Source organism: Candoia aspera, chromosome 4, assembly GCF_035149785.1.
Source record: "Candoia aspera isolate rCanAsp1 chromosome 4, rCanAsp1.hap2, whole genome shotgun sequence".
Lineage (NCBI taxonomy): Eukaryota > Metazoa > Chordata > Lepidosauria > Squamata > Boidae > Candoia > Candoia aspera.
This window is the reverse complement of record NC_086156.1, coordinates 8,326,947-8,389,404: the sequence shown is the minus strand read 5'-3', so window position 1 is coordinate 8,389,404 and position 62,458 is coordinate 8,326,947. Positions and strand designations below refer to the sequence as shown.

Sequence of the window (62,458 nt, the reverse complement as noted above, 5' to 3'; positions counted from 1 at the left end):
CTTAAGAATGACTTTTTATATTTTTATAATGACTGTTTTTATGTAATTGTGATTTGCACGTAGAGGTTGTTTTATCAATTGTTGTACACCGCCCAGAGTTGCTCTTTGTGAGATGGGTGGCCATATAACTGTGATAACAAACAGACCCAGGCTAGGAAAGCACAATAGAATATCCAAATCTTACCAAAAATGAGCAGTCACGTTCTGGGAATGACGCAGAACGCGGATAGAGATCTATGCCGTGAAGTTGCCACCACCCCAGTTAGGTACAGTTCAACCATCTGTCACCCTGTGAAAACTACAGCAAGTTTGATAGTTTTGAACCGATGGACAGGTCCACAGGTTCAAACAGCTGTGATATCGTCAGCTGTGTCCTTGGGGAAATTCTCAGTTGCTTTCTCCAGTCACAGGTGCAGTTAAGGAGAATTTAAATAGCAAATAAGGGTTTGTTTAGCAGAAACGCAGGACAGATACAGAGAAATAACTCAAAGGCAAATCAAGAGGCTGTAACCCGCACTGCAACTTTTCAGCTGTACCTTGAAAAACATCTGCATGGTGATACAGAGCCATGCCTAAAGGGCAGAGATTTTTGCAACATAATTAAAGCACATACTGGAAGGATGATGCTCCAAAATACCCTTTGTAGGAGAAAATCTCCCTGATTTTAAATTTGGCCTATCATTAACCCTTTAGCATTATCTATAAGGGTTAAAGATTTTTTTTAAAAGAAAAATGATGTAGGGTCACTACTTTTTATTTCAGTACTGGTATTATATAGGGAATCACCTCTTAATTCTCCTTCTGTTTGGGAGGGAACCAAAGAAACAAAGGAAGAACTCCTGCTTAAAGAAACATGGCAAAAATTCAGAGATGGGTACCTGCACATTCTTATCCCAAAGCTGCTTTTTTTCCCCAAAGAACTTTATTAATTTTCAAAGTATAGTTAAAATTCAAAATGTTGAATATAGAAAAGATAGAAAACAGAACTAAGGAAAAAAGGAAAACTGTAAAAGTATAGAATTAGAGAGAAGACAGAAAAAGCAAGTGACTTCCTTTTTTTATTTTTTATTTTTCAAGATATAATTAAGACACATAATGCAGAATATAAGACTGATAGAATACAAGTCTAAAAAAGAAACAGGACAAACTAAAACGGTGCAGGAATAAGGAAAAAGAGCATATCAGACAAGTGGCTTCTGACCTTTTCCAGCACAGGTATAAAAGTACATGGAAGTTAATATTTGCTTGTAACACAAAAGAATGAAGTCTTGATTTTAGATTTTGATGACTGAATGGTTTGACTTTAGAGAAATAACGTTACTAAATGTTTAATTAATAGAAAGAAAGTGACTTCCGACCTTCTCCAATACAGATATGAATGATCTCCAATACAGATAATCTCTTACCATCAGTTAAACCTTAGTAATATTATTTCTGTCAAATCAAACCATTTACTCCTCAAAACCCAAAATCAAAGCTTCATTTTTTTTCCTGACACAAGCAAATAGTCTAAAAGTGGTTGCCAAATAGAAACAAATCCAGACACGGTCTTTTCTCTCATCAACGCTGTTAACTTGGCCATTTGGGCCAGTTCCATCAGTTTAATCATCCATTCCTCCACTGTAGGAATTTGTGCCCAGAGCTGCTTTTAAAGCTGGTGGGGGCCTTGGGATTGAAGCTGTAAAAAGTAGACCATCCTTCCTCAACCTTCTGCCCTTCCCAATGTGCTGGGGTGATCTGCTACCCTCAGAATTGGCTGAAGATGGTGAAAGCTACAATTACAGTGCTCCTGGGAAGTGGCAGGCTAGAAAGAGCTGGGCTGGCCTTGGAAGCACCTTGGTTCACTACTTTCTTGTGTCTTTCTCCAGATTGAGGCTAAAGGCATGGCCATATCCCTCCAGGCACTGTGGTCCTTGCTGCTGCTAGGCCTGTTCAGCCACCCTGGGAGAGGACAGCGAGACCCAATGGTATTCTGTGGAGGTTAGTGTTTCGACTGAGTATTTCCCTCTGTGCCCAGAGGGCTTGTGCTTCACGAGTTGGATAATTCTGTTCAAATAAGCCCATGACTTCTCACGTTGCCTGTTCACTTAAAACCAGAGCTTTTTAAGGACTCTGAAAGGCACAGATGCATCAATGAATCCCCACCACCCCTTCCTTATCATTACATTCCGCATCAATTTACTTCCCCCCCCCCACATTGTTTTCCTCCATTGGAGTGAACAAAGCATGTGGGCAAATCCAAAGTGGAAAAATAACTCAGGATTGTAACTTAATTCATGGTTTCTACTGCCTTGAATGCAAAGAATGGATCCATCTGATCCAGTGTTTCTCAGCCTTAGCCATTTTAAGATGTGTGGACTTCAACTCCCAGAATACCCCAGCCAGCCATGCTGGCTGGGGTATTCTGGGAGTTGAAGTCCACACATCTTAAACTTGCTGAGGGTGAGAAACACTGATCTGATGATTTCAAAGACTGAACTATCCCTTGGCTATAGGACCTCTTTCATCTGGGGAGGCTAAATGAATTGTCCCCACTGTTCCTCCCCCCCCCCAAAAGGGCCCTGCTTAAGGCTGCCACTATGTGCCTTGCTTACGGCATCCACATCAATGCTTCTTATACTGATGGAGTAACCTTGGGGACACCATGTTTTGGGCCTTATAATTTGGTTCTTCTTGCATTGCTGCATCACACACACTCCTGCTGCAGCCTCTCAGTGTGTGCCTCTCCAGAGCCATGCTGAAATGGCAGCAAAATGGCAACAATTGTTTTAGCTTGCAGTACTACAGCTGATATGTAATGCCAGTGGGTCGCATCTTGCTGGCTCTCTTACTTCAGATGGAGGGTGAAGGACTGCATGCTTGAATTCTCTGGCATTTAACAGTAACACATCGAAGCTAGGATCCTTTTCATGACCTCCATAAAATGTTCAGCTATCCATTGCCCATTTTCAGTCTGGGATGTTACCATGACCAGGACACAGATACAGATCTCCTTGCAGATCTTCCTTTACTGCTTAGGCCACATGACCCTCTGGGTTCCTTGCCTCAAGAAATTCACTTTGTTAATGAAGGAATCTCTACTTATTGATCGACCCACTGGCATTAGTGGCGGCTAATAAGCAGGGCCCTTTTGAGGGGTCAATTCCCCCAGCTTCCCCAGATGAAAGAGGTCCTATAATTCAGTCTTTGAAATGATCAGATCAGTGTTTCTCAGCCGTAGCCATTTTGTATGTACGTCCCTGGTTTTATTCGTACCATCAAAGCTGCAATCCCTCCGTTTACCTAGGAACAACTTCTACTCAACGCAGTGGGATCTCCTCTTGAGGAAGCGTGCCTAGGAGGGAGAGTGAACTTTTGTTTATGCTTTATCCATAAGTTGGCTTGATGCTCACTTGATATATTAAAATTGCCTTAGAAAGGGTGTGCGTTGACTGGCATTGTTCACTGTGCATCAGCAAATACCTAGAGGCAAGGAGTCAACCCATGCAGGAGCACCCACATTGCTCTCTTCTCCTCCCCAGCAATTCCACCTGGCTGCAAACCACAAGGCTTTGTCATCTATTGACAGTCGTGCACACAAGGGGGAAAATTCTCCATCTGTGGTCTCCTAGCACGGAGACGAACGGTTGATTCTTTTAACAGATGGCACAATGAGCTGTAAGAAATGAACATCTCTCCCGAGACGGATAACCTGACAGAAGTAGTTGCAACAACATATTGAAATAAATCCTCCCTGATGTATGCCAGGGCTGCAGAATCTTCAGTCCCAAGATCTCTTGACAAAAAGTCTTGCTTGGGTGATGCGGGTGTGGCGGTTTTGAGAGACAGACCACCTTGGAAAATAACAGAAGGAGACAAGGTGGCCAAAGACATGCCGTTACAGATGTGCTTTGATTGAAAGAAACCCAGAACTGTAGCAAAGATGCCTCTCCCGGGCAGAAGGAGATCAGTTTAAGAGAGAAGAGTATTTTCCTCTGTTGCAGAATGTAGTTGGTATTTGTGTTTCTTTTTTTACTTTAGTTAATCTCCTGATTCTGCTCCAGAGTATATGTCGGAGATAAATTCAGTATTGATTATTTCACTTCTATAGTGTTCATACTCAGAATTCCACTGGAATTAAGCTATTCCCATTTCTCACCTGCTACTCAAAGAACATTTTTTAAAAGAAGGGATGGATTTACAGCAACCTCATTCTTCATTCCAATCGATTCAGAAAGATACGGAGGGTGATGTTTTGGGAAAGGGCACTCCTAGTTCTTTTTCATTCTGACTGTCTGACTTCATCCTGAGCGCCTTGTGATCTGATAGGGGAGAAAAGTCCACCATCAGCGCATCCTTAATTTAGCTTTGTGGCTTTGTAAAGAAGCAGCAGCAGGTCCTTAGGGGTCCTTGAATCTCAGATCTACTCCCACTGCAAGCTCCTGCTGAAAAATTGGCATCCATGGGCAGGTCCACCACCTTGGTAAATTGCTCCTCATTTCCATCCAGCAGAATCTTTGGCCTGTGTGTGTCCTCTACTCAGGGTAACAATTGAGAGAAGTGGTCATTCTGTCCCAAGGGAAAAAAACCATCCAGTTATTTTAATAATAATAATATTTATTATTATTATTATTATTGATTGGTCATGAGGCCATATCAGTTATTTCAGTATTTATATGCAGGCTTCAAAACCAGTGCTTGCTTGTCAGGATGCTAAAGTCTTTGCCTTTACTTCAGTTTCCAATCTGGGCTGGATTATTCAATTACAGGCTCTTTGACCTCTTCTCAACCTTTCTAAATCATTTCCAGCCTCCACACTAGTCCTTGGCAGGAGTTGAAAGATGGTTTGAACTGAAAATTTCACAGCTTTATCAGCCTTTCTAGACTGCCTGCTCCTGGTTTAATTAATTTTAAAGCAGGCATGGAATAGTACGCAGGAGGCAGGGAAGAACGGACCAGTCTTGCGATTGGTTGCACAGCGCAGTTGTGCGTTGGACATTCAATGGATCTGCTATGTTGCGGTTAGCTTTACAGTAGGGCTTGTGTCTCCTGCGCAGAAAGGTCCCGAGTTCAGTTCCCAGTGTCTCCCCAGACAATGTTGGAAAGGATCTCTTGCCTTTATTCCTACAACCATTCCAGTGGTCTGTGTTGGACAATGGCTTGACATGATATACAATGGGCTGTTTTATCCTACAGAGCTCAACAGAGAGATACAGAATAGTCCAAGTAGCCAAGTTCAAGAGCCCACAAGTTATCCTCTAGAGAGTAATTAAGTTAAAACTGATAATTATCAATTTTATCAGCCATGCTGGCTGGGGAATTCTGGGAGTTGAAGTCTACACATCTTAAAGTTGCCAAGGTTGAAAAACACTGATGGAAATTCAGTCTGCAAGTCAAGAGCCAATGAGACAAAACACAGATCAGAACAGAGAGTCAGAGATGTCCGGTACACAGAACATTAGTTGGGGGTTACAAATATCTCCAGCCCCTTAAAGTTCCATGAAGACAGCCCCTTCCAGACTCTACCAATATTATTGTAGCGTCTATGTGTTTCTGACTCCCAAGGTGCTATTTCTTCCAATGCAATTGCGGTCTTTGGGCTTATCTGCACTGCCCAATTGCTCCATTTCTGGAGAGCGGTAACAGTGACATTGCCCTCTATCAATCCCCTGCTCACCTTCAAAGTGACCTCAGGGCACATTTCTCTGTTGCATTTTCTAATAAACCTTTTCCTGTTAGGTCACTTTGAGGGGTCCTGTCTGTCAGGAGAGAGCACTCCAGTTTGTTGGAGGTTTATTTCAGCAGCTCATTGGCTCCTTTGCAGAGAAAGGACCGCCCCTTCAATTGAGCAAGTGCTCATCATGCACCCCAATAATTTCTACCTCTGTCAGCCCCATTAGGTAGGCCAGACCAGGAAATCAACTTCACAGGAAGGCTAAAACTACTTTTATTAAGATTGCCTGTAATAATAGAACCTTGCCAGTCTGATTGAGCTGTACCTCTTTCTCCTTCTTATAGTTCAGTGAATTAGGGAAGTGTCCGAATGTTTCCTGGACATACTTCTGAATGTTCCGAATGTTTGCTTCCGAATGTTATCTGGACACACTGGATTTAACAAATATTTCTTGCATATTACTGTCAAGGTCATCCTCCTTACTCTCTACATTATCTCCCTCTACCAACACTGCTGAAATAGCAGAATGGTTAAGATCTTCTTATAAAACAGAACACCTAGGGGGAAAATTTTTAGTCAAGAAAAGAAGAATCATAATTTAAAAGAAAGTTTCTGCTGGGTTTCAAACTGGCAACCTTTGCAATGCTAAGCATAGACCTTAACCACTCTGCTATTTCAACAGCATGGATAAAAAGGGTATAAAGCAGTTAGAATGTCTTGTGCTCTAACAGTAATATTAGAAAGGATTTTTTAAGTTGTTTGTTGTGCCTGCATGCATCCACATTTTGATGCATTGTATACATAACTTTAACTTAACTTTGAATGTATGTGTGTTCCATGGGCAAAGCCAGACTGGGTGATGCATTTAGGTGTGTCATAAAGGAAAACGTTGATTGTACATTTTCCTAAGGATCAGAGTCGGAATAAGGGCCTAACTGTGCCATATATAAAAGTAAATAATATGAGCACAGCTGGACTAAAATTCCCTCCTTGCCTCCAATGAAACGTTAGGACTGCTGTCATACTCTTTTGGACTAGGGAAGAGACAAAATTAACTTGGAGTATTTTCCTTCTAGAAGATTGAAAAACAGCTCCTAAGTCTTAACATCATTTAAACTTGCGTCCATATACTGTCTGTGATGCTTCTTGGTATTAGAAAATACCATGACTCTGATTTTTTAATGGTTGATGACAACTGATCTTTTCTGAAGTATTAAGTAATGGCCTTAATTGCTCTTGAGCTTGCCATTTATCTGACAATTTCAGCATGCCTTGATCTAAGTCTTGTAAATTTTAATAAACACATCTATGTAAATAATAAATTGAAATGGGGCAAAGATGTAGCTTAGCTGTTTGCGGTGGATACTTCCCTTGTCTAATGGTAGAGCCGGCTTTGACTGAAACAACTGCACCTCACTATTCTTGGTGCATGGTTGTCATAATGAATGGAAGGGTGTAGATCCATATTCAATGGTGGAAACCAGTTGTACCACATTGGCTAGTAAAAAAATGAGTAACATCAGTCTTGATGGAATAATACAGTATGTCAAATGTAGAACATTCTATGTTAAGTAAAACTCAGTCATGAGTAAGAACTGTAGATGTAATTCTGAGCGATGTCTTCATCAGTGTTTATTGTTAAAACCAGCCTGCTTTCACATTAAGAGCTTCGGAGTTGGCCTTCAGGCACCTTTGCCATCTAGCAAAAGCAGATCCTGGTAAAGGGAGACAGGGCCTTTTTGGTGAGGTTACCCCAGCTGGGGAATGCTCTAAGCAGGCTGACATGTTTTTCTAGCCCACTTCATGCCATGTGAATTTTCTTCCCCCATTCCTCAGGCTTTTAAATCTATTCAATATTTTAAAGTAAGCGATCATACCTGAAAAATGCTTTCGAGGACAACGTACCCTTTTTAAATAAATAAATATATGCAATATGTTGGGAGTGGGGGAATATATGGCCTTCTGGATATTGCAAAACTACAGCTGCCAGCAATCCCAGCCTGCAGTGAGGCAATGAGAAGGGCTGGGAATTGCAGTTCAGTGTGAGCATTAATTAAATAAGAGGAGAGTATTGCATTATCCCCCAGTGCAATATATATGAACACTGTGTGTGTGTGTGTGTGTGTGTGTATAAATAAATAAAACATCCAGCTGGCCTTCTCCCAAGCAAGACACCTGAGCGCACGTGTGTGGGAAGAGGCAATTGCATCACACCAGTCCTTGGGTGGCTTTAAGGCAATTAAGTTTAGGAGCAGAAAGGTGGGATTTTGGAAAATGAAATAAATTGAGTGAGAAGAGGCTGGTCTAGATGGAATGTTACTCACAGAGATAAAGTCCTCCTCAAAGCAAACTAGAGCAGCTCAGGCATAGCTACTTCAGGTGAGAAGGCATCTTTCACCATGCTTGATTTTCCCCCAGCTCAAACTCAAAACCTATATACTGTGCGAACATCCTGACATACCCTGCTTAGCTTCATATATAAATAAAATCAGCCCTGCCTTATATCACCAGGCATATCTCAGCTCATCAGCTGCAGATGTCAGTCGACTTTTAAGCAAAATGCAGATTTCAGCAGATCGGAACCCGGTTTAGATCAATCGTGTTAGGACCTCTGCATTTACCTTTCATCTGCTCAGGGGCCTTTAATAGTCGATTTTAGCCCATCCTGCTTGCAGTTGGAATTTACAGTCACGTTTAGTTTTTAACCACTCCGTGCACAGGTGGCTGAACAGTAATACCTCTGCAGTTTAATGAGAGCAAAGCAGCCAATAGTAACTCTAACAGCAAAATTTGATTAGGAGGCTAAACAGTCTGTGCCGAAACAACCAATGCCTTATCAGCCAAGGGCCCCCCCCAGGCGACAGAGAGATGAGCTTTGTTGGAACAGACTTTGTTATCTTTTGACACTTTATTGGGCAACAGTTTCTTCTGGGAGGGGGAAAGGGTGTTTGTCTTGGAACAGATGGTATTCCCTTTTGAAAGATGCCAAATCTCTAACTAGACTGAAAACAAAATCTTTCTCTTCCCTTTGGGGAAAGATAGGTTTTTCCTTTCATCGCATCCAGATGCAACTGCTCTGTTTAGTATATTTGCATTTGGCCTAGAGGACAAGGTGCATGGGCATCCTGAAGGACTCGGAACCGGTTCTGGTAGGAACCTCATAGAAGCTGTATCCTATCCCCTTTCCCAAGCTGACTACGCAGAGAGATTAGCCTCAGAAGTGTATCCCAGGGCACTCCGGGCAATAAGGAAAATGCATAAGCAGGGAGAGGCAGAAAGGAGCCGGCCTACTCCAGGAAATAAAGCCAGACTGCTCAGTTGAGGGAATGATATTAAGGGCAAAACTGAAATACTTTGGCCACATAATGAGAAGACAGGACACCCTGGAGAAGATGCTGATGCTAGGGAGAGTGGAAGGCAAAAGGAAGAGGGGCCGACCAAGGGCAAGATGGATGGATGATATTCTAGAGGTGACGGACTCGTCCCTGGGGGAGCTGGGGGTGTTGACGACCGACAGGAAGCTCTGGCATGGGCTGGTCCATGAAGTGACGAAGAGTCGGAAGCGACCGAACAAATAAGCAACGAACGACAGCATTCACTGGCTTGCCAGAGCATCATTTAATTCAGACCCTGGGAGGCAAAATTGACCCATTCCAGGAAACAGCATCAAAATCATCATCTTGTTTCTTAGAACATTATGGAAGAAGAGGAGGAGGAGGCAGAGGAGGAGGATTTTAATTGGCCAGGTTTCTTTTAAGAAAACAAGAAACAAAATCAAATGTTTTTCTTCCTGCAGAAATCAACAGAAGAAACTTTCTGTAACAGTCGGCACCATCATTTAATACCTGCAGGCCTGACAGCATTTGGGCAGAGTAACAGAAGGAGACTACCCTGTTTTGCATATACCGTATCAGGCAGATCTGCTGACTCACTCTATCCCGGCCTTTCTACTTGGCATCTTTTCCATTCTTTGGAGTACAACTTGTAATTCCCTGTTTTAGCCAGATGTGGGTGGTGGTGGATGGTCTGAATCTCTGATATTTTCCAGGATCAGATCCCAGAATAGGATTGAGTTTGGAGAAGTAGAGTTCTGACAGAGTCCCCTATAACCATACCTAGGATGTGAGAGAGAGCAGATGATGGGTATTTTGCCAGTAATTAATGTCTGTTTTGCTTCTTTTTTTCCTGAGGGCCAAATGGGGAATGAAACGCTTGTGTGTGTTTGCCTCCTTCTTTTCTTTTTTTTCCTAATAATCAAGTTCCTTCAGAAAGTTTCAGAGAGGAAGGGGGAAAGAAAAGGAATTGTTTAACCCTTGATATGCCTATTACTTCCTTAAAGTGTTTTCTATGCATCCTTTGGATAAAATATACAGTATTTGGAACTTTTGTATTTTTGTGGAAGAAAAAAAAAACCCAGCTAGTTATAAGGGCCTCCCTCTGGGCCAAATCAGGATCTACATCAAAAGACAATTATCAGGAAGCAGAACGGGAGACGGGACACAGAGAGGTATCAAAACACAGGTAGGCCTTGTTGTTCAAGAAAAGGTCAGCAGAGGCAGGAAGCTGTTCCTCTCATACCTCAATCCTGATGAGGAACCAACATACAGCCTTTAAGAAGTCAGTCTCTCATAGAAAGTTGTCTGATACATTTTTTTTAATCCATTCAATCGTGTCCAATTCTCGGACACTGCCTGGACAAGTCCCTGCAGTTTTCTTGGCAAGGTTTTTCGGGAGTGGTTTGCCATTGCCTCCTTCCTAGGGTTGAGAGGGAGTGACTGGCCCAAGGTCACCCAGCTGGCTTTATGCCTGAGGCAGGACTAGAACTCACGGTCTCCCAGTTTCTCCCGGTTTCTAGCCTGATGCCTTAATCACTACACCAAACTGGATGTCTGGTACATAGGGCAATAATAAATAGTTGCGCATGCGCTCTCTCTCTCTCTCTCTGTTTGAGAGAGAGAGTAATTGTGAACACCAAAATGACAAAATGGCACATGCAATGCTCCATATGATTTCTTCACGCTAGCTCGTAGGACACTCTCAACCCCTACAATGAGTTTGAAACTGATCTGTGATAGCTTCCATTTTTACCTACCTATAATGGGCCATGGGGGCCCAAAAACACATAGCAGATTAGAAAAAATAACTCAGCTTAGTTCTCCAAACTGGCCAGCATCATGAGAACAGACCAGATTGGAATTGTTTTCAAACTGTCACAAAGAGTCCTAATCAGCTAAGAATGTCAATTGCTGAGAGCCTTGGAAGTTGAGAGTCCAAGGAGTAAATGAAGCAGGCGAGCAAGCCAATGGCTTTTGCGTTCAAAAGAGACCAAGAAGCATTTCAGTCTGAGTCCCAACCATGTGGTCCTTCATATGTTTTGCCAGTCCCCAGAGTGTACTCATGCATGTGTCCACACAGACGCACAGACAGTGTTTTGTCCAGCCTTGCCACCATAATTCCCAAATACCTTTTGCTTTTAACAGTAAATCATGGGTTATGCTCTTATGAACAAATTAGTGCCTGCTCCCCCCAAAGGGTCAGACATGACTCAGTGCTTGCACAGGGGACCTTTCACACATAGCATTTTAAACATCGGCCACAAAGCACCTACTGTGCCAGCAGGTGTAGGAGGTTAAAATAAGTGGAGGGACCTGTCAATACGAGTCAAGTTTCTTTCAATCAGGCAACTCCTGCGCTATGTGGATAGATGGACATGGTGAGCAATGTAGCCAACTTTGAGGCCTCTGGACTAAAGAGATGTGTTGAATGGATGGGTACTAAGCAAGATGCCCTCAAAGCTGCAGGAAGGGTCTCTGAAAATGAGTTCCCAACTTCAGAGAAAAGTCAAAACCCATTAACTACAGGTAGTCCTTGCTTAACAACCATCTGTTTAGTGGCGGTTCAGACTTTTGATGGTGCTGAAAAAAACAACTTACAACTGGTCCTCACACTTACAACCATTGCAGCATCCCTGCAGTCACATGATCACGATTTGGGCACTTGGCAACCGGTTTGCATTTATGACTGTCTCAGTGTCTGTGGTCACGTGATCACCATTTTCGACCTTCCCGGCCAGCTTCTGGCAAGCAAAATCAATGGGGACCTGCGTGATTCACTTAACAATCATGTGGTTTGCTTAATGTCCATGACAATTCACTTAATGACTGCTGCAAAAATGATTATAAAATCAGGTCAGATTTGCTTAATGACTGCTTTGCTTAGCAATCAAAATTCTGGTCCCAGTTGTGGTCATTAAGCGAGGACTACCTGTCAATCAGGGCAACTTTGAGACATTTGGACTTCAAATCCCAGAATTCCACAGATATCATGGCTGTTGCTAAAGATGCTGGAAGTTGAAGTTCACATGACTCAAAATTGCCCAGGTTAGGAAACACTGAACTGATCGAACTCCCATAAAAGCTGCCACCTACACTGGCAATCTTTTTAGGACCTGTCAGCTTTGGCACGTCTTCCCTTTTATCTGAATCATTTCCCCTTTCCTTTCTCTCCACTGCCTCAGACGTTTCAGGATCTAGCAAATTATAAGCAATTAAAATATTATTTCTTTGGAACACATATTTGTTTTGTTTCCAGAGAATAAATGGCAAGGGGGTAACATTTATCCACAGCTGCACATCCCCAGCTCACCGCACGGCGAGGCTCCAGATGGTGCCATCACAGGCGCATCCAGTGTTAAAAACGTGGCTCCTATCAATGTACCAGAGTTAGCCCCTGAGCAGACTAGCTGGTGTCATCTGTGCCATCGATGTTGCCCATGATACTATTGTGTCCAGAGTTTCTTTCCAAGAATGATTCCCAGAAGGCAAAAAACGACAGAGAGGTTCTGGCCCAGCTATATATTAATATTTTATGGTGACAAGATGCTTGAATGTCTATGTAAGCACGTGATTTGGAGCACGCTTTGGCTGTAAACAGCTCTCTCGACATCCATGTCAGTTTCCTCCTGTCCTTACCATGTTTTCTACTGGGATTTCCCCGATGAGGATGTCTCTCTGTATTTCTTTTCCTTTATTCTTACAGCATGTAAGGCTCTGGCTGATGAGCTGGCGTATGACATCAAGAAAATCGGATCAAAGAGGACTGTAAACTCGGGGACATTTCGAATCAACCCTGACGGCTCACGGGGGAAGAAAAAGGTAAGAGAGAGGGGAGACCAAGCTCTGTAATTGCTAGGATGTCCAATTACTAACCACTTATCCAAACAGCAGTTGGTCTTTTAATCTTCTAGCCTTTCCTGGGTTAGGCCAGCAGCCACTAATTGCTTCATTTTCCTCTGGGACCCCAAATCATCTCTGAGCTTGAAACTGAGGTATATTCTCTTTTCCAGGGCCTTTTAAAAAAAATTTTGGGGCTCAAAAAATGAGAATGGCACCCTGTTCCATTGAAGGGTTGTCTTAAAGGGAAGTCCGTCAGAACCACAGAGGCATCTAAGAGATGGGAAGGGGATATGTGTAGGAGCCTCAATTATGATGACCTCTTGCATAGCTTTAGGGTATCTTCTGCACTCATAAGTCAAGCAGTGAATGGGAGTGGAGAAGTTCAGCATGCTTATGAAAAGTGACTTCTGACATGCAACTCCTTCAAGACTCCTATGTTTCTGAATTCTGTAAGCGCAAATCTCAGATCAAAAGTAGGATCCATGTGCATTTAAAAAGAAGAGTTTTAAGATAATTTTAAGAGCCAGTTTGTTCTAATGGTTAAGGCGCTGGGCTAGAAACCAGGAGACCGTGAGTTCTAGTCCCGCCTTAGGCATGAAAGCCGGCTGGGTGACCTTGGGCCAGCCCCTCTCTCTCAGCCCAAGAGCCAATCAGGCGTGGTAGGAGAGTTCTAGTCCCGCCTCAGACATGAAAGCCAGCTGGGTGACCTTGGGCCAGTCCCTCTCTCTCAGCCCAAGAGCCAATCAGGTGTTGTAGGAGAGTTCTAGTCCCGCCTTAGGCATGAAAGCCAGCTGGGTGACCTAGGGCCAGTCCCCCTCTCTCAGCTCAAGAGCCAATCAGGCGTGGTAGGAGAGTTCTAGTCCCGCCTCAGGCATGAAAGCCAGCTGGGTGACCTTGGGCCAGTCCCTCTCTCTCAGCCCTAGAGCCAATCAGGCATGGTAGGAGAGTTCTAGTCCCGCCTCAGGCATGAAAGCCAGCTGGGTGACCTTGGGCCAGTCCCTCTCTCTCAGCCCAACCCACCTCACTGGGTTGCTGTTTTGGGGAAAAGAGGAGGAGGAAGGAGCGTTAGGTATGCTCACCGCCTTGAGTTATTTATAAAAATAAGGCGGGATAGAAAATAAAAATAAACAAACAAACAAGTAATGCAATATATGCAAATATATAGTCCCGAAAATACACTTTCAGAAATGTGTCCTTTAGAAGAAAATTGTTGGACATTTCAGTCCTTTTGGGCAATATAGAAATATCTGCAAATGGCAATAATGATGCACTTTTTAGGAGTGAAATAACAGAATAACTCCCTGGACAGGATCTGAACATTTCAGGACCTCTCAGAGAAACAGTTGGGTGCCAAGCGGGGGGCTGCGAGTAACCAGAGCAAAGGGAGCTGTGTTATAAGCTCATACAGTTAGGAATAGGAAGCAGAAGATTACGGCTGTGTGACCTTTGCCCCAGCCCAAACATATAAAGAGAGCATGCACAGAAGTTGTTTGGAGCACAGAATCTCAGACGAGGCGAAGGCCTACAGTGGTCTAGCAGTCTTCTTCCAAATATTTGGAAGAAGCCGCTCGGGTGCTTTCTTCTGAACTTCTACAATCAACAGACAAACCCTGATCACTTGCTTATTTGCTAGAAGTATTTATGTACCACTTTTCATTCAAAACAATCCTGAAGTCGTAATACAAATATAAACAAAAGCAAGATAAAAACCAGAATTTAAAGAAGTCAAGAAAAATACTTTTTCCACCCTACACACCCAGTCCATTACAACCTAGAGACAAATATTAAGAGGGATTATGATAATGGAGGAAATCAACGTAAGAACATTAGTTTTTAAGATGTATAAAACACTTCAACGTTGGGCAGAGTGTATCACCAAAGAGATGGCATTCCAGAAAATAGGGGCCACCACAGAGAAGGTCTGTCTCCACATTACCACCAGTGGGCAATTTGCAAGTGTCATCACAGAGAACAAGATGTCCCCTAAGGACAGTAAGTTTCTGAGAGGCTGATCTGGTTTAAGATATCCTTTTAATGTTTTCTTAATGTGCACCGTGTGCCTTTGGCCCTCATTGGCCTTCAGTTTCTTTCATCTCTGGCTGCCAGTGGCCTTACTAGTAGAGGCACTGTCTCTGACACACAACCCCTGGTGCACACAGATTCTCCTCTAACCTCTGACACATACACAGCCATCCCTCAGTTCAAATGTATCTCTTTCCATTGGAGGTTGGATCAGCAAATGCTCCTCTGGGCAGGAAAGAGATGAACCAGTGATCACAGCAAAGAATGAAGCATCTGACCCTAAGAATGGAGACTTCTCTAGCAAATGGTGGTTCCAACCAAAAAAGGGATCTCGGTTTAAGACTGTGCACACAAAAGAGTAACTCACTACTCAGATTCAAATTCTCCAAAGCTGCTTGCTTGAACACATTCACCATATACACCCAAGACATCTCTATTCTTACGGACAGGTTTAAGGTATCCTTAACAAATGGTTGTCCTGTTTATTCTTAAAACTGTTCCCTGACTGTGGTTTTATGTTCTAGTGCGCAGGTCAAGTTGTAGCCCATTCAGGCATGTGAGCTCACTGTACAAATTATGGAACCCAGCTGTAATACAGAGGCTATATTAGTGAGAGATGAATACAATGACAGTTGGACAAATCTACTCTCTGCCAGTCTAGGCTCCTCAACCACTAATGATTGCTACCTTCAGGACATTGGTCCATTTCTTCCAGCTTTTCCCAACCTGGTCCTAGTTCTGCAACTCTCAGTTAGCTTGCAGTTGGCTCTGTTGGATGGGAGCTGTCCTACAAATTTGGAGGGCACTGTGTTGGGTCAAGCTGATCTGTTCAGGCTGGCAGTGATTCTCTAGGATTCCACACATCACCCCCTTCTCCTCACCTGTTACCTTTGGGTTGAATTTAAGAATTTCAGTATTCAAAGCATATTTTCATCTCCTGCCCAGCTGGGGAATTTATAGCTCTCCAGATGTTATTGAATGACAGCTCTTAGCTCATTCACTATTAACCTTGCTGGGGGTTATAGTTCAATAGCATCTCTTCTCCTGTCTTTGACCACCTATTGCTCTGGTCAAAGATCAGGTTCAACTACAGTACGCAAGAATTTTACAGATCTACGTACCCATCACTTAGAGCATTCCTTTGGCCAGGGCCCCAGGAGGTGCTCGCCAGACTTCTTAGTTTTTAATTTTTTCAAATCTGACAGTCAATTCCAAATTGCAAAGTAGGGCCATTGTTAAACCTCTTCTCATATATACAGTACAATGGTCTTATTTTATAAAGACATGTTGCTTTTAACATGTACTGTAAATATTGTGCAGTTCCTTCTGTTTTTAACTTCTTTTTCATCACTCTCTTTTTTCTCTTCTCCTGCCAAAATGCATGAAACACCTGTTAAATATAAATGTGTGGCAATTTGCCCAGCAGCTCTAAGGATCAGGGTTCTCAGGAGTCATCTAATGTTGAATGAATCGAAGGGCATTGCATTGCCGTCAAGGTCAAGCTGGAAAAGGACCATCCACTGCTTCCCACTAGTGGTAGAAATGACTCTTTACTTTCAAGTTCAGATTATTCAACCAATTCATAATTAGAGATATAGAGATTGATCTAAAATCCAGTCTGTGTCAATGATGCATCTGCCGACTTCATTCTGACCAGTTTTCTTGAATTATTCTTTTTTTTTTAAGGCTGAACATTTGAACTGTCTTCATTCACATTTATTATTATCTCCACACTTGTATCCCACCCAATCATAAAGGCTCAATTTATCAAAATTAAGAGAAAATCATATGTATTTTATATACATCTTTATTTATTAGATAGATATAGCCTCCAAATCAGAAAGACTAAGACACAGTCTTAGATGAAACTCCCCAAATAAATATGAGTTTGCACAAAATTTCTCTAATATAGATGGTTGTGAGGCAGCTAACCAATATGTTGTTATATGCTTCTTCCCCAAAGACATACTGTTTTCCAGGAAACTCTTGAGCTAAGAATGATGGATGTTTCCAGAATCCATGCATTTCTTCTGTCTGGGGCTTGACAGAATCTGTGTCTTCAGGTCAAGCCATTTTACATAAAAAGAAATTTTAAAAATGCAGTTACAGTAATTGAAAAGGAACTAGGTTATATCAATCTTCGAATTATTTGATGGTCCAGAATGGCCTGCAAGTATGTTTTAGTCACCTATGAATGTACAAACTTTTGCATCTGAATCATTTTAATCTTTTAGGAGCTAGGAATGACTAATGAACAGAGAAACCCTCAGCTGCTGATTCATCACAACCAAAAGCAGATTTTTAAAATCTCCCCCCAAAGCAGAGCAGACACACATGACAGCACCTGACTGTAATGAGATACCAGACAAAACCAATGCAGATTAATTCAACCTGAATTGTAACAAACAGCATCTCTTGTTTTCTGAAATATGCTAGAATTTGCTTCACTTTCCTAATTTGTAAACTCCATTCCCACAGGGGTTAAAAAAGTGCAGAGCAGATACATTTGAATCCAATTGTTCATTAAGGATAATGAAATTTTAGTTCTGATGGGATATATGCCATTCAAACTTTATCCTTCTTTTTTTTTTTGTATTGTATTTGTATTTCACATTTCAGCATTTCAGCATTTTTTAAATGACCAGGCAAGCCAACCCCTGGATGATGCAGCATAGAGACTTCAATATTTTCTAACGGTAGCTCCTTCTCATCCTGATTATGGCCCCTGCAGAATTCCAGAGGCAGTATCCTCTGAAGATGAAATTTACTCTTGAAACCTAATGAAATACTGTATGTGCTTGCACATACATTTTGTTAAGTCTTTTCAAGTTGTCTTCTGCTATACTGCTACACTTAAAGCATGAGACCCACAATGAATATCATGAACATTGGTCCAGCGCAGGTTGGTAACTAGATGTTTTTCGGCTTCCCAGTCTAGGGCTGGAAGGAAATGACTGCCCCAAAGTCACCCACCCAGCTTCTGTGTCTAAAGGAGAACTAGAACCTGGGTCTCCCTGTTCCTAGTCCAGTATCACTTTAACACTATAATTGTCATGAGTACTGATGGCGAGCAGGAGGGGCCTCGATCCAGGGGGGAAAACGCATGCGTAGTACTGAGGAGTTAAGCAGCCATTCAAAGAGACACAGATCAGACCCGCCTTAGCCTTTGGGGTTTATCTGTCTGGGTTTTTCCCACGCTTCTTCAGTTTGTTAGGATTTTCGGTCTTATGTTGCAGTAATAAACACTAGAGACCTACTCCTTGTCTCAGCGTGATTTCTGACTGTTAGGACAATAATCATTACAACATATTGGCTCTTGGGCTGAGAGAGAGGGACTAGCCCCAAGTCACCCTGCTAGCTTTCATGCCTAAGTAAGAACTAGAACCTAGATCTTCATGCTCCTAGTCTAGAATCTGCTTCCCAAACTAATAAATAAGTGTGTGTTTGTGTGTGTGTGTGTGTGTGTGTGTGTAGATCAGCCTTTCTCAACCTTCTGGCCCTGGAGGAACCCTTGAAATATTTTTCAGGCCTCAGGAACCCCTGCACATTCAGGCTCAAATACAGGCCAGAAGTTACAAAATTGTTATATCCGTTTCATGGGTAGGCCTGGATAGATGCATTAACAGTGTTCTTAAATTAAAAATAATGAAACTGACCTCTTTAATGTGAATGCCCAAATCTGAAATAATTTTTTAAATAAGTTGTGATCCCTCAGGGCACCCCTAGTGACCTCTCACGGAACCCTGGGGTTCCACAGAACCCTGGTTGAGAAACCCTGGTGTGGATGAATTAATCAGCCTTATATTAAATTAGGTATTAGATTACTGATCCATCTTGCCCATGTCTAAACTGAATAGCAGTGACTCTTCCAATTTTAATCAGTGTTTCCAGTTTTCCCTACATATGTTAGATATTAAGCCTGAGATGCTGGTAGAACCCATGAGAATGGAGGCATTGTAGGAACATATTGGGATCCTATCAATCTCCTTTGGAACTTATTGGATGCCACCATGGAAGGGTGGCATCCTCAGTATTACTTTTGTATCTGAAAACATTCATGCACTTTAAATTCCTGCTATCTGCAGAAGGTAGCACTGTTGGTGAAGGCATGCAGATGATACACATGGATGTCTATCAGGAATGGGTTCTTCATGCCTAGGTATGTGTGTGCAAAAAGATAGATGGCAAAGTATGGGTGGGTGGGAAGGGAGGGGCAGCATTTAGTATTCTGATAGTTACAATTTGTTATTTTTGTCCTTGGAGGTAGAAGATCTTGCTTAATGATAACATTTGGAAGAAAGATGTAATAAAATTACTATTAAAAAAAGGAAGAAAGCTGTGGTAGAGGTGTAGCTCAGCAGAAGAGTACATGCCTTATAGAAGAAGGTCCTCAAATAAGCAGAAGGTAGATTGGGAACTACTTGCTGATTCAGTATGGCTTAAAATGACGACAAAAAAAAATGACTTTCTCCCTTACCGCCAAGGCTATACTGCTAAGAAGAGTATTCATTACAAATTAAAGAACATGAACACATTTTTTCCCAAAAGTGTAGTTGTGAGAAATGGGATATCCCCATATCTTCAGCAGCAGCACTACCAACAGCAAGAGGAGAAAACTCAAAGAATAGTAATGTTTTCCCTTAGAAAAGAAATCCTCCCTTCCCTATTGGGTGGCCATAAATATGGTTTCTAGTCTATCCTTCTCTCCCTGACATGCTACTTAACTCTGTATGGAAGATCTTTTGGTCAAGTGAGTCCCTATCTGCACTCTGCAGTGGGTCAAATTAACACAACACTGCCCTTAAATGAAGGCATTCAGTTTTGAAACTTCATCTAGAGGGGCACATATAAGGGAGTGGTGGTGGTGGTGGTGGTGGTATACCTTTGGGACTGAACTATGCTCCTGCACAAATGAAAAGGTTACTCCACCAACTGTGGAGAGGAGTGTTTGTGTTACAATTAAGGAGGGTTGGGTTCAAATTCCTTTTCTAAGCATCAAAACTGACAGATTGAACTTGGACCCGTCATTCTCTCTTGGCCTAACTCTACCCTATCTTGAAGCAGCTTGCAAGAGAATGGCCAAAGACAAGCAAACTTACAAGGATCTTCAGAGAAGAGAGGAGAACCAGGATGCTACCAACTGGAATCTATTCAGCCTGATGGTGGAGCAAATCTTCTTTATCTGGGGTTTGGTAGATGCCAAGATACTGCTGCTTCTGAAAACCTCTGAGGTTTTGGGAGCAAGTACTTTGAGTACTGTTAGCCCAGCATGGAGATAGTTGGTTCCCAGACTGATAAAGATTTAGGAGACAGTTATGTAAACAGGCAGCTACAAGCTTGTCCATTGCTGGTGAAGAGATCCATCTCTTTCCCAGATCATAGGAAGGCTGCTAGAAAGCAAGTCAACAGATCTTCTCCCTAACGTACACAGTAACTTATTGGTTCTAAATGGGAAATAATTGAGCTGGAATTCTTGTTATTCCTGTAAATTTTTGGAACAGAGTTGGATAAAAAGAATAAATCAAACCAAAGCTGGTGATATGCCACTAATTCCCCCATCAAGCTTTAAATCTGGGGTGGTCAGCTTTGGAGAAGACAGAAAGACCATCTTTAACCTTCATTTGCTTGGCCAAAAGCTACACTCCAAAAGGTGGAAGAGATCAGGACAAAACCTGAATTTGGTAATCTTCATGTCTAAGTGAAGTTAAATTAATTCAAAACAATCATTACAACTATTTCCCAAATATTTCATAGTGCCCCCTTCTGACAGTTTGGCAACAACTTTGCTGACAGGGTGATGGGCTGGGGGGGGGGGGGTGGCATTGTAGCTAAAGCTGCCTACACATAAGCTATGAGTCATAGGTGTGAAAATGACACTCAAATGCTCACTCACAAAAGCATTGACTGTGCAACACTCCTGTATACATATCTACACGTTTGGAGAGGTTTATCTCTGGTTTGACCTGTCTGATTTTTGGAAAACTAATGTTCCCTGTGGCAAACAGCAATTCAGAAGAGGAGGTGGTGATGTGGAGAAAAAATAACTGTCTAGATCAATGCATTTATTGAAGCCTTTTCTCTGATGTTCCTTCTCTTTCACGCTCATGTTTTCCCCTGCTCTCTTGCTTCATGAAGTTGTTTTCAGTGTTTAAATCAATCATTAGGCTCTGTTTATTTCAGCAAAGGACATAATTCTTTGGAGAAATATGTCCAGTCCCCAAGGCTGTCATAGGAACATGACCTTTGCTACCTGTAAATGTTTTGTAAGAATCTTGGCTTCCCTGACAGCTGGGGTGATAATCCGCTTTGTCTCTCTTAAGTGATAGCTGATAAGTCTGTACAGAAACGGCCGTATTTTTTTCTCCAGGAGGTTAAATTACCCCAAAGCGAAAAATGTGGTGGAATGCAAGCTGGGTTCAAAATATTTATTCTAAAAGGGAATGCAGTAATTGTTCCCATCCAATTTAGCAAAAGCTGGAAGGGTGGCGGGTAATCTAAAGTGGCCAGAAACCTGTTTTTTGAAACGGGACTACAATTTAGGAAGCCTTAAAATGAAATTATGTTTAGGAGAGGAAGTTTTTCAGAAGAGGGAGTCAAGGCTCATAAAAAGTAGAAGGCTTGTTCACTTCCCATTTCATGGTTGTATAATATATTTACTCAATTTTTTTTTTTTTTGCTACAGATAGAGGGACACACAAATATGCTGTCAGGAGCTCATGTATTTGCATAATATACTGTATATGCATTTCTGTCTTCAATAATATTTAAAAAAGCGTTAGCTAGCAAATGACAACAGTTGTCATAAACTTTCACATCATAATGGTAAAACATTAAGAAAAAGAATGATAATAATAGCTAAAGAAATCCTAAGAATAGTATAATGATGGAAATAGGATATATTTATTTATAGATCATTTTTTTCTTGCTTTTTCATCATTAAAGAAATAACGATTAATAGTAGATTACATACAGATGCACACAAATACATTATGCTACACCCCGGATTCTCTCATTCTACTACATTATAAAGGGTGGTTTTTAAAACTATTTTTCCACTGACCTTCCTTCTTCTTTTTTTCACCTTATAGTTTGGTTTGTTTAATGTATCTTTGAACTGCTTTTCAAGACTGTATTTCTCCCAAGGCAGCTTGCAATATTAAAACATACAATTCAGCAACAATCGATCTACATTGTAAGATCAAAACATGAGTTTGTTTTTTAAAACATGAACTAGTTATAACAACCCATGTAAAAATAAAAAATATGAACATTAAAACTAAAGAAAATAAATATATTTTAGAAGCTTTTTAAAAAAAAAAAACTTTAATCTGTAGCTCTTATTGCAATGAATTATTTTGCCATAAATGCCATGCTTCAGACTTTTACACACCATTTCTTAATTATAGGCATATTATCTTTCTTTCTTCAAATGGTGACCACTATACTCAGATTATGATTTCCATTTTTCCAGTTTTGGTCTCTTCTAAGCTTTAAGTGAACCAGATAGAAGCATCTCCCACTTGGATTCCATATTTATATTTATTTATTATTTTAGTATTGTAGGTGTTGATTTGGTGATTTTATGATGTCAGGTTTTAAGGTGAATTTTATTGTAAACCGCCCAGAGTCCCCCTTTTAGGGGGAGATGGGCGGTGATAGAAATGTGACAAATAATAAATATCAAAAGGGACAAAATAACCCAAAATGATTTTGATTATTTATGACCAGAGTCCAGAAACTTGTAACTTAGGGGCAGCACTAAAAGACACAAAATAGAATTTCTCTACTGGGGCAACACTTCCGTCATCTTTGCGAAGGAAATATTTGTATGTATCATCCAGGCATGTGTCCCTGGGACGCAGCAGATGAAAACACGTTCGTTTCTTCCATTCCCCATCTCATCAACAATCAAGACCACATTTCATGAGCTTATGAATTTATTCTCCAAAAGGATCACATTTCTTCTAGAAGGCACAATTTCTTCTGTTTTCTACGTGCAAAAATCTGAAAGTCCACTACGTTCGCTATTTTTACCAAGTGCTTCTGATTGCAAGACATGCCAAACAAGAATACTGCAGAAGATGAGATTCTGGTGGAAACCAAGTAGCGATAAGACAAATGTCTGCTATGAACTATCTGCCTCCCTCTCGTTAAGGATGTATTTCCAGTGTGGGTCCGTTGCAGCGTGCTTTATTATTATTTTTTCTCTCTCTCTCTCTCCCTCTCTGGCTAGCAAAGGAGGATGGATGAATGGGGTCATGCGCCAAGTCCCCTGCAGTTCACCATTATTTTTGGTGAATAAAGGATGGTTAAGGTTGAGTGGAATGTCAGCAAACCTTTCATCCCTCTTCCTTTCAGCTGTCTGTGTTCTTATCCACAAGCCATACAAAGTTCCTGGGCTGGGTTTTCACATCCATGGCCAGCTGGCTCCTTCTGCATAATGGGCAAGACTGGGCATTTGCTTTCCACATTTGCAGAGAGAGAATGCCAGAAGATTTCTATCACAATGTGGCCAAGGTAGCACTGGCCTCTCTTCCCCTGCCTCCTAAGGAAGGAGAGGGGCCTGCCATCTCTCCATGGAATGATGGGGTGGAGAACATTTGGTTTCAGAAATAGCAGGCCGGTAAGGAAGGCCAGAAGGTGGAGCCGTGGCAGGCCAAATGGGAACGGGGATAGGTCAGAGACAGAACTGGTGAGAAAATGCATGCGTCTGTGTGCATGGGTGGGCATGTGCGTGCGTGTGTGTGTGTATATACACACCCGCGTAAACACTCATTACATTTTGTTTTAATGGATAACCTCAAGTTCTAATATTAAGGGAAAGAGGGAAAAAAGGCTCTCTCCCCACATTCTTCATACCATGTGTGATTTTATATACTTCTATCTGTGTTGTCTCCCCTTAAAGCACCGGCCTTTGCTTCTTTAGGCCTTCCTCTTCCTCCTCCTTTCAGCTCTTTGGCTATTGTAGCTGCCGGATGTAGACCAAGTGGATATATATCTTCTTGCAAATATTACTGTGCCTTTGCCTTTTTAAGGTGGATCTTAGCCTTCTTGCCAATACCATTGTTTTTCTCCAAAGTGATTTTTCACCAGGCAGATCAGCAGTTTGGGTGTCTTAGAAACCTGTACAGGACAGTCTAAGTACTGTGCAATTGCTGAGATTGTTTATGCTGATAACACACTGCATTTCACTAATTACACAAGCATGGTGAACCTTGTAAAACAGTGTTTTTCAACCTTGGCAACTTTAAGATGTGTGGACTTCAACTCCCAGAATTCCCTAGCCAGCATGGCTGGCTGGAGAATTCTGGGAGCTGAAGTCCACACATCTTAAAGCTGCCAAGGTTGAAAAACACTGCTACTGTATTAAACAATCACTTTGCAGTTTAGCAGGACCTGAAGTCTTTTATGCTACTCCGGTGGCACTTCAATGCTAAATTAGGAATATAGGAAAGATTTTTTTTCTTACCCTGCAAATAGATTATGGTTATATCCCAGGTTATACTATCTACAGCATCTAGTCTCTGGATATTTATCCCTTGCTATCATATCCACTTCCCAATCCCTCAAAAGCAGTTTGAAGATTATTGGCAATTGTCTTCTTTTCTGCCAATCACTAAACATTAAGAACAAGGAGCAAAGAATGTCATTCCATCATTGCTCCATTTCAAGCTGTCACAGTTCCAAAAACAAGAAAAATCTTCTCTTCTGCTCCCTTCAAAAGGAAAATAAAATCAGTGCTTTAACCTTTTTTATTTCATATTAGGTCTTTTTCTGGTCAGATGCAAAAAAGAACTCCAAGCACTTCCTATGAAGGAGACTTGCAAAACTACCAAGTCACCTTTCCCCTTGGAAGACCACTAGGGCTGCTGAAGTAAGGAGCTGGGAGTTTCTGTAAAGAGGGAAGTTGACCACTCAGACATTCCATTAAAATCAAAGTATTTCAAAGAAAAAAAATAGTTTTACTGTGTTTTGAAGTGCACCAAACATGATAAGAAATAAATTAGCTCAGCCCATAAAGGTCAACAGCTCTGGAACAATTGTGAAGTCTTAATATGAAAGTGCCCTTAATCACTTAGGTTTCATTTATTTCTTCTTGTAAGGCAAAAGAACCCTTACACTAAGCAAGGTTATGTTCAGACCTCCTAGAATGGTACAAGAGAACTGGGGAGAGGGGTCACTTGTTGGAAAATGGAACAGTTGGGTTCTGAACCTATTCCTCTGCAGGGCCAATAAATGCAGGGATTACAGGTAGTCCTTGCTTAACAACCACAATGGGGACCGGCATTTGGGTTGCTAAGCAAAGCAGTCATTAAGTGAATCTGACCCAATTTTATGACCCTTTTTGCGGAGGTCGTTAAGCAAATCACCGTGGGCATTAAGCAAACCACATGGTAGTTAAGTGAATCATGTGGTTCCCCATTGATTTTGCTTGTCAGAAGCCAGCCGGGAAGGTCAAAAATTGCTATCACGTGACCACAGGACACTGTGATGGTCATAAATGCGAACCAGTTGCCAAGTACCTGAATTGTGATCACGTGACCGCAGGGGACACTGTGATGGTCATAAGTGTGAAGACCAGTTGTAAGTCAGTTTTTTCAGCACTGTCGTAAGTCTGAACTACCACTAAATGAATTGTTGTTAAGCGAGGACTACCTGTAACGTATGCTTCCACAGATCAGGAAAGGAATGTATGTATCTACGTATGTATGTATGTTAGACCCCTTGAAGCCTGCGTAATCAATTTAAGATAAAGCTACAGGGGGCAGCCTCCAGTTGGCCTTGCCTGGGTTCAAAATCTAAGCAGGATCAGGACCAGGACCAGGACCAGGACCAGTTAGAACTTGAATGGGAGAAGACAAGGAATTGCAAGACTGTAGACTGGACTGGAAAATCAATCCCCTCCTGTTAAAAAAAATAATCCCAGAAGATCACTGTTGTATTGTTGCCAAGAAAACTACAAAATGTCAAGCCTGACTCAAGAGCATTTTTATATACTGTAGAGCTCTTTTCTAATCTCAGTGCTAGCCTAGTCTAAACCCACCCACTGCATGGTTTCCTACGTCTCTTGTGCAGTCAGACGGCTGTGTCTCCGCATAGACATCATTAGCTGGAAGTTCAAGAAAAGCTATGACAAAGGAAAATATTATATGGGAATTCGGCAGGGCGTAGCAGGTGCTTATTACCTGCCCCTATCTTGCTTTCTTGCTTTAGCAGTAAGTAGGGGGTTTGTTTATGGGGATTGACAGAGACCCATGGAGTCTGCTGGTTTTAGGCACTCAGAATCCCGGTGATTTAGTGCCTCTGTTGTTCCCCAAAGCCCTTCTGTCTGGAAACCCTGAAGATCTCAAAAGCTGAAAACCACTTCATGGTATTCAAAGGTGGCTTCAGGCCTCTCCAGCAGATCTCTTAAGGAACTTAGCGTAGGTGTTACATTTGCAGAAGAGGAAAGCTGAAGCAGAAGAAAATATAGTTTACATTTGGATTGCTTGGTTTGGCCTTTGTTTGCTTGTTTTTCACATGCTGGACAACTTACAGCTAGAGATAGTAAGTATGTTAATCAGCCAAGGCACAATACACAAGAAAGGAGTAACTAAACTGAGTTTCAGCTGAAGCAGACAGTGCTACGTGTAATTGTATGTAGATTTAGTATGATGGGCTGAGCCAGCCAACCAACCTTCCTTCCTTCCTTCCTTCCTTCCTTCCTTCCTTCCTTCCTTCCTTCCTTCCTTCCTTCCTTCCTTCCTTCCTTCCTTCCTTCCTTCCTTCCTCTGGAACTATTCAAGTACTGAATAAATGAGTATTAACAATCTACTGTACCTGCTATGTTATCAGCTGTTCAAATGTACTGAGAACACAGCAGCACCAACTAGTCAAAATTAACCAACTTCCTATCCCATTGACTTCAGTGTAAAACCTAATTTGTTTCACGTTAGATCAGTGGAACTGAAATTCCCTTCGCTGCAGCCGGATAGCACCAATTAATCTCCCTTTATTTGTCCATAATCTGATCAGCCTCATTTTGTTCTTGGAAGCGATGGGAGCTTCTTACAAATTGTCAGTGTGTGACCATGGGTCACCCTGAAATAGCATTTGTAGCTGGTACTGCAGATCTGCCATTGGTGAGGATGCACCATTACTGTTGCTTATTATCCATGCGCTGAACGAGGCCCCATAAGGACTGGGGAGAGAGATGGGGAGAGAGATGGGATCCTGGGTTTAGCTCTGTATGATAGTCAATAGGTTTAATTTGATGGAATCAGCTCTTTAGAGAGAAAAACATAATATGCAGTTATGATGTGTGTGGTTCTTTAAAGAATTAAATAGCTATTGTGGAGGTAGAAGGATCTGAGATGGGCGGTATAAAAATACAATAAATCCTCCCAAAATGCAGAATTTTGTATCACTGGAACTCATTTAGCTTCAAGGCAAAGCCAAGGCAGTCTCCTTATGCCAAATTAAATGATTTGTCATCTAAAGCTGTGTTTTCACTGTTCGATGCTCTCCAAGTCTGACAGGAAAATCCAGAAGTAAATGATCACATACATTGAAGATGCTAGCAATTAAAGTTCTTTGCCCCTTTGACTGCAAAGAAACAATTCTTCTTTAATGTACTGCATCTTTACTTACTAGACAGTTAAGACCATGGAAGCCAGTGGAAATTATCTCTGAATTAGCACGGCTGAAGTTTGGCTATGAATGTAGGTTAACTTTTGTGTTTGGTTGGATCATGGATTATACTAAAATATAGAAAAGCACACCTTGATATGTACCACATGCTGCAAAAAAAAATATCAAACACTGTTTTTAAAAAGTGAAGCACATATCAATAGGATGTTGACATTGGGCATCTGGGAAGATCCATGCTCAACTTGGTTTCTGAGCATGGAATCACTGCATGGTGTGGTGCCAGACATTAGTATGGAGATAAAAAGAGAGCAGACCCCGCCCACCCATCCTTGGCCTTGAGTTCCCAGAGGATAAAAATGGAATACCACCACCACCACCACCACCAATTAAAGGACCCAAATGTTGCATCCAAAATTAAGGAAAAGTTGATCTTCTGCTCCTTCCTCGGTATGCCAACTCCTTATTGCAGAAGGCACCAAGGAAAAACAAAGGCAGGCCAATATTCTCTTTACTAGATGATATCAGATGACATCATATCATATATTATTATTATTACCATATTCATAAAACACAGTGCAGTTGCTGTTACAGGAAGCCCAGATCTAAACACTGAATATTTTGCCACTATCTTCTGTATGAGCATCGTTGGTGTGACTTTTCTGCAATACTGAAACTGGAAAAGTCAAAAGAGTTTCAGCCCTGACAGTGGATCGGAAGTGGGATAAACTGCCCCAGTAGCTTTAGAGCAGCAGGACAGATTTGCTTTACTTCCAGGAAGGCGTTTAATTCCAGCTGTTAGAACGTCAGCATTTGTTACTGCAAATGGAGAAATGCAGATTAGCTACAGAATAAATGCTAAAGTATCTTCCTCCCCTTGGACCACATCTCTTAATAAACATGACAATAATGGGCTTTTTACGTGAATCACTTACCACGTTATCCTTGCACGTGAAGCTATGGCGCTGCATCTGAGTCTATGATGTTATTTTGAAAATTAAACATGAGAATTGAAAATGCCAGGCTAGAAGAGGTCAAATAATTTCTGATCAAATGCCAAGAACTGATATGTTGTGGATCTCCAAGAATCTTCTTAGCTGGATTGCAAAGGGATATTACCAAGAACTTTTTCTGATCATAACTCTGTGACTCTTAAGAAATCTAGAGGATATAGATGGAGAATGAATGAAACCCTATTGCACAATGAATCACTAGTAAAGGATAGTAAAGAACAGATAAAAGATCGTTTTAAATTTTAAATTCGGTTGCTAAAGTGTAACAATTAAAGTTTTAAACTTTGCATTTGTGTACTCTGTGTGTGTATCTGTGTTGGTGTGCAAAGTTTTTCTCTCTCTCTTTATTTTAATTAAGCAAGCCCAGGTGGTAACTCAACATAGCAAACATATTTTCCTAACCTTTATTGTACCTCATTAGAATTCTCTCCTTCAAATGGATTTCTAATTATATTGTCTAATAAAACTAAACCTTAGAGATCATTTGCATATTATATGAAGAAATCTCATACAATAAACTCACAGTGGATTCAATTAACATAATAGCTAATTATATATCCCATCAGCCTTTTGAGTGGTTCAGCATTCATGTTTCTCCTGCACTAGCCTAAAGCAAATGGGGGTGGGGGGCGGAGAGCGGTTGAGTTTTCATTTTTAAATACAGACCCTTAATAAATATCGGAATTTGGAATATTTTTCCCAATGAAAATGCTTGTGATTTATCTGCATGGAACAGTATAAAGAGATGTATACTTCTATTTGCTTCTCTATGCATCTACTTCAAGGTATACATGCTCATGGGTGACTGTAGACATATATGCATGCATCCATGCATAATTCATATATAGTGCAACCTGGATAGAAGAGAGGGAAAATTTCTTACATGGAAAAGAGTATTCAAAAATATTTGATTGGCTATCTGGGTTTTGGAAGTTCTCCATCTGTAGCAGTTAGGTTTTTATTTTTCTCATCCCCTTTCTACATCCCAGCTGCATTCTTGGCGAGTTACGTTCTCTATCAAGGCAGAAATTTACGATGAGATTAGCAGAGACACAGTAATGAACTGCATCATGAGCTTCCATGTAATTGACTGTTATGAAGGTGTCATTGTTGCTTGTAATGAATTCTCCATCCTGGGGCTTAAAATTGGCTAAAATATCTTGGCCCTGTTTCGTCTCTCTGTTCTTCCTACCACGAGGTGTGTTGATGTTAACTTTTTCCTCCTCTTTTACATCTCGAATTCTCGGAGAAGCGAACTTACCATTTGCTTGGGTTTTTTCCTTTTTTCCTTTCCCTTTTTCCTGCCCCTTTTTTAAATATGATGGGCATGCTCTGAAAGGTTTGGCAACACCTCATCCAAAGATTTCTTTGGAAATGTTTAGGCTAATCCACTCCACCGCTAACAATTCCATGAGTCAAACATCCAGTCAGGCAAATGGAGTTTTGGGGGATTCCATGTTGCTCTGTCGTTGTTTGAAATGATGGCGAAATTTGATGCAGAATAAGATGCCTTTCTTCCTTTTGAATGACGGCTGACTTGTTATTCATATTTTAATGAGGCTACTATCTCTGAGGCAGCTTTTTCAGGGCGCAGGCCCACATCTCCAGGGTGATTACAAAAGGGGCAGCTTTATTGACAAGCACCATTCAGAATCTTCAGAGCTTCCATAGAAACCTTTTGGTTTCTGCCACTTGTCCAGATACCCCCCCTGTTTTATTATTAAAGCAATTTTAAAGTATACTTAACTTTGGTAGGGGTGGCTTTGCACGGGTGGTTATTTTGATATATCTTTCTCAAAACTCTACACAAGTGGAAATATAAATTCTAGCTGCTTTCTAGGGAAACCCCCTCAACCCAAGAATCAAGAAAAAATTGCACAAAGGAAGTGGTACAATCGCCCGTCTTGAATTTGTGTAAGAACCTCATATATTAATGGTCACGCGTATGCATTTTAGAGAGGGTGTAATTTGGCCTGCAGTATCTCATCATACGCAAAACTCTGTGAATGGAGCGTTTACTCTCCTTAAGAGTTTTGTAGGACAGGAAAATCATCTGGAAGCATTGTGTTAAGTTTAGTTCTCGTCATTTTAAAAAGTTGGAGATGGTGGGGGGGGAGAAGAAATATTGGGACTCTATTAGTTATAGCTACTTTGTTAAATATAAAATTGGATGATTAAAAATGGCCATGAAAGCAAGCAAGTCCCTTATTTATATCCTTAGGAATATATTGGAGGGTGTACAATATGTACACCTTTTTCCCACATACCTACATAAATTATTCTGTACATAATTTATATCTATATGGGATGAGTACCGCCAAATATCCTTCTGGACGTAGGAACTTTCTGTATACATGACAGCCAGGAGACTGCATCATTCATTGTTTCTTGAAGAATTTGTATATTCAGAAACGCATGCTAATGTATCTGGCATAACCCAGCATGTGTTGAAAAATGCTTATGTCGAAGGAATACAAAGATTCTTCGGCTCAGATTGAAGTGCAGCCTTTCCTATATTCTGATTAAATTAATACATTTCCAATTATATGCTTCAAGCCTAAAGCAACTCTCAAATGTTTGTTGCACTTTTTCCTTATTGTTGATACTTCAGTACCTTTCCCTGGATTGGATATACATATCCAAGAATAGCTTCCAAAATGACCTCCTCCTGCCTGAAATCTTAGCCAAATATCCAATCTGCTTTTTCAGAAAACATTGCAGATCTTAAAAAAAAAAAAATCAGTCCTCTGAGAAACAGCTAGCACAGTCTGAAATGTCAAGCTACTGTGTTTAATAGCCTTATCCTTCTATTTTGATTGCCCCTGGTTGGTGCACAGTGCAATCCTAGCAGGTCTACTCAGAAGTAAATCCTAGTACTCTACCCACCATCCAACAAACAGGAAGATATGTTTAAGCACTGTAATAAATAGGCCTAAACATTATTAACCTTATTCATTTGCAGCCAAGTCAGTTAAGACCAACAGAGCTAAATGAGAGCCATGAATAGATGTAGCTTAGACCCAATGCCCTAAACGTTAGTTCTCATTGCATTATTGTAGCAGGCATCTTTTCAGTCAAATCATTCATCTCCCCAATGGGTTCAAGACAAGGTTTTGCGTTTGTAAAATGAAGAAGTGCATCTATTTAACAATGTGAAGAGATCATGACGAAAAGAAGGCTATCCTTGCTTCCGTTCCAACTTGGAGCAAATTTCTTGCACGTAAGAAAATAAGTACCCATTAAAATCAGCAGGAGGTCCTTCCAAATAATGCCAGAGTGCTTAGCTTTGCAACGCCTAGCCATAAAGGTGGAGAAAAGTTGTGTCAGGCTGTATCTTTCGCCTAATATCTTTAGAATCATGCTATTAGGTTAATGTATATTAAAGGGGAGCGATATAGTTTCTGAGACGCACAAACAAACAGACGTCCATTGCATGCAAGCGTTCACTTTTAGAACAGTTTGTTTTCTTTATGATTTAGCCTTCAATATGGCCCTTGAAATCTGTTTCTGAACATCTGCAGCAAAAAGGAGGCGGAGGGAAGGAGACAAGGAAGGGTGGAAAGGGATATTACCTACTCATTTTCCCTTTCTAATGTTGGAGCTTTTCATATCTCCCTATTTCCATAAAGTCTTAGGTTTCTAACTACAATGTAGAATAAGGGAAAAGGAGAACAAATCTATTGTAAAAAGGCCTCGTTCAAGACGCCCATGAGATGGGGTTGGGGAGAAGGGACGCTAAGCTTTAATTTTAATTCTCCTGCCTTTATTTCTCTGATTTGTAACCAGATGGTGGTGAAGTAAGGGACCCCTTTGTGTAGACGGAGCACACATATGAAAGTCTTTCTGCAGTGTAATCGTTGAGACCGGAAGGCTTCATACTGTGTGTGAAAGGAGACAATGGGGATGGGATATATCAACATTGCAGAAATGGAGTTCATTTGTGATTCAGTCCCTTTGACTACAGTTGTCACGATAACTTCCTCCTTTGATCAGCAGAGGGTGGAGAGAGGAACTCTACTAAAGGCCCAAAGATGCAGCTCTGTTGTTTACGGTGCACTTGGCTTCCATTCACGCCCTCTTCCGGAAGGAGCACCAGAGATGGGCGCATCATGCACCTTGACCTGTCTAGACGGGAGAGAAGTTTTTTTGTCTCTGTTTCCAAGAGCCAGGGGTGCTCTTTGACCCTGTAGCACTGACTGCTGGGGCCCTCGCTAAGTACGTAGGTAGTGTGCGTCTAAACGTTTCCCCTGAATTCTTGCTTAATTCTGAAGGGGAAGAGGAAAGGGCAAAGACATGGACCAGCTGTTTGAAAAGAAAACCTGAAATAGTAGAATCTGGGAGAAGTACAGTTTTGTAAGTGATTATTTTCTTTGCACAAACCCTTGGGAGGCATTAAACAGCTGCAAGCGACTTGACGAACAGCAAGTCAGACCAATTGAAGGATGGATGGGGTGAGGGGGGAAGGATGTTTAGAAACTTTGCTTTGGTTAAAGAAGCCAAGCACATTCTAACAAGGAATCTATCAAGACTTCCTGGAGATGGAAAAACAAAGTTTCTCTCTTTATATGCTGAGTTTTGAACATAAAATGTACCGCTGTAATTTTTTAAAAAAATAATAATTAAACACATCTTGCATTCAAAGCAAGCTTAATATGGCACATGTTACATTTTCAGGCTAAAAGGAATATTTTATTAGCACCTTAAATGTTTAATTATTGCCAGACTCATCCTAGATTTAGCTGACATTTTTAATTATATATGTAATACGATATAAGACAATAATTATGCAGATACGGAGATTTGGAGGCATTGTTCTCTTATGTCAATGTGGGTTAAGGATTCTGTGTTCATTTACACGTGCGGGATTTTGCTTTTGTAAAATCTGAAAATTTTATATTTCTCTAAAACTTTTTCTTTAGATTCCTTTTGCAAAGTCGGAGACCTTCTTAACAGACATTTTGGAAAATATATGTGATCGGATGAATGATTATCAACTTCAGGATGACCCTGTAACTAAGGAAAAGATATTCAAGAGATATGCTCCCAGGAAAGATGAGGAAATATATGCAGAATATAAAAAGTATTTCTTTTATTCTGATGCTTATAAGCCCTTGAAATATGCGGTAAGACAACAGAATAAACTGATGACGTTGGGGGAGGAATTGCTCTGACCTTCATGTTTGATATTGTATATTAATTTGCTTCCCTGAATATAAATTTAAGGCTTTTATAGTATTCTGGTATTTTTGAAACCCTGTGCTAGTTTGTTTTAAATAATAATAAATGGGATGGGATGGGATGGCTTAATGCAAGTGACACACATTGGAATACAGATCTAAATATGCTTCAGAACAAGTATGCACAGATAGATGCTACTATATTTTCACTTTGGCTTCTCAAACTTTTAAACTAAAATCACTTTAAAATAAAGACAGAAAAGCAACACAGATCCATGGCTTGACCTGCCCTGATTTTCAGTTACATAAATCTAAAGGCAAAGATTGGCTACTCTCTTCTGCTGAAAATATGAAATTGTGACGCTTGGTTTTGCATTCAGATTAAAAGAATGCCAATTCAAATACTGATAGCCGTCGAAGTGGTGGGGAAGCTGTTGTCTCTCCCCCACTTTTCTTTCTTGGGACTTTACTGAAAGCCTGACCTAGAATGAAGGCCTAGAGCAGGTTGATGCAAGAGTGTAGCTCTTGAGCTGGCCTACGCCTCCAGCATCATTGCACATCAACAAACGCTCACTAAAATAATGTTTTCACCAAGGGCCGGTAAGATGAAAAAAAAGGAAAGCTGGAAATATATGTGCCTGCTCATCCAAATTTAAATCTTTGGAAAAGAAAGCAACTTTTGTTGTTTTAGAAGAATTTACTTCAGGTTCCTAATAGGTCTGGAGTCTGGAGTCCCAGCAGGCTATTTTATTAAACATAAAATACCCTTTACTCATTCAGGAACCTATAGCTGAATTGGTTTGGCTTTGAGTCTTTGAAGACAATTTTTGCATTCCTAAATCTGTAGAGCCGAATTTAATGTGCTGAAGCAGTACTTATTTAACAAGACATACCATTTATGAGTTTTGGAGCTATGAGATTTGGAGGGCAGAATTTTATGGTAGAATTGGGTTCTTTTGTGACAGAATTTGGCTTCCTGGTTATCTTTAAAGGCATTTGATGGGACATTTCTCCTTTGCTGCGATTCTCTGTAGAATTTTGGGGACAGGAGCCTATGGCCAATGCTTAGGGCCAAGGGGCCAAGTAAAGCTTCATCTTCTACAGCCCAAAGAAATTTTGCAAGGACAGGGCGCAGCACTGACAAAATCAGAAATCAAGCTTATGTTATATGAAGACCCTGGCTGCTTCTTCCGTTCTGAAAAATGTTAGTACTGGGTGAAAAGTGAAATAGTCTCTCTTTCTCCATATGCACATATGCTTTATCCACCCATCCATCTTAAAGCATTAGCATCTAAAAATGTGCTCTAAAAGCCCTTCAATGGTATCACAGAAAGAATAACCAGCAGTAAGAGGAAATGTTCACCATTCACTTTCCTTTCAACAGACAGCATCTGGATTAGCATATAGTGAAATCTCAATATAATGTTAATGCTAAAGGTAAACTACCATAACAGAACAACTGATCAGGGATGCTGCATGGGCTAAGAGCCCCAAATTGTCTTTCTTGACATGGTGTCCTTTGGCTGCTCTGTGTAAATGGCCTTGTTTAGTTCTTTTCTAGAGAGCTGCTGTTTTTCCCTTCTTACAGTGTGAAACTATCATAGAACAGTATGAAGATGAAATATTCTCACTTATCGCCCAGGAGGCAGACTTTCTGGCTGACAAGCTGTGCATTGAAAAATCAGGTACTGTGTCTGATGTAACATGTGCTTCTTTCTCAACAGCAATTCTTCCCCCTTTCTCCCCCCACCCCCTTTCAACCCATGTTGTATTGCTGGGATACAGCAAAAGCACTCTGGAAAATAATATTTTCTAGATTGAAGATGCGTTGGCATTGCCCTGCCGAGGAAAGTTTAACTAAATTAACATCTGATTTTCAATAACGATCACAATGACCAGAAAAAGAATTTGAGCAAAGGGATTCCTGCAGGAATCTCATCCTCCATTCATTTTGGCTTTGGTTTCATGTAGTTGCTTCTAAAACCAAGAAGGTTGTTTTAGGACCATCCATCCCTCATTTGCTAAATTCTAAATAAACGTAAGCTGCAATGCTATGGAGAGTTACTTGGATAAGACCACAAAACGAGCTGGGACTTAACAGGAAACATACGTAGGATGAAGTTGCTGGACCATCGCATCTGAATGAGCAGATTGTAAAAATGAGGGTGAGTGACTGGATGTTTTAAAAAGCTGAACTAGACAGGTTGAAAAGATCTAATATTAACAATAGCAGCTGGTAACAGGATGAATTAGTGGGTAATAGAAGGATTCATAAAACTACAGGGGGAAAATTAACAATTACAAGGTCTGGAAATTTTCAACTGTTAAAAAAACTTTCATTGCAACATGAAAGATAAATTATTTAAATTTCAACTATCACTTGTTCATAATATAATTGATGTTCTTAATATAATCAAAACAAATTGTCACACAAGGTCACTTTTAAAACTCTTGTATGGCTTGTCCTTTTCCTTCAAAAGTTTTTCAAGCAAAGAGAAAAAGATAGAACTAAGCAGGAAGAAAGAAAAGAATGAGTGGATTTCCTCCAGCATGTTAATCTCATTTTCAAATTTGCCTGTAGTTTTAGGGCGCCCTTTCCCCAATCTATATCCTTTCAGATGTCTTGTACTCAAGTCGAATGGTCATGGGAAAAGGATTCTTTAGGATGAACTATACTAAAAATTGTGTCTTGATTCATACGATAAACGCAATGAATCCCCTTTTCTGGAGCATCTGACAAAGAAAGATGAGATACACTGGATACTTAGGATGCAGCATATGTACACTTATCCAGGATAAGTAATAAAATAAATAAATGTGATGGAATCAAGCTGAGTTTAGGTTGTGGTCTTCCCTGCTTAATAGTGAGAATAATGGCTTTTTTGGTCAGGTCAGCTATCTATCATCTATCTATCTACTGTCTGTCTGTCTGTGTATCATAACTTTAAAACAACTGCAGTATTCTCATTTTGGTAGGATGGCTCCCTGCAAATTAACAGTGTCTGAGAAGTTGTTGGCCTTTCATCAGAAGCTATGGGACTAATGTCCCACCAATAGTATTTAGAACCGTGGAGCTGAATTTCCATTCTAGCCCAGTTTACATAGTGTAAAGAGAGCGTGTCTGTGGCAAAATCTGCAATGACTAGAAAGAAGGACGAGAGAGGCTGTCATACTGGCTGAAGCCATAAACACTTCTTCTTGAAGAACTGAATAGCTATCAGAAATATTGATGATGATGATGATGATGATGATGATGATGATGATGATGATGGAGTCATAGTAGTTTGCTCTTAGTGCCTACACAGGCTATTGTGCAGGAAACAAGGAAAAACAAATGATAGAGTAGATCAGTACTTCTGTCTGACCTTGTAAAATCTCATAGGATTTATAAAGATGGTTGACATGCTAAAGTGAAAAGTCAAAAAGCGAAGTAAACAACTGTGCATTCTTTCTACTGTTTCAATAGGCAGACATTTTAAAAAAGACCCCAAAGGATGCTGAAACCTAGAGAGATTTTTTTCAAAAACAGGAAAAGAAAGGAAATGTTGATATTCATTCTCATCCTATTGTTATACAGTAATCAGAAGGAGGATATAAAAGGGTTTAGCTTTAGCAAACCAAGCACCTGTGTTTAACTGCTGATGTCTGCCTCGAAACTGGCAGAAAAATGACATTTGACATTTGACATTAAACTTTCCAGAAATTGCTGCATAAATGTAAGGCGCAGGAAAGCCTGTCTCGAAAAATGTAGGGAAATCCTGCTCTCTATTGAATATACCTAATTCATTTCCCATCTGTACGAATCTTACTACAGCTTTGCTATAAGCTTGTTTAAATGTTATTAGTTATTCCCAACAGCTCACAGTCTGCACAGGACAATATGTAACATACCAATACGATATTCTGGGGGGAGAAAAAAAAAAAAAACTAGCTCAGGACGAGACTTAGTTCAAGCAACTAATTGGTGACTGTGCATTTCTCTGCAACACAAAAGATAAACAGTCCGTGTGAAGTGTTTTACAAGGCACATCTTAGTGAATGTGACATATTTGTGATAGTCGGCAGGAAAGATGGCTTGTAGAGCAGTGACTGATCTATGCGCCTTTTCATCAAGGGAGGGGGAATTGCTAAGCACCATAGTCTTATGAAAAGCAATATATGGAGGAATAACATGGGCTCCCTCAGAATCTGTCCTTATGGAGATGCAAATCTGTAAAACTGAGCCAACCTTTAGCTAGAAAAATATACTGGTATTTCTTGCACATTTACTTGATGTTTGCATCCCGTGTTTCATTAAAAAGCCAAAAACTCTTCCATAAGCTGTGTTAAAAAGATGATTTTTTTTTTTGGACACAGACAACCATGGATCAGTTATCTGTCAAAAGATTTCTTTGATTTCACTTAAAATCTCTATATTGCTCTTTCTACAAGGAAGGAATCAAAAGAGCGAAACACCCTTCCTCTGCTCTTTTTTTGCCCTTCTTATGAAGATATTCCTTCCCACCTGCTTAAAGGAATTGTTCCTAAACTTAATAGATGTGGTACTCATTAGCTAGAAACTGAGATTTGCTATAGGATCAGTGGCATTAATATAAATATGCAACTCAGGATTTATTGTTGCCAGCGAGGTCTACCTAAAAACAATTGGGAATGGGGTAGGAGAGACAGACATTAATTTACCTAAATGGCCATTTTTATTGCCTCACTCCTCTTTTGCTGACCATATGTAGAGAAACGTGCCAATTATGCTGTTTACAAAAAAACAGGATTAAGATGTTGGTCAAGAATGTAGTATTCTTGGATTCATATCAGTTAATTTATTTCTACGCTATAATAGACTGCTATAACGTCCATGTGCCCCCACCCCCAAGGTTATCATTAAGGTAATATAGAGGTTTCCATTATTCTAATCGGCTTCACATGCTCATAACTCTGCAAAATTATTCTCTTTGGCTGAAATTTTCCATTCTCATCCCAAAGGTGAATTTATTTATGTATGTAGAAAGCTTGAGCAGAACCATTCATGCATTTTTAAGTCTCACAAGGGTAGAAAAACGCTTCTATTATTCTATAAAAGCTTGATGTTTCTGCTTCCACTTTCCCTCACTTGCTACCTCTGCTTGGCACATCTATTATTTCCCCTGAAAGCAGAGCTTTGGAAATTAGTGTTTTCCAGGCAACTTGCTAAGACTGTCCTTCAAAATGAGTTGCCAGCTCAGGACAGGACAACGAAGTCCTACACAATACAACTCAGCGTTAATATATGACCAATGCTAACATTTTCACTGTATTCTAATAATATTCTCTGGGATTTGAAGATAAAGATGTACTCTTCACTGATCTATTTTTAATGAGCCCTTACAGTTTCATAATTATCTTTTCTTCTTCTCCCTCCCGCCCAGAAATTTCTAGTAAATACAGGGTTTCATTAGTCTTCCTCTGTGATGGGTTGTGTAAATTCAAGCTTTCTAGGAACAGATGTGGCGGTCATTTGAGGACAATCTCGTCCCGATATCCCATTTCTTTTCTCTTTCTTTTATGTCATTCTGTAACTATCTGATTTTAGCTTATTATACAGATCTCTGTTTTGAGTGCATAACAAAAACCCAAGTATGTCACAGAAGAGAAAGGCTGTTTATTCTGTTTTGCTGGGGTGCCTGAAAAATATTTCTGTCACCAAATATAAAACCAGTTCAAGCTCAGCCCATTTATGTTGTCAGAGATTAGATGCCAGTATTAACTCTGTTGATTCAGAAATAAGCAGCACAAAAAGGGGATTTATTTCCCAATAATTTGATTAAAGACTGGGGCTGTGATTTTTAGATAAATGGACAGGAATCAGCTAGGAAGAGTGCTTAATATTTTTATACCAAGTATTTTTTTGTTTTTACTAAATTGGAATGGCTTTTTGATAGCTGCTACAAAGCAAAACACTGACAGGAAAAGGTTTGTGCTGTGTGTAAGCATAGACAATTCCATGTAATTCATAATGAAAGAGAACGACCATATTAAATGGAGAGTCCATCATCAGATATTTGCTGGTTGTTCTAATGCCTGCAATTTGCCCAAAACTTGAACTTTCAGATGCTGCTCACTTCAAAGGTTTTTCATCTTAATACACCTATAATTATGTGTGAAGTTATTAAAAAAAAATCTGGTTGCTCTGTTTTAAAATGCCGTGTCAAATCAGTGAATACATTAGACCAACCTTAATCTGAAAAAGCTACTATGATATTAAAAACACATCAATAACTCTCTGGTTCAAAATGTCTATCAAGGTATGACTGAAATTTTTTGAACAATGGTGAATAATTTACTGCGTGGTCATGGTCAATGGTATCTGAAACTTGAATAAATATAAATGTGTAGCTTTGAAATAATCCGATTGGTTGATCTTCTACTGATGTCTAATTTTGTCCTTTCTTGATAGGTCTTTGTCCAAAACCTGAGACGCACAGTGAGCTCTAAAAGGCAGCAATCTTTTATTATTATTATTATTATTATTATTAATCATCTTCATCATAGTCATCGTCATCATCATCTGGATGAAGAACATAAACTAAAATAGTCCTACAGTCTCTACCTTTCATTAACCTTCATAACAAAACATTCATATAGATCACTGTTTCTCAACCTTGACAACTTAAAGATGCGTGGACTTCAACTCCCAGAATTCCCCAGCCAGCATGGGTGGCTGGGGAATTCTGGGAGTTGAAGTCCACACATCTTCAAGACTGATCTATTAACATGCCTGTTTGTATTGTCTGTTTCGGATACTGGTTTGAGTCAGTGGGAAAAAGTCTTTAGTTTATTAAGCTGTTGTGTCAGTTGTACTCAAAAGAACCTTATGCCTTCCATAGGAGAATTATGAGTGAAAATGCCATCACAAACCCATGTGAGTTGTACTTTTCCAAGCTTTGTGCCTGTTACAATTGTCTAATTTATCTCCAGAGACACAAGCACCCGCCTTAAATGAGAAAAGTTGAGGGTTCCTCCCAACTAGCAAGCTACCTGCTGATTCATTTTCCTTAGCTGTAGACCATCTCTAAGGCAATTTTCGCAACATGTATGCAAACCCTCCTTACAATTGATGTGCCTTATATAAAATTGTTTTATTCAGGAGCAAAGTGTCACCAACAGATTTTGTGTCCTGGATTTGGGAAGAGAATGGGTAATGAAAACAAAGAACAGGATGGTTTATTTAGTTGGACAATCCAACCAATACATGTGGCAGCTGCTTATATGTCTTGTCGTAATTTTTAAAAAAATCAGTTTCTAAGTAGGCAGTGGAAGGTATTACTAACTCAGAGAATATATTTGTTTATCATTTCTAACAATGTATAATAAAAAGGTCTTCCTCATTTTGGTAATTGTGGCTTTCAATTCCTTTTCCCGCTTTTCAGTAATTTCTAACTGATGCTTCAGCACATTTAATATTTCATACACAACCTCAGCTGTGCTATTTCCATTGGAAAATACGTCTGAGTAATTTACACTGCATACCGCTATGTTTTTGAGTCGTTAAAATTTGTACACAATAAACGGTTGTGAAAAAAAAGCTGACAATTATTTAAAGTAACAATGCAAACTGTCAAACTATGTTCGTAAAAGGGAAAAGCCATAGAACCAACATTCCATGGATGTTACTACACATTTTAATATTTCCAAAATTTAGGCTGGCAGTGAGTTTCTCAGGAACCTAGTGGACTTAGAGTTAAAATTTTAAAAGTAGGCATGTTGTATTTCAGCCAAGTTCTTTTAACATTAACTTGGTTTATTGATGTGAGGAATCCTCACCTTAATGTGGCTGTGCAGTTTTAGAACAATGAGCTCTAATATAAAAATACAATATATTAGAATTGGTGGGATATACTTCTGAATAGGTGATTTTCTATGCAAACAAAAATCTTTATTTCTTTATAGCTTACGCTATAATCCCAATCAAATCAGTGTGATTTACTTCTGAATATATCTGTTTGGACTGCAATGTCAATATAAATATAGACATAATTATAATAGAGTACACTTGTATTGGCAATATTCTCTAATTTGTTATCCCATTGAATTTCTTTCTATTGTCTCCTTCAGGAGTTGACTTTCTTTTGTTATAACTATACAGTTTTACTAAATAATATGATTTTGCTTTCATTGATTAATAAAGGTGAATATTCCAGTCTGTTTGAAGACCTGAATTTTGAAACTAGCGTGCTTAGGCAACGCCTAAATATGAAGAAGAAACAAAAAGGTTTTCAGTTGGGTTCATTTAGACAAATAGAGCTGGAAATTTGGTCCCTGTTCGTAGTAAACGGAAAATTTAATGGAAAGTGTCAAATTGCTTCCTTCACACTTCATGGAATACTATTGATTTGTAGGGTAATGACAAGAAGTTACCCCAAATCATTCACTAGATATTTGTGTGTGTGTTTGTGTATATGTCTGTAATATCTATGCTGCTCCATTCCTGTAGCTTTCAGAGACATGTGTTATCAAGGAAAAATTAAAAATGACTTAGAATTCCAATCATTTAAACTCCAAAGCAATCCACCATGGGCAGGCCAAATCTTTTTTTTTTTAATAAGAATTTTATTAAGTTTCAAGCAAAGATAAAAGCTACAGAAAAACAAAACAAACTACAAAGAAGAAAAAAAATAAAAAAGTGTAGACACAAGAGAAATTTTTTCAAAATTACAAAAAGAGGTGACTTCTGATTTTTAACAGCAAGGATATACAACAATTTTCCATAATCAATCCCTTACTCCATATTAAACCAAAATCACATCATTCCATTGGCACATTATAAAAATCACGAAATACAGTTGCTCCCTCCCTTATATTAAAAGAAAGGAAAAAATATAAACCTCTTAATCAACTTCCCCCAAAGATAACATTTATTTAATTATTTCCTTCCTACTACTATTCTGTACATTCCTGTCTACTATAATAAAGATCAAACTAAAAAACATATAAATTGTCTACCATTGTACTTGATGATACAACAGTTTTAATAATCTTAATCATATTAAACCCAAAACCAGGCATTTATTAGTTTTTATTATACCTTAATAATATTAAACCAAATTGTTAAAGATAAATGAAATCAGCCAAACCCTAAAAGCAATCCAGATAAATATTCTTAAACCCTTAACCCACTTCAAAATAAACCAGAACAAGCTGATGGGCTTGGAAGTTGATTGCTCTACATGTTCTTATGGCTCCAGGCCTGGATACCTTCAAGAACGCCTTCTTATCCCATGAAATCCAGGAGAAAAGGCTTGCTGATGGTCTTATCCCCAAAGGAATTCCATCTGCAAGTACCTTGTAGACAACTCGTTGAATGAAAACAAGCTGATAGGCTTGTATCCCCACAATATGCACAGAGCTTTTTTCTTTAAAAAATCGAACAGCCCAACTGCCCCCCTCAAAAACTTCAACTTCTCTTCAGGAGACCCCTCATACATAATAACCCCTTCTTTTCCATGGTGTTCCATCAGAAGATCAATTTCATTTATGGCTTGTAACTCGATCTTTCCCTTTAATTTCTTCAACTTGACTATCTGATCTTCATGGACTTCAATGGAAGTCCCGATCTCACTCTTAGAAGAGATATTCCTGTCGCTGTTAAATTCCTCAGTTTCATCCATGACATTCCCAACCAAATGACATGTTTTAGACCTCATGTTTTCCACAATTTCCTGAATGCCTTGCATAAAAACTTGGCAGGAATTAAAAAGAATCTGTTTGAAATCTTGGTGAAAGTCAGAGAAAGTCTGTTTAAAATCCTCCATGTCTCAAGCAGTAGATTATGGCGCCCCCTAGGAGCTTAGCCTAGGGCTTGAGGAATCCAAGGCTGGAGTTAAAATCGCTGGAAGAAACATTAACAATCTCAGATATGCAGATGATACCACTTTGATGGCTGAAAGCGAAGAGGAACTGAGGAGCCTTATGATGAAGGTGAAAGAAGAAAGTGCAAAAGCTGGCTTGCAGCTAAACCTCAAAAAAACCAAGATTATGGCAACCAGCTTGATTGATAACTGGCAAATAGAGGGAGAAAATGTAGAAGCAATGAAAGACTTTGTATTTCTAGGTGCGAAGATTACTGCGGATGCTGACTGCAGTCAGGAAATCAGAAGACGCTTAATCCTTGGGAGAAGAGCAATGACAAATCTCGATGAAATAGTCAAGAGCAGAGACATCACGCTGACAACAAAGGTCCGCATAGTTAAAGCAATGGTATTCCCCGTAGTAATGTATGGCTGCGAGAACTGGACCATAAGGAAGGAAGATCGATGCTTTTGTACTGTGGTGTTGGAGGAAAATCCTGAGAGTGCCTTGGACTGCAAGAAGATCCAACCAGTCCATCCTCCAGGAAATAAAGCCAGACTGCTCACTTGAGGGAATGATATTAAAGGCAAAACTGAACTACTTTGGCCACATAATGAGAAGACGGGACACCCTGGAGAAGATGCTGATGCTGGGGAGAGTGGAGGGCAAAAGGAAGAGGGGCCGACCAAGGGCAAGATGGATGGATGATATTCTAGAGGTGACGGACTCGTCCCTGGGGGAGCTGGGGGTGTTGACGACCGACAGGAAGCTCTGGCGTGGGCTGGTCCGTGAAGTCACAAAGAGTCGGAAGCGACTGAACGAATAAACAACAAAGGAGCTTAGCGAGCAAAAGTTGAAGTTATAAAAGGATTCTGGAATGAGTTTACACAAGTGAAAGTGAGATATGCAGACATTTCCCCAGGAAAAGTAGAAGCGGAAAACTGAAAATTCAAAACAGCCAGTTCAATGTGTAGGAAAATGCTAATATCTTCAAACTTAATACAAAAATAATAACAGGGAGACAATTATTTACTCTCAATCATCCTTAATATTTGGATGGAAAACAAAGTTCAAAACTTAAAAAGAATTTTTTTAAAAAAATTAATCCCCAAAATAATGATAAGCACCAAGAGAACATACTTCTCCTTGCTGTAGAAAGCCTCTTTTAACATATGCATACTTAAAAGAAATATAAATTGGGTGATTTGGAAATGGGGTGGCCAGTCTTAGTGTCCCTTTAAGGCTGCAGCGCAGCTTGGAAATGGTGACGCCCCAGCCTCCCGGCTGCTCTTACCACTCAAACGTGAATGCTGTTTGCAATCTTCTGACTGCAAGCAGCCATCCGGAGGACAGATGGGGTGATTCCAGGTGTTTTCCTTTTTCCAGAAAAACACTCCCGGGCTTCAGGTAAAACCTGCCTGAGTCCAAAAAACTACCGCATTGTCAGTTCTGCCCGCTGAGCTTGCGGGCACAGCTATTCAGTCTGCCATGTCCCCACCGGAAGTCAGGCAGGCCAAATCTTAATGTCACCCATTACTCACCGTAAGCCAAGTTTTAACAGTCCTATGGAAACTCATTAGGGAAGCAGTGTTCCAGGTTTGTGAAAGATGCTCTTCACAGAAAGTGGACCACAAGGTACCTGCAGATGGAATTCCTTTGGGGATAAGACCATCAGCAAGCCTTTTCTCCTGGATTTCATGGGATAAGAAGGCGTTCTTGAAGATATCCAGGCCTGGAGCCATAAGAGCATGCAGAGCAAGCCCATCAGCTTGTTTTCATTCAAGAATTGGTTTAAGAACTGCAAGTAGTTTATGGAACTGCTAGATCACCTTTTCCCTGTTTTTTAGGGGGGGGGGAAAGTACAACATTGCTGTTTGCACATATCACCAACAACCAAGGAAACAGCATGAATGCAGGAGCATCTGAGGGTCAAAAAAGTCAAGATGGCAGTTGTGCCCCTACAGTGGAAGCCCCTCCCCTTCTGTATATCTCAATGCACTTATTAAAAGGAAGGGCAGGGCTTCAATCTCCTGGTAACAGCTGTCATTTTGATGTATTTGACACCCCACTCCAGGGAAATGCCCTTGCATGAAGGACTTCATAAATCAAAGCAGTAATCCAGCTTCTCCTAACTAGATGCCCCTCAACTGCATTGGGACTAGAATTTCAGTAGTAAGATCCATATTGGCTGGAAATTCTAGAACTTGAAGACTTCTCTGGGGGACACCAGGATGGGGAAGACTAATCCAAACAGCTGAGAGCACTTTTTCCTTTTTCTCAGGTAATCCTAACAATTTCCAATATCTCTGTTTACTACTTTCAGTAAAACCATGTCAGCAGCATAACGGTTGTTGTGAAATAAAACCTATCCACCATAATCCTACTTTTAGCACTTTAGTGCTATGTTTTGCTTTGTTTATTGTGTAAATGGTGGAGATTTGTTAAAAATATGTCTGTATGCTTACTACCCATTAATGAAAATTTAATCTTGGGTTTGCTTTCTTTACTGTGGCATCGCCAGAAGTTCAAGTTGCCTTGAAACTGAACATGGAGTGATATCTCCAGCTTTGATTGGACTAGAAGGTAAACTGAGAATTGTCTCAGATTATTTGTAATGTCCTCTTTGAGCATTGCCAGATAACTTTCATTGCTATACCTTATCAAATGATTGCACTGATCCATCGGCAAATCAGAAATTCAGTCAAGGTAGTTCTGACCCAGCTTTGAGCCATATTATATGGAGTAGTTAATGGACCATTCCTTAATATACCCATTTACAGTCTGGCTCATCCCTGAATAAGAAGGTGTAGGATGTAGCCAGAAACCTTAGGACTTAAATGTGTGCGCTCATATCTTAAATAAAGTTATTTGCCTTTAGCTTGGCAAGATATGAATGGTCCAAACATTCTTGAACACTCTTGTTGGAAAATAGATTCCTAATGTGTATATGTTATAATATGTAGCTTATTGTATTTCTACAAAATCCCTTATCCAAGGCTATCAAATCTGGGCTGAAAAATCTAGATAACCATTAGATGGCAGCAAAGAGATACAGAACACCCCAACTCTCTGCTGCCATCTGGTGGTCATGTGGATTTTGCAGCCCAGATCTGATAGTTCTACTTTAGAAGTACTTTCATAGCTTTTGCTTTTGGAAAGAATATAAACTGTGTCCAGTCTAAGCTTGCAGCTGGCAGTGTTAATTACTAATTTCCTTCAGATTAGTAAGGAAAGAGTTAACAAGCAATAGTAATCCTCTGCCATGTTGCATTTTCCTTGGTGGAGGTACACAGATGTGAAAATGGCAAAAATGTCCAATAGGTTATGGTTGAAAAAGTCAAGATGGGAGTGACAGTGGTGCAATCGAAGCCCCACAACACCCATAAAAAAGGAGAAGCTTTGATTGCATCGTCATGCCACCATCTTGACATATTTCATGACACCTCTGGAAATGTCTGACAACGGCACATCAGACTGAACATTGTGATAAAAAGATATGTTTCTTTCATGTCAGTGTTTGTTTAAATAATAGAAAATTATATTAAAATGCTGGAACTAATAACACAAAAGTGGCAGCATCTGGCTGACCCCACATGGCTTGGAAGCGAAGCAGATCAGGCCTACAAGTGCATTTACTTCAAATATATATATCTGTTCATATATGTAAACAATATCTGTTCCTTTGAAGTCAATAGATTGTTCTGGCAAGGAAGCATAATCTGAATTGATCTACATGGTGCTCAATATCATAATATGTAATCATTTGACGAACCACTACTTTTTAATTGGCCATCAAGAATCATCTTCCGTATTTATGACAAATAGCAAGTTGGACTGAAGGCTGACAATTGTTATTTTCCTAAAAATGTTCCTCTTAAAAGGAAAACAATAGACAGGAAATGCGTCCTTGTAGCAAAATCGTCTACCAGTTGTACAGATATTAAAATGAATAAGGCAATTTTAGAAATGTATGACAGGTAACCAGAGGATGATGTAAGAAAGGAGCATCATTCGGCTGAATTCAAGGAAACGAGGTGTCCTGGATCTCTGTTTTTCCTTGGAATAGGGCAATGGGGTTGGAATTACATACTTCCTTTTTAATATTAGGCCTGTCAGACGAGGAGCTCAGATTGCAGTGGCGGGAATTATATTTAACATGGACTGATCCTGTTTGTTAGGAATATTTCTGTCTTTATTTGCTCACTCGCTTTCTTTTCTTGTTAGAACTTAAATTGCGCCCCAGTCAGAAAGGACTCTGAGTGACTTCCGTTCTTCACTTTAAGTGAGGAGGTTAAAAAGAAAAAGGAAAGAGAACCAGAGAACTCTTAACTGTTGCACCTAAAATTACAGAAAGTTTTGGTATCTGAGGAGCCCTTAAACATCAGAACATGACCCATAATGTGGGCTGGCTGTTCAAATCAGTTCCACTGCCAGGAACTTCTTAAACAGCCAGACTTTAATGGTTTTCCTGAAGTTCAACAGGGTGGGAGCTAGCCTGAATGAGCTGCCACTTCTCTATATATATCACTGAGGGATAAATTGTGAAATTGAACAGTCTCCAATGGAAAAATCAATACTTTATTTACTAAGATAAGGCTACAAACAATATTCTTCAAAAACAAATCATATTTTTCTACTCAAATTTGTCCCCTGGTGAGCACACTCTCCCTGTCTCTCTTTCTCACACATGCACACACATACACACTCATGAACACGCATGGTCTCACACACCCATTCACTTGATGTGAAAACAATGCTCAGAAAATGTATATTAGTCTGGCTGTATTTTGGCCTTTTATGGACACAAGTCCAGATCTGATGGGTAGAATATTAACTTGTAGAAGTGACATCCAGCATGCATTTAAATTCATCACAAACTAGGGAAGCCGCATCGAAATGTAATGAAATACTATTAATCACACTTCTGTGTGAAATATTCTGTAATTATACTGAACACAACCACATACAGCATGTTTTGTTATGGTAGTTTAACTAGATAATTAGAATTAAAGATATTCAGTTGTTGGGCATCATATGTGGGTCTCTAACAGCTCTGCAAGAATTGGTTGGCTCCTGCCGCAAAATTAACTCAAGTGGCCTGCCTTGACTGTTGCGATTTTAAAAGAACAACTTCTCCAGCAAGACAGATCCTACACAAAGAAAACCAAGACCCTGTAACTGGGTAGTGGTCCAACACACAGTTACGTTAAAGGAAATCCCTGAAGGACAATGACTAAAAATGTCTAGAATATCCTGAAAGATCTGCATGCATTTTTGGGCAAAATGAGTTCGTTCCTGCTTTTTAATATGATGGCTGCGATTGCACAACTCGCTTCGCCAGGTCAGGCAAAGACTTAGTAGATGCATTCACCCAAAATGCTATGCTTGGTTAGTGTCAGATCAGCTAGGCTTTGGGGGAACCTTGTTAGACAAACCCAACCCATTGATTTGGTTTTCAGATTAATCTATTGTGCAAACCTAGAAAACAGGTGAGTTAAATCACCAATCTAAACGAGTTGTATGTCGAAATTCCTTGAAGGGAGGAAACCCCATTGTTCACAGAGGGACTTAGATCAAAACAAACCTGCTTAGAATTACACTGTGAATTTCCAGCTCTGGCCCTCAAAATCTTATGGATGAGATTGCCCAAATATGAAATTTTGCTCAACATCTAAGGCCTCAAGACTTTTGCTTTTGCATAATGGGTCTACCTTTTGACATGTGTCTTTATTAGCTGTATATGAGACAGATGCAGATGAGAGAGGAGAAAAGTCAATATATAATTTTTAAATGCTCCAATACCCCTACCTGTTTGGAGCTGAACTCTTCTCCGTATCAGCAGGGCAATCTGAGGAGTGACAGTGGAAAAATGGATAGGCCAGAGGAAAGTAATCTGGTCTCAGCAATTTGCTTCCGTTTTTGCCAGAACAAATTCTCATATATATTCTGCATCTTGTCCCTTGCAAGTAGAGTACTGAATCTCTTTTTTTCAAGTCCTGCTTCTTGAATTTTCCAGACCCTCTTTGTGGTGCTGCAAAGCTAACTTCTTTTTAGATCGATCAGACTGGAAGAGAAAAGGCAATATCCAACCAGAATATCTAGCTGAATTGAAAAATTGACACGAGCCTTTGCATTTTACGAGGGGACTGCAAAGCCTTCATATCCAGCAAGCCATGGGCTTCTTGCAGGTCTACCTTCAAAGCAAGCCAAGCTGAAATGTATCCCCAAGGCCCTTTTTCTGGAAGGTTTCCACAAAGTCAGCTTATCTAAGGCAAGACTGAGAGACAAAGTACTGAGCTCCCTCAAGATGAATTTCCTGGGACACCACACCATTTTGGGAGGCTTCAGAATACCCAAGGAAACCTGTTTTATGTATTGCAGTAAAGATAAACACAGAGCCATTGAGAAAAGGAATTTGATGAGGCTTTGCAAAGAGAAGGAGGGAGAAGGTGCAACTTACAAACCTTATTTAAATGACCTGGGGATGCAAGGGGCTTTAAATTCCATCTGGTGGGGCAGAGGAGGCGGGCCTTCTCGGCAGTAGCACCCGCCCTCTGGAACATCTTGCCCCTGGAGGTGAGATCAGCCCCATCGCTCCTGGCCTTCCGGAGGAAGTTGAAGACCTGGCTCTGCCACCGGGCTTGGGACAGGGAGGAGAATCGACATACTTGGGGTTGGCTAGTGCCTTGAAGTGCCCCTCCTATGCAATGACTGAATGAGACCATAGCCATCGGGATTTTATCATATTTGGTAGCTCTGTGAAATGGTTTTATAATGTGTTTTATATTGAAATTTTATTGTGTATTTATTGTTTTGTATTGTAAACCGCCCAGAGTTCCTCCGCTCGGAGGAGATGGGCGGTGACAAATTTGATAGATAAATAAATAAATATACTTACAGAAGGACCAGTCTAATGACACCCTGAAATGAATCTGCCTGCCTTCGGGAACACTTCATAAAAGAACCTGGAAGCTGCCTTTGCCGCTCTGCAGCAGGGAATGCTAATCAACTAGTGCCCAAGGACTCGGTCACCGGTGCAGCAGAATATTGGGACCTAAATGTCAGCTAATTAAGTCAGGCAGAGGCCATGAAAGATCTCAAAAGTTAGCAGTTAAATACTAATGTCCATTTCAGACTTTATGAGGAAGTGGCTTAGTGGCAGAGGAGCAGGGATGGGAATATAACGTTTTGGTATTTTAGATAGCAAGATCTGTTGCAGTGTTCTGTGTAGGGGGGAGAGAGAGAGGATGAAGAAGTATCCCCCCCCCCCCCCGCAAAAAAGGCAGTTACAGCAAAGCAAGGGGGAGTCGGTGCAGGAATTACTGGAGGAAGAGAACAAAGATTCCAAGGATGCGGAGTGGTTTTTTCATGAATTCCAAATTTTATCAAAAGAAACACAAGGATATTAAGAGCATCAGGAATGAATAAAAGTTGATTCATCCTTCATTTGGCATTTGGCATTTATTTTTGATGGATGCAAAATCACATACATTTTCTGTGCGTGTGTGAGAGAGAGAGACAAAAAGAAAGAAAGAAGGAAAGAAAGAAAGAAATTAAAATACCTTCCATAGTTAATACTTTTGGCACTCATTGCAAATTTCATTTATCAGTTGAAATTGCCATCACTTACCCTCATTCTTGGTTGCTCTTCTGTCCTCAGTGAGTACAACACTTAACCAAATTTGTTTGATTGTTCCTTTCACCAGACTTCCAGTAATATTGTCATATATATGCAATTCCATTCACGACACGATCTCTAATTGAGTGGGATTACACATGTAAGAAGAAACAGCCTACTGGGTAAAAATTGTGCCACGGCAAAATAAGGTACTAAGCAGGATTTTTTCCAAGGTGAGTATTTGCATATCCAAAGAGGTTTTTGAAGCGAAATTCTACCTCGGCAGGGTGGACTCCACAAAAGCTGGCTAATACTCAGCCCAGCACTGCTTCTGTTGGCCAATCATCTTGGGAGGGCTAGCTTTGCCATTAGGTAAACTGAAGCAGCTGTCACAAGCAACAAATACAGAGGGCGAAAGGTAGAGGAGATTCAACCCTCTCCTAGCCATTCCTGTCCTCCAGAGACTAGACACCACCTCATCCCCACACACATGCATACTCCTGGTATGGATGGGCTGGCTATTTTGCCTCATCATCAACTTCCAAGATGTCACAGAAGATGTTGTTGGTTGATGCTTCTGACCAAGTGACCAAGAAGAGGGGGAACTTCTCCCGGACCTGCGCTGCAATCCAGTAGGCTTTTACGTACCTCCTGACCATGTGGGTAGCACACTGGCTCTAAAGCTACAGTTGAGGTGTCATTGCTTAGCTCTTTGGTGGAAGCCAAGAATACCGAGAATTAATTTGCAGTATGAGGAAGGCTGGAAGGTACTGAAACAAGGAATTAAAGCTGGAGAAACTTATGAAGATCTATCTCATACCTTTCTCCTTTATGATGGCACCCGAATAGCTCATAACTTCTGCTGACTTGTCATTTTAACGATATTTTCAATTCTATTTCTTTGAGCAGCAGAAGCTGGAATTACCAGCATTCCCATGAATGATCTTCGTGCATAAGATGCTCCCATACAAATATCTGTCCCAGAATAAATGGATCTAGGGTGAAGCCACATTCCTACCTGGTTTGGCTTCTAATACTGGCTAATATGGTTGCCTCATTGGTTTCCACTGCACATTACCCTTTTACAGGTAGTCCTTGCTTAGCAACCACTCATTCAGCAACTGTTCAAAGTTACAACAGCGCTGAATGAGGGAACCTACAACTGGTCCTCAAAGTTGAGGCCATCACAGCATTCCTGCTGTCATGTGATCACCATTTGTGAGCTTCACTGCTGGCTTCTGACAAGCAAAGTCAATGGAGAACCCAGCAGGAAGTCGCAATTCATGGTCACATGATGTCACGCTTAACAACTGCAGGTAATTCACTTAATGACTGCAGCTGGAACTGCTGGATTTGCCATCTTAAGTCAGAGAGGTCATGTGATTTTTCAGTTTACAACTGCATCACTTAGCAATGGAGTTGCCAGTCCCAGTTGTGGTCAGTAAGTGAGGACTATCTGTATTTTGTTTAGATTGTATCCTGCCTTTTTTGCAGGAAAACTCAAGGTAACTATCCATTTTTTTTCAAATCAAACTAAGAGTAAAGTTGAACAGGTAAATTACAGTAAGCTAATAAGCAAATACAGTCTTCAATTAAGTGAAATTCTTGCTTGGAAGGCAGTTTTGTACATTTCATACATTTGTAAATTGTAATCATTACTATAGGCAGTGAAAACTCAGAAGACCTCCACGAGAGGTGAATGATGGCAAGTGGTAGAGGAATAAGGCAGAGTGCCGAAGAATTAGCTTCTTCTAACTCACTGCTGACGTCAGCACAGTGCTTATTTATTTATTTATTTAACCAATTTATATAGCCGCCCATCTCACAGACGAGTGACTCTGGGTGGCATATAACAACGCTGAAAACAATAAATGCATTAAAAGATATAAAAACCCAAACTAAAACAAAGAATGATAAACAAAGGGATGTTAAAAATAATGGAGCCACCTCACTGGCTCACCCATCCCCTGGAGCCCCCAGGCCTGCTGGCATGGTCCTGAGGGCCTTGTGGAAGTTCAACAATGATGAGGCCAACCTCACCTCAAGGGGGAGTTGGTTCTTATCCCAAACACCTGTGTGAGCAAAGGGCTAGGAATCCCTCAGTTCTCTGAAGGTCTCTGCTTCTGGTTTGGGTCTTCTAAAACAGATTATTACTCCATGCCAGTGGGGAGGGAAGGAGGGAAGGTAAAAACTTGGACTGGGGATTAAAGGATGATAATGACAGTGTTACCCAAATATTCTTCTGAACTGTCTGTAATAAACACTTAAAAGATCCCTATGGAAGCAGCCTGAGAGAAGCAGAGTGGCGCATGCCATCCAGACTGTATTTCTCCTCTGAAAAGGGTGATTTTCCTTTGAGCCAGAAATTCAGGTATGTGTGACAAAGCTAATAAACCAGAACTGCTGTCCGTCGCCTGCTTGGAAGCCAAGGCTATTTTATGCCGCTCTGCTTGATTTCTTGTAATCCATTCTAACTAGACCACAGCATGCACCCTCCCTAAAAAAGGAGACAAGAGATGTCACACGTTTTCATAACCCCTGGCATCTTTTAGATTAAAAAATATAGTAGACAAGAGGAGAAGGTAAACTACTGCAACTCAGAGTCTATAGCACTAGGCCAGGTAGACCCAAAGAGGAGCTACCCAAATCTGAGCTGCGATGATCGGGGTGCCCACTAAATGGCAGCATCAAGCTGGGTGTCCTTGCTGCCATCTAGCACCCATCTGGATTTTGGCAGCCCAGATATGATGGTTCTAATACAGTGTTTTTCCAATTGGCAACTTTAAGATGTGTGGAATTCTGTGAGTTGAAGTCCACACATCTTAAAGTTGCCACGGTTGAGAAACACCGCTCTAATATAAGGCAGTTTCCAGTGTTCACTGAAAGCTGCATGCAGTTTTGCTCCAAAGTTGGCCAAATATTTCCCATCTCCTTCTGAGCTGGTCCTCTCAGCCTTTAGACTCAAAGAATATGTTTGTGACTGCATGTGAAAAAGAGCTTTGGCTCCAAATCCTGCTAGCAGGTAGCCCCTGGAAAACTATCCAAGAGGCTTAGTTGACTTCAGGATAGAAACAGTTCTACATTCCAGCCTTAGCAATTATAAGCTGATTTTCTTTCAACAATATAGTTGGTTTGGGTGGGCTTTGGCAGACATTACCACTGCCTAGTCTTGTGCAGGGGAGGCTAAAGATCATTTCTCCTGCATGATTCTGCCAGTCAAGGCAGATCTTTTCCCTGTAGAACATCTTTGTAGTTGATGTTCTGAAGCCCACTGGGTGTCTATTGGTCTCCTGTCTTCCGAGACCACCTAGAATGGGAAGCCTTTTCCAGGCTGTTACTCAAATCTCCTTCTCAGAGGCATATCTAGCTGGCATCCTCTTGGTTCTCTGTGGAGTCCTTGGTGCTCTCTGAGCTTGGTTGTTTGCTTGCAGATGTTTCATTGCCCAACTAGGTCACATCATCAGTGCTGGTGATGTGCACTAATGATGTTATCTAGTTTGGTAATGAAACATCTGCAAGCAAACAACCAAGCTCAAAGAGCACCAAGGACTCCACAATTCAACCCTGGGCTACAGAGATTCTCCTCTATTGGTCTTGGTTCTGTTTCAAATACCAGGAAAGCCTGCCCTCTTCTCCATGTTTTCTGCAACATTGGAGATCCCAGAATGGCTGTGTTGCTTGTTTTTTTTTACTTCTTTATTGGCTGCATCTGCTGCTTTCCTGGTGGTTGTGTATTATTATTATTATTATTATTATTATTATTATTATTATTATTTCTTCTCTTACTCTTGAAGGCAACCTGGACAGAAAGAAAATCAGAGGTCTCAGCTTAATTCATTATCACACCAGGCAGGATAAAATAAAATCAGATAGCCATAACCAGAAGGCTTCTACAGTGTTTGCCAGAGAGGAATAAGTGAGGAGAATGTCTTAAGAGCAGCGCCTGCAAATCTATCCTATCATTTTAAGACCTTCAGGGGCTGTTGCATTAATTAGATGAGCCAATATTTTTTTCACAGTCCAGGACATTTGACAGCTGATCACATGCTGGGGCGTGAAAAGGTGCTTGCCAGATTTCTCTGAAGGCTACTCTCCTGCAATCCTGTTCCTTAGCATAAGCTTCTGCAAAACCCTTCTCTTCCTGTTAGAACTGCAGCAGCTCAACGGTGTTTGGGACAGCAGGACACGGGCGAGACAATGAAGTTCTGACTTCTGGGAGAGGGGCTGGGTGAGTGTCTCAAGCCCAGCTCCTTGATAGGAAGGACATTCGTCCTTGATATGAAGAATGCTAGTTTTCTCCCCGAATACTGCAATGCCCTTGAGCAGCCCTGCCCTGCGGTTGGTTCTGTCAATATGGGTCCCTGAGGATGAAGGCCACTCTTACCCCGTTAGCTTCAGACAAAACATCACCTAACAAAAGAATCTGAGTGCCAGCCATTTTTATGTTCAAATTGGTGGCTGCTAAAGGAACAGAAGGAAGTCCGGTGGGTGTCCTGGCCCTGCCTGCCCTCCACAGCACTGTCGAACACGAAGGTTTAAACACAAATATGCTTTTCATTCTTTGTCCTACCTGCGAATCAAAACCCCAAGTTGGTGAACTGGAAAAAACAAGGAGCTCCGTGTCATGTGTATGCAGAAATATGACCTCTTTCACCCCCTTCCACTCACCCTTTTTCCTTCCATCCCTCTTGCTAATCCGCTAGGAATCTCAGCCTTCAGGCCCTGAATCTGCAACCTTCGGCATATGCAGATCATTTCTTAAACTCTGATTCCTTTCCACCCTATAAGAAAGCAGCTGTTACAAAGGCAAATTAATTGTTCATCCCCCAGTTGATGAATTGTCCAGTTTTAACTGATTAACCAGTTAATTAATTCAGTTGATTAACTGTCCTTTTATTAACTGATGAATCAGTTACCCGATTGATTGAATGGGAGATGTATGGGCGTCTCTCTTTCCCTAATGGCGTTTCGCTGCCTGCTGAAGACTTGACCTGGTCTTCTGCTTAATCCGTTCCTCTGTGCCTGGTTTGTTATTTGCTTTGTGCCTGGCTTGTTTTAATATTTGCCTGGATATGGCTTGTTTTCCCATTTTAATCATCAGGGGTACCAATCAACATATTTTTCAGCTTGATCAAGAAAAGTTATCTACCGCTCACTGTTGAGAGAACGGCCAGAAAGAGGATAGGATGGTGTTCTGCTTTCCTGCTTGACATTTTGTTTTCCATTTAGCTACTGAATAGCACTAATCAACATTTATGGCTTCTCTATTTTTAGAAGCTTACATCTCGGCATGCTGTTTTAATGTTGTCTTCACTTTATTCCTCTTCTACCTGCCAGTTTCAGAAATAACATGCAGTGATGAAAGGAAATAGAACATGGTAACTCAAGACAAAATGAATTTTAAGCCTCCCAAAACAGCCATCGAGAGTCTACTGATTTCTAACATTTGTAATCTGCCTTTCAACCAGGATTCCTGGGACAGATGATAAAATTATACAAATATTATCATACATTGAAACAGCAACACTGGATATACCCTAACCCTTTTAATATTGTTAGCCGCCCAGTGTCATTTATTGAGATGGGTGGCCATATATATTGACTAAATAAATGAATGTAATTTCTTGCTTTTAAACAAGGTAATTAATTTTTTACCAGCTAGCACTTCCTTAATGGAAGGCTGAAAGTAACCAGATCAGTACACAGTGGAGTATCTTTTGTACGTGAACAATGGGCTCTGTTGCTTGGAGAAGATAGACAGCATTCTTCTGGATTACCAAAATCAGAACTAACCTCTATTCCAGTGTTGCTCAATCTTGGCAACTTTAAGATGTGTGGAGTTCAACTCCCAGAATTCCCCAGCAAGCCATGCTTCAAGGACACCCAGTCCCTCAACCTGGGGAACTTTAAGATGTGTAGAGTTCAACTCCCAGAATTCTCCAGCTATGCTGGCTGTAGTGCTATCGGAGATAACGTGACTTGGTGGAACACAGCAGCCCTGTGATTTTGTGAACATTTGAACTGCAAGCCAAATGAACTTTTAAGCAACCTGTCTATAAACTATCCATCTTTGTCTTCCCTGGTGCTAAATATATCCATAATGAAATGAAATGAAATAAGGCCCCTATTGGAATCATGCTACTTAATGAACTTGAAGGAAATAACAAATAGGGAAATGAGGTAAGATTTTTGGAAGGAGGGAGGCTGGAAAAGGGGGTCAAACTTCCCCCAGCACCCCCGAGTGGTGTGAAATCCATTGTGCAACTTTCTTCCTGCAAGCTGTCACCACTGCGCACTGCAGGGATCCTAGAGCAAAATCACACGGCGCATGTTCATCCGTGGCACCGTTGCTGCTCCTGAAAGACAGAGTCTGTGATGGCCCTGGATCTAAGAGAAGAAAGCTAGACCCTTGGAAGGCTGCACTTGGTGGGCCAAGGGGTACCTGGGTGTGTGTGTGTTCTTGGAGTTGGTCCACACATCTTAAAGTTGCCACGGTTGAGCAACACTGCTCTATCCAAACCCATGCTAATTTTAGAAGTCGACTCATGAGACGAGGGAAGAAACTGCAGCTGGTCAAGTAGGATCTGGGGTTGTATTAGATTTCTTGTATGTGTACGGACTACAGTATTTAAGACGTGGCTCAACTCCTCTGTTGTAATGAGGATAGGCATAAAATGAGGAGGTTACCTTCCTTCGCTCTCAAACATATCCTCTTGTTCAAACTCAAAAAATAGTAACTAGAACCTGCTATCACATAAATACTTTACTGTAGCTCTACATGCAGTAGTTCGCACTCCTCAGGCTATAGAAATATGGATAAACTCTCTTAGGATGCTTTCATATGAAGATCCTGCAGCAGCTCCAGACTTTGATGGTCCTACAGTATTAACCATGATCAGTCACTGAGTCAATTTATTTCTGTCTCAAAGGTAGTATGTTTGAAACCATAGTAGGACCAGTATTTCCTCTAAAATGCTTCACAGAATTTGTGAGGTGATTCATTCCTCCATTTCTGGAAAGTTTTGTCCCATCTCCCTTCCCAGTCTTCAGTTGCTCTAGCAATTCCTTCAAGGGGAAAGGTGGTCTGACGGCTTTGCAGCTTCTTCCATAGGAACTGCTTGGATTTATTTATTTATGCATGCATGCATGCATGCATGCACGCACGTACACCTCAGGCAATTGCACACAAAAGGAAATAAAATAAATTGCTTGCATCTCCATCCATATCCTTAGTTTATGTTTTGTGCATTGTCTGGTTGTATACAAAAAAATTCCAAGAACCTTCTTTTCCATGGGAGGAGCTGCATAGAATTCACCTCTCTCTCATTCTCTCTTTTTTTTTTCCTTCCATGAAATACTTTCAGAACCATATATTAGCGGGGCAACATAAAAACTCAACTCTAAGAAGTGACAAACAGGCAGCCTAAAATGTTGCAGGAAAAAAAACATCTGAGAAGGCATTTGATTTCTTGAGATGGATGTCTGGTACTTCAGTGGCCAAGCTGGGGAGAAGCAAGATAGCCTGTGAAGAGCTGTGAGCTCTATTTTACACTATTTTCCCCATTAGCATAAGAAGCAATTCAAGAGGGAGAGAAAGGGGCCTGTAGCAACCGACTTTGCAGAGCTGCTGTAAAAAAGATGAAGACTTGAAGCCTTGAATTTCAACTGCAAGGCTAGCCAACATCTCCTGATCAAAGGTATTCTTACCATGAAAAGAATCTGGCTCTAGTCATCATGCCTCCCTCCAACAGGCATTTGCCAGCTTCTATTTAGACAGGTCCAGAATGATAACCATGTTTTAGGACAGGCAAAAGGGTGAAGCAGCAGGAATAACCAGAGGGGGAAAATTGGTCCCTTGGAACTGATCATTTTCTCCCTGGAAAGCCTGTGAAACAAGTAGAAGAGTGAACAGTCCTCTTCCCCATTACATCGGCCCGCCCCACCCGATCATGCAGAGAGGGCATGTTATGGACCCCATCTGTAGGACAACTTGGTTTGGCAAGGTCCAGGAAGCGGGCCTTCTCTGCAAGAGCTCCCGCCCTGTGGAACATGCTGCCTCCAGAGGTGAGGTTGGCCCCATCGCTCCTGACCTTCCAGAGGAGTCTGAAAACCTGGCTCTGCCGCCTTGCTTGGGACAGAGAGGGGAGTAGCTCCACATGGGGATGGCTGGTACCATAGACCGCTCCTCCCACGTATGGACTGTATTGGATTCTTCTGCCATCTGGACTTTATTTTTATTCTTATGTTTACTCTTATTTTTATATGTATTTATTAAGAGTAATGTTATATTTATATATTGTATTTTTACTGTATGTTTGTCATTTTAATTGATTATTATATTGCAAACCGCCCAGAGTCCCCTGATGGGAGGAGATGGGTGGGGATAAATTAAATTAAATAAATAAAGCATGACCTTTCTCTTGGTGAGAAGGAAAGAGACAAAGGATATTCAACGTATTGCCTACCAGGGCCGCAACTAGGGGGGGCAAGCAGGGCATGTGCCCTGGGCGCCGTGCTGGTGGGGCGCCAAAATGAGCATTGGGGGGGTGCCAAAATGGGCATGGAATCCATGTTTGCCCCAGGTGACACAGACCCTAGTTGCGGCCCTGTTGCCTACATCCAAGCTCACCTTCCTGCATATTGAAAGACTGCCTGTGAGGTAATAAAAACCAGCAAGGAACTCTGACAAAGCTAACTTCTTGCAAAAACTAAGCAAAGGTCCTTTTCAGACACACCTTATAACAGTTTTTCTCACCATTGGCAACTTTAAGATGGGTGGACTTCAACTCCCAGAATTCCCTAGCCAGCTGTGCTGGCTGGGGAATTCTGGGAGTTGAAGTCCATACATCTTAAATTGCTAAGGTTGAGAAACAATGCCTTACAATAAATCTAGGGAAACAGGAAGCTGGTTTGGTGAACTTATATTGACATCCAGATTACCAAATGGTTACCATCATTTGACAGTAGTTATCCCTAATCACTCATTGTAAGAAAGAGAGGCCATCTCTTTAATATTTTCAGTACAACACATGCACATTTTTCCAGAAGCAAGTCCCAGGAAAAGGGCTTGATGAAGTTTCCTCCCTATCAGGCACCCCCAGAGATACAGCCTTCATTCCCAACATCAGAACCCTAAAACCTTCCCTTCTCCACAAAAAAAAACAACAACCAATAAAAGTGGTGCAGATCAATCTATTAAGCCTATCGAAAGCTTCAGCAGCTCTCATAACTTCATCTGTGCTTTCCTACCAGATCGGTGACCCTTGTTCCACCAGTCCTTAATGGAATAATGCTCTTAACTCATACGTACTAAGGACTCCGTGGCGCACAATGTGCCATGGAAGGTCACTCTCTTTCATTGTTTGGAGAAACTTTGATGTCTCCCATTGTGTCCCTCGTTTCATGGCGTTTTGTCCCCGATTGTCCCCCATTCAGAAGAGTTGCCCTTCATTTTGAGAGTTCAGAGGTTGAGGGGTGTGGTGGAAAAACAGCACCATTTCTTCCAAGAGAGTTAGGCCGAAACTCGTTGACTCTCCTGGTGTAGAATGGAGCAGCTGTTGTTCTTTATGACAGTGAAGTCAAATGAATCCTGCCGGGGGGGGAGGAGGGAGTTCCCAGTGATCAGAGCCACTTGATGTTTGGATATGGTGGCAAGGTGCAGCCTGCAAGCTACATTTGGCCTCCCAACTTGGGGTGGGGGGATTGAGCCCCAAAACTTTGCTGAAATTTAGTGACAAAATTCTGGGATACTAGCATGGTTGGTGGGTGCTACAGTAAATAGGAAAACAGGCGTGTTAGATTTAGTAGTCTTACTGGATCTCTCTTGTCTGAGAAAACGAAACCAAGAAAAGCTCATTAAAAGGGCTAAAAGCATGGCCCACCCCTCTCTGGCACCACCACTATATGACTGGTCCTTGGGAAGCTGATATGGGATTTTTTTATATGTGATCATTAGCAACAAAAGGGTTGCCCATCCCTAAATTAGGTTACACTGCAGTGTTTCTCAACCTTGGTGACTTTAAGAGGTGTGGACTTCAACTCTTCAAAGCTGGCTGAGGAATTCTGGGAGTTGAAGTTCACACCTCTTAAAGTCACCAAGGTTGAGAAACACTAGGTTACAGTTTTAAGGGTGGGACATTTCCTGCAAATTCCTTCTCAGTATCTTGTCTAAATGCTTGTGAAATATGATTTTCTCAGAGCTGGATGGTATTTTGGGAATTGTCTGGCTTTAAGTACAGTACCTATCCAAAAATAGATAAATACTGATTTACTAGAAGATATTTTCATACGCAGAAATGTATGTTCAATTGTTCATATTAAATGCATATATTAAAGATTCAAGTTTTAGGAACAAAGGTGTGGGGAAAAGGAAAACTTGGCAATTATTCCCTCTAATAGGGAACTTGCGTGGCACACATCTGGAAGAAAAAACAGCTCCAAGACTCAAAATAAGATAGCATACTCAAGGCCCTTGGGAGATTTTTTGAAATGTGTAGGATTAACAATATACATAAATCAAAACATGGAGAATGTGTGTTTTCCTCCCCTGGTAAATAAGAATAAAATGTTTGGATCTGGCCATTTCTGCTGTGGTATGACACACTCCCAGATGTCCTTGGGTGGAATCAGGGTGTCCACAGGGTGTGGTCAAAAAAGTCAAGTTGGTGGCCACAATTATGTGATTGAAGCTCCACTGGTTTTTTATGTGTGTCACATATGCAATGCACATAAAATGCTTCAATCACACCATCATGGCCGCCACCTTGACTTTTTTTTAATCATATCCTGTGGACAACCCTGGGTGGGATCCTTTATTTCAGAAGTCAATAATTTTTGCCAACAATGCTTGAGAGAAGTGAGAATAAATCGGCAGACTTAAGCTATAATTTCACTGATTTGTGGACTTCTTTTGTGTTAGGGGAGAATTGCCAAAGCTGTCTTGCAATGCAATGAATTATAGTCAGCATATTACACAAGCATCAAAATGTTTAGCAACGGATTGTATGTTTCATAAGTTCTAAGTGTTTTGATGCAGTGGGGTTTCAAACAACAATGTGCATTTTGTTCACTTAATTCCTCCATTTGTCTCATTATGCACAGTTTTCTGAATAAGCCATACAGTCATTCACCAGACTTTGAATAAAGTTTACAAATTTGATCAATATGAATTCATGCAAATCCAAAGATGTTGTTCCTGATATGTGCAAAGTTTGGTCCCAACAAAAATAGACACAAATTAAAAGTACATTCTAGGACTGTGCTTTCATTTTGCTGCAAGCTGGAATGACATAGGGAGGCCCTTAAAGTTGCCATGATGAATCTTCAAGAGGACCAAGTGGTTCAAAGCTTCA

At 40.7% G+C, this 62,458-nt stretch overlaps 1 protein-coding gene across 1 annotated transcript; it reads left to right on the top strand.

The window, feature by feature from the left end:
* Positions 1-1,883: 1,883 nt before the first annotated feature.
* CNPY1 (canopy FGF signaling regulator 1) lies at positions 1,884-40,135 on the top strand. The gene is made up of 5 exons (XM_063301914.1): positions 1,884-1,980; positions 12,692-12,807; positions 33,410-33,613; positions 35,256-35,352; positions 40,098-40,135. The coding sequence occupies exons 1-5, from the start codon at positions 1,884-1,886 to the stop codon at positions 40,133-40,135; spliced, it is 552 nt and encodes a 183-aa protein (XP_063157984.1).
* The last annotated feature ends 22,323 nt before the right edge of the window (positions 40,136-62,458 follow it).

Excerpts from the sequence above, each read along its gene's own strand:
- CNPY1 (XM_063301914.1), top strand. The coding sequence starts at position 1,884 with ATGGCCATATCCCTCCAGGCACTGTGGTCCTTGCTGCTGCTAGGCCTG. Across the intron at positions 1,981-12,691 it reads CCCAATGGTATTCTGTGGAG|CATGTAAGGCTCTGGCTGAT; the intron begins GTTAGTGTTTCG and ends TTATTCTTACAG. Across the intron at positions 33,614-35,255 it reads ATAAGCCCTTGAAATATGCG|TGTGAAACTATCATAGAACA; the intron begins GTAAGACAACAG and ends CCCTTCTTACAG.